Source organism: Lactuca virosa, chromosome 7 (assembly GCF_052849685.1).
Source record: "Lactuca virosa cultivar CGN04683 chromosome 7, Lactuca_virosa_CGN04683_v6, whole genome shotgun sequence".
NCBI classification, from domain to species: Eukaryota; Viridiplantae; Streptophyta; class Magnoliopsida; order Asterales; family Asteraceae; genus Lactuca; species Lactuca virosa.
The window spans coordinates 277,290,954-277,363,042 of NC_136432.1; the positions used below are offsets into that span (position 1 = coordinate 277,290,954).

Below are 72,089 nucleotides of genomic sequence, written 5' to 3' on the forward strand. Positions count from 1 at the left end.
TGTGCTACTATCAATTCAAGTACATACCAATTATAGTTATGGGCTTAAACACCTAATCTAACAGGATCCAGGGCTTAACTAATATAACATTGTAGGAAGACAAAGCATTAATAACACAAGAGCGTTGCATAAAATTTACCCCTTTGATGTAGATGGGTAGCTTGATCTCTCCAATAGTATGTTTCGTTTCACCGTTGAATCCTATTAGTATTAAAGATCTCTTAATTATCTCGGATTCTGGAATGTTCATCCTGGTCAGAGCATCTAAGAGTATGATGTTCACCGAGGATCCCCTGTCCACAAGAACCCTTCTAACAAAGCGATGTAGAGAGATATCACCAATCCATCATGATGAGGATCCTGGATATTTTCTCTATCTTGTTCATCGAAGGTGATTTATTTCTCTCCTATTATTAATGTGTTCTTCCGGGGTCATTCTTTTTTCTCTGCCTTGGACATCTTAGCGTGTGTTTTTGCTACAGAGTTAGATGTTCCAAAAATGTCAAAACCCGCAGAAATAATGTTAATTACCTTGGCATATGAAGGAAGGGATCCTGGTTTTTCAAGGATCTTCTCATGATCTGGCTCCTCTTCTTTGGATCTTTCTTTTCGTCTTCCTAGGATCTCTTTAAGATGTTTTTTGCTTAGGATATAACTAATCTCATTTTGAGGGCTATACAATCCTCAGTGATGTGGCCAAATCATAGTGGTATGCACACCATTTAGACTTGTATTTCAAGCCACTTGATTTGTCTCGTTTCCTTGGCTACCTTGCCTTTTCGCCAAGATCCCGCGTGGAAAAGATTAATCCATAAACATCCATAGAAAAACAATAGTCAGTGATCCTGGGGAATCCATCTTCTTCTCCTTCATCGTCAAGGACATTAACCATATAATGACCAAGTTTGGAACATGGTTTCGATTGATAGGATCTTAAACGCCTCCACGACAGTGGCCATGTCGATATTAGGAATGTTAAGTGTTTCCTTGCCAAACCGGATTACGAAATCTCTAAGGGATTCCTTAGGATTCTGGACTACTCGATAAAGATCACTAGTGATCATTTCGAATGTCCTGCTACAAGAAAAATGGTTATTAAAAGATTAAATAAATAAGAAAAATAAGTAATGGAATAAGGAGGAACATTGTGGAGCCATATTAAGGCTAATATTGTGAGAGTCGATCCAAAGCCTTTGCATAAACACGATTCTTTTAAGTGTGGTGGAATGTGAATGATCTCCACTCTCTCTTTATATTATGCGATATGTTATTCAGGATCCATGGTTTCATCGTATGGCTTCATGGGGGGATATTCCTGGTACACTCTAGATCATCTGTCTTAGTTGTTGAAGTTCCCTAGCCATGATAGGAGTTATACTTGCATCAAGATCCTCAGATTTAGTATTAAATGCATTATTAATTAGTGAGTTACCGGTGTCTTGGTTTTTAAGGGCAGTGAAGGTTTCGTCAGGATCCTGCATCACATGGGTTTGATTATTTGCGATTGCTCCCCAAGTTGAAGCAACAACAAGTGACGAGGTTGTAGTATCTCGACGATTCCCTAGGGATCCTACGCTTTTGAAATCGAGGATCCTAGGTTGCAAAATCGAAGGTGTTGTTTCATGCAGTTTGGGGATTTCCTATCTTATTCTTTCCATATCCTTGAGTATTGTCTTATTTTCATCCCGTTGTTAGTTTAGTTGTTTCTTTACCATCTTCACCATGGAGAAGAGTTCACTGTTAAAGATCATAACAGGAGGATCCTGAAATCTCATGGATCCCAAATTCACATGGTTGATGATCGAAGATGTGTTCTTTTTAGAGGTATTTGAAGTTTTCCTGTGACCGGGAGGTCCTTTTGGAGGTGGTGGAAGATTTTTTTGATGAAATGGGAGGAATGAAGTGAAAGGTCTAGTATGCTCAAGAGTCATATTAAAGTGATATTGCTAATTAACATATGATACTAATGGGTCACACTAACAACTTGATATAACTGATTATTTATTAGAAATTGATTTTAATAAATATTCAATAAAACTCTTATAATTAAATTGGAAATTATTTATTTCATGGAAATAATAATTTTCATTAGCAAGTAATATTACATAATTCATATAATATGAATTAATAAGTCATGCACAGCCTTTTGGACTAGTTGAGTCTTTTTGTCTTTTACCTAAAGAAAAAGTTTATATTTTATAAACTTTGTTTTTATAAAATTCAGACTTATTACTTCCTTTTTTAATCAATTTTCAGAAATTGATGGAAAGAAGAAAGGTATGGTCTTTTTATTTATTTAATGTAAAGAAATAAGTATGACATGCATGCATGGGGAACAAGATGGTCTAGTGTCATAAGTGCTTAATGGGATAAGGACTCTTCGACACTAATTCTACTTTAAGACCACCTTTAGAGGCTTTCATTTGGTGTTCCTTTTGTGAAGCCAAGACCGTAAGCTCCTTACAGGAGGTCTCTCTCTCTCTCTCTCTTGTTCGTCTTTTCTTGAAGTTACTTGCATCTTCATGCCATATTTAAGTTCATATTGGTTATGAACTTAAAGCTTAAGGGGTTAAGAGTTTATGGACTAGCATCTACATCAAGTTGAGTCATTGTTGGTGTCTCAAAGGTTCCATATTTTTCATCAACTTCCAAGCCTCCCAAGAGGATCCCAAGAACAACAAAGGTTGTTATTTCTTCATCCTTTCTATGGTTGGTGTTTAATCTTTCTATAACTTGCAAGATGATCCTTGGTGGGTATGAATTGTTTATGTTATGTTCTAAAATAAAGTCTTCTGTTTGCCAATCTTTGTAGTTTTTTGAAACTATTTTGAACTAAAACCCAACATAAAGGAAGAAGATAAAGTTGGTTGTGTAGACATAATTTTTGAGAACTAAGAACACCACGACCCCACGGTGGGCGCCAAATTGTTTTGGTAAAAAAATGATCAAATGGATATCAACCAAATTGCATGAGAGGCTGTGGTGTTGTAGTTGAAGCGATTAACGAAATTAGAACACAATTGAACAAGTAACTTACAAGGAAATCCCTTGATCCTTGCTAGGATCTCCGATATAAAACACTGGGAGGTGATAACGATCACCCGCCTTGTATGATCTTATTGATTTGAATGTAAATTACAAAGATAATGATATAAATATGATTACAAGTGTTTTCCTAGCTCTAGGTCTGTAAGGTGTCAAAAGATTGTGCCAGTTGTGTGTGTTTTACAGGTGTATATATAGTCTAGGTTATGTAACTAAAAGTCTGATATTTCTGAGATCCAGCTGAGCAGGTATTTGCATGTGCTTTGACATGTCATTTTTGGGTCTTAAGCCTGATTGGAACGTTTTTTCATTGAGAATGAGTCTTATGTTGACCATTTATGCAAATGTGAGAAATAAACAATAAATATAGCCGTTAAACTTGTTATGAAATAATAATGGCGATGATGTATGTTCGAGATCTTGAGACTCCTTTAAGATTCGGGATCCTGGATAGGTTTAAGGATCCTTATATATCTTTGAGATCCGGGATCCTTGATAGGATTGATGATCTTGGCCCTAACACCAAAATTGCCATATGAATCAAACTGTTAGTGGGGGGGGGGGGGTATGGGATGTGAGAAATGAATCTTCAATTTTTTGTTTTTCCGCTTGGTTGTTATGTTGTCGATTTATGGTGAAGCACGGGACAGGAGAATGAAGAACATATTTTTTCCCTTTGCTCAATACACTCTATGATAATAATGTTGTAATCATGTGCATTTTCTATCGTCCTCTTCACAAATCCCAATTGGCTATTAGTTGCACAAATGGGCTATTAATTAGACTTTTTAATTACTGTGCTAATTAATTGTATTAGTTGCACCATTTCTCTTAGGAGGTGCACAATATATAAAAGAAAAAAAATCATATTATATTAACACTTATGGGAAGAATATAATGGAGAAGGGAGTCCTTCCTCCCAACCCACTAAACCCACTGTCAAATTAGGTCCAAATCAGATTTTCTCTCTCCCATCTTTTCTATCTTTCCCAAACCATAACACATGGAAACCATATGGTAACGACCCAAATTTCCAAATAAATTTATCATTTTTAAATATTCAAAACATTCCCATAAAATATGAAATCTTAGTGACAATTGTTTTCAAAATTCATGACATCAACATTTTATTTCAAATATCAGAGTGTCCCCATATAAAATGCCGGAGAGTGCACGCCGCGCCATCAAACCTTGCCTTCGCCCTTAGGCTCAGAAGTACCTTAAACAATCAACAAATTGTAAGCTAATGCTTAGTGAGTTCCCTAGAGCATACTCCACATAATGCACATAATCACATAATCCATATTAGCTTTATAATCTACATAAACCACATAATCCATGCATACAACATACATGGATGCCCTGGAAACCCTCCAGGGTCTTACTCCGAGTGCCTCGGGAACCCCCTGAGGTCTTAGCCCAAGGATGCATTGGAAACCCTCCAGGGTCTTACTCCAGGTGCTTCAGGAACCCCCCAAGGTCTTAGCCCAAGGATGCCCTGGAAACCCTCAAAGTGCCTCGGGAACCCCCCGAGGTATTTACTAAGGATGCCTTGGAAACCCTCCAAGGTCTTACACCTAAGTGCCTCGGGAACCCCCGAGGTCTTTCATGCAAGTATCATAATAACTAGCATACCACATATCACATTGTTGGGTTTTGAGCATTCTAACACTCCTATGGTGTACATGCAACCCTATAAACCTTGGATCTATGTTTTCTCTATTATACATGCAAATATTAACTATTCCAAGGTTTCATCCTAACTAGCATATTATGAAGCACCTATACTACAAAGTTCTAGTTAGATGACATACCTTTTGATGTAGCTTGATGTCTTCAAGCTTTAAGAGCTTAGCCCCAATAGTGTGGAATCCTCAAATGGAATCACAAATCACCAAAACACCTTGGAAGAACTTGAGAGAATATGTATGCACACTAAAATCGGCCCACTCTTATTTTCACACACTTGTTCCATTTTGTGAGCCAAGGACCCCTTTATATATTATGGAGGATTAGGGTTACATCCATGTAAACCCTAATACCCATGACCTTTCATTTACATAGGATCCATGGGTTAAAAGCTCCATGGACCATCCATGAAAGCTTAGCCCAACCTAAATGAACTTGGCCCATTCCATATATATAAGAGTCCATATTTAATTAGTTCATTTTGATCACTTAATTAATTCTAAATTAATTCTTGATCAATACTAATTAAATAATATGATTCCATATTAATATATTAGAACTTATAATATATTAATATAAATCATAAATATACTATTCTCAAAAGACTATCCATATAAATTGTGCCGGTGAAGTGCAACCCAAATGGACCATGCCGGGTCGGGTCAAGTACATACCAAATATAGTTATGGACTTAGACATTAATCCAACAGTCTCCCACTTGGATAAGTCTAAAACTATTATTGAGTATGACTTCAAAACCTAACTGGCAATTGTAGCTCTTAAAGCCGCTGTCGAACTCTGACCTTGTCAATGACTTGTCCATTAGATAAGGGATCATATATTCCTCCATTCTAGATATCATATGGACTGAGACATGGATTATAATCATTCTCTCTGTCCATTTGTTGTTTCCCGATTTTCGATTTATGATGACTGACTGATTGAACAAATCAAATCAGTCCTGGCTTGGCCAAGCACTCACATGTGTCATCGCTAAATCATCGAGGGGCCCACAGATATCGCTTTTATCCCGAAGGTAAAAGGAATGGATAAACTTCGACTCATATGGCTTGTTCTACTACTTGTTGAATCATACACAAAGGCATGTTTTATAACATCGAGTTACCAAATGCGTTTTCGTGCAATCAATGTATAACCAACTCATAGTAACAACTCATATCTCTAGGTTTGAAGAGTATAAGATATTATCGTCTCATGATCACTCGTGATAAAATCCATGAAGCGGTTCAAATGAGCGCGGGTTGAATCCAATACTCAGAACTTATGAGCACTCATGAGTGTTGTAGCACCACTTTGTCCACCAACTTGGACCTCTACAAACCAACCCATGACAGTCTTGATTCATATCTACTTACAACATATGACCGACTGTGGATGGTTTGAATAACTTAATCATCCAGGAAGAGCGACTTAGTTATTATGGAAGTCAAAACATGCAAAGTGAAACACAAGAATAAATGAATCAAATATGGTATCAAACGCTATGAATATAAATAAACACTTTTATTTATCACCATACTTATTACTCATTATTCATTGTTTCGGTTTTATCAACTTTATACTTGAATTAAAAACACTAGTTGTCCCATGCTCCAAGCATGTACACTATGTTTTTCTTCAACAATAGCTTTGCCATACACCAAGTATGCACTCTATGTTTGTCTATGATCCTTACTTTGTGAAATAAACCAATTGAACATAATTTCAATGATTCTAATTTCACACTCCCAAATCCTTATCGAAAAATGTGAGAATTTCAAATTCCTATCATTTATCGAAATCTGTTTAGATTTTAAACTTATATGCACTGACCCTCCTGTAATGAATATGTACAAAGTCACAAAGACTTGTCAACAGTCATTATAAGGTATTCCAATGGAGATCAACTCCATGGAAACTAAGTCTCATATTCAAAGTACATTGCTTTGGACATGCTTCTTGCATTAAGTTTTCTAATCTTACACATATAACTTCCACCTATGGAGACAACTCCATATTCTCATTTTGACTATCACTTCTGAATAAGAGATGCCTCTTTTCAGAATATGTCAATATGGTCCTTCCAAAATTAGCACTATACTTCCAACTGTCCCTGAGCAACCAATTTTTTGTAAACCTCAGATTGTCCTCGACAATTGCTTAATCATTTTAGTCATATCCAATTCTAGACCTTTTCCCTTCTTAATGCCTCTGGGCATTTGGAAAAATTTAGAAATGACAAATATTATAGCACATGCAATCGATCCTGTACCCAAAGCAAATGGTACATGATTCATGATGTCTCACATAAAGACATGATTCTAGACCAGTCTTTTGCTACAATATTTTTATTTGCCATGTTTTCAAAATTTGACTATGAAGAGGGATGTCGTAATCATAATCCAATTTTGAGAACGCAATATATAGAATTTCCTTAAGTTGAACCAATCCAACATGAAATTCATATATATATTCTTGACTAAAGATGATTAAGGTCTCAATCTAAGCCTTTAGAACTGAAATGAAGTATATCCTCTCCCTTAATTATAGCAAAACAATTTTTTCAATCCCTGCAGCCTCACGAATTGAAACTTTTGTTTTCTATAATTAACATTGCTAACTTGCAACACTAACAATAATTATCATGCTCCCACTAACATGATGATTATTAGCATAACACTTATGCTCCCACTAGCTTTGACATGTACTCAGAAATCAGCTGGACTTCTAGAAATCAATACTTTATTGACTTTCTTACCAAAGTTCATATTTCTGATACGAGATGCTTTGATAAAACTTTATGAAAATCATACACCTTTCCTTAGATAGCATGCATGTGTGTCTAAACAATTTCAGAACTATGAAAAGGGATGCCGTAATCATAGTCTCAATTGTTTAGACCTTTTGCCATCTGCTTCAAATCTACTTGGTGGAAGTGTTTCCTCACCATCATTTTCATGAATCGGAGAGAAACCTTATGACCCTTAGATTTTATGGTGTATGTGTTCTTATCCATGTGAATCGTCAAAACCATAGTCACAAGACAAGGATAATGACAAATCCAAACTCATATGGACTGAACTTATGCAATCTTAACTTCTTGCCACCTGGCAGTACAGGGCCTGCCATTGGTTCCAAGTTGTTATTTAACCAATTGAGAACTTTCAGAATTCCTATGCAAAGCCAAATTTAACTGGAATGGGCACAGAATATGTCAACACGATAGGTTATAAACCTCAAGTCGTGTGCTAGTGAAGAACCTCAGGTTTTATTCTTGATTAGTTCTTGAAATTCTTTTTAGGATCTTTAAGACTCCCACTATCCTCTTGACCAATAAGACTTTCTTGCCAAATATTCAAGAAGTAGTGTGGATTCTTAATCAAGACAAACACTTCACACAATTGGCCTTAGTTGGTCTTTGTTTTATCCAAAACATCACAACTTACCAATTTCAAATGTACAAGAGTAGAAAACTTTTACTCTTACATTTGACAAGTGTTATAAACCTTCTTTAAGATGTGTCACTCAAATTACAATCTTGGAGTATGTCTCTAAGATTTGTTTTGGAACGAAGTATGACTCATCTTCTTGATCTGACCACTTCAACAATTCATGACTTTTCTTCTTAGCTATCAGAATGCACTTAGAGGATGAATTGTGATATGGTCTCATAATCTTTAAGATGACCATTAAACGTGATACTAAAGTACTCTCCCATCTTTTCAGATTTGAGAAACTTTTATCTTTCCGCCTAATTTGATTCTTCCCATTCGTTCTGCCATATATTGAGACTTTTCCAATGTTTCAGAATTATACTTAAACTTGTAAGTATAACCATATTTACTAAACTTTAGTAAATCAAATAGTCTTAACGAGCTTTGTGGTGGACATGACCAGTGCACAAGAATGTGTACTCGATCCCTTTAGTCCTTCACTTGACTCACACATCCATGTGAACAAGTAATTAGTCTTTATTTTCCAATGCTTGAAAGTTCTCATTCATCATCCTATTCAACTTGCATGATTCCAAGTTTCGGTCCAATTGAAACTTGGGTGATGAGGAACTTTCCTGATTTGGTAAATTTAGACACTACCACAAATGAAAGAATCAAATCCATTTTCCAATATTGCTGTCAGTGGAATCATATAAGCAACAATTTTCCACAAATGCCATTGTAAGGATACTTCAAATAAATAAAATTAAACAATTTTCTTTTATTTTAAAACTTTGCGGAAAAACTTATCCTTACAATCCACATGGAAAATTGTTGTTATCTATTCCTTAGCAATATATCATAACTTCTTAAGCAACTGCTCAAAATTCTGATGCGATCGAAATCCACCTTCGCGATCAGAATCAACATATACTTCCTTTAAGATTTATCTCTATTCTTTGATTCTTAAAACATCAACATGTGACCCAGTCACATCATGTAATGAGGATCTCAGAATAGAACTTAACAGAGTTAGATAATGGGCTCTACCTGATGTAGAGTCAAACTTATTGACTTTAACATCCTTAGGTAAATTTGGCAGCTTTGCAATCAACGCCCCTTCCTTTGGCAAAATAAACATATGGACCCTTTGGTAATGGGACTATCTCAGACTTAGCCTTTCTCTTTACCATTTGGTCAACCGAGTTGACTATGGCCAATCCCTTTCCATTGGGAAGAGAATGCTTTTTCTGGATTTCCAGTGTCACCATTGTTACTGTCCATAAAGTTTTTGGGAAGTTGATCTTCTAATCAAATTTGCTTTACTATCGTTCCAAATCATTGCTGATTCAGCAGCACCAAGCAAATAGATATAATCATTAAGGTTCATGTCATAGTCTGTTTCATAGTAGTCCCAAAGGAACTCACCATGTGACTTAGAAAGTGATTGAACATCCAACTTTCTCAAGACTTTGACACCCAACTCTCCCGGCTTGTCAATATGTGACTTCATCTCTAAGATGTGATCACACATAGACCTTGCTTGCCATTAGGGCTTGAGTGACCTTGAACTTGTGGGTTAGGGAGAATAATTGGAGGAGGTGGAGGAAGAGAAGTATGACTTCCATGAGCCAAACTCGGGAAGTCATATTCATTAGGAAAGCTTGGTTTGGGAAGATCATTGTTGTCTAAACCAGACATCAACAATGGGAGAAATTCACGTAAAGTTGATTTAAGTCCTTAATATAACACCCAATATGATATATTAAGGCTAGGACCCAACAAACTATTTTATAACTTGGAAGAGGGATGTCGTAGTCCAAGCTATAAAATATTTGAAGGTAGGTGAATGACGATTCACCAATTTCCACCAAGATAAACGAAATGTATTATTAGGTTTTAATTGGTTTTGAAACTCCTAGATTCTTTTGAGATTCATTGAACTTTTCAATGGCATGTTTCAATCTCGAGTGTGCCCTTCAGGTTTTGTGACTGGGATGCCGAGGATCACAAAACAAGGTGTGAAGTAACCATGCAAATATACTTGGTACCCTTAATATTTACCCCTCAATCGATGTGCCGGTTAACCACACACGCTCCAACGATACTATGATAAACATTAAGTTACCCTTTGCCTACCTTGTTAAGTCCAGGTTAGTGTGCCGGTTAACCACACACGCTCCAGTAACAGCTTAAACAAAGTGCAAAGTGTAATTTCATGGATTAGCACCTTATTCACATTTTCCTAAGTAACTAAGGTTGGGAATTTATAAGTGTTTAGTTACTTAGTATTTATCATTATACTTATAATGAAAGGATAATTATAGTCCTTGTCCTACCTGTTCGGCTAACGACCCTCCACCGGTCAAGGAAGCGGTGAGTGAGAGTGGACACCCATTAAACTGCCATTTTATAGGCAGTAACCTTATACCTCCCTTATAGACCGGCTTCGTGAATGAGGCCTACTAATGGTAAGACGACTTGCTCTTATACATATAATATATTAAACTTTTAATATTATAATAGTATAAGGGTGTATTTTAGACATTTAAAATACTTGGTGGTTTAATCTATTAATTAAACTAGACTTTTAATTTAATTAAACTCAAACCATATATTTATGGATTAATAATACTCTTTTAATTAAACGCTTTAATTAACTATTAATAAAGTCCGTAAGAGTTAATTGAATTATTCAATAAAAACATCATAATTCCAATTATTAAATTCAAAATTAAAACCATTTAATTAATTGTTTAAGTTATGAACCCAAGAGTTTTAGAATTCAATTCTTTTTTTTATCATAAAAAAACTTTTTCCAAATTCCAAAACTTGAGGGCAAGTTTTGTAACTCTTGAAAACTTTTGGATTCCATAACTTATGGAGTTAAATACTTGTTTTATGATGAAACTTTTCATGTTCCATAACTTAAGAACAAGTTATGGAATTCTTTAAAACATTAAGACCAAGTTTTGTAACTCCATAAAAAACTTTGAATCAATTTTTTTAAAAACCTTTTCATATCCATAACTTATGGAGGTTTCAAAAAACTCTTTAGATCAAACTTTTAAAACTAATAAAATAATCATATCATTTTATCTTTTACTAAATTTGACCTAATTCAACTTATATAGCAAATGATTCAAATTTTACAAATAATTAGTTTTTCACAAAAACAAGTAATTATCTTAAAATTTGACAAACGTCATGTTTGTTTTCCTTTTTTTTCCAACTTTGAAAATAAAACATTTGCATCAATATAACAGAAAACAACCTGGCTCTGATACCACTGTTGGGTTTTGAGCATTCTAACACTCCTATGGTGTACATGCAACCCTATAAACCTTGGATCTATGTTTTCTCTATTATACATGCAAATATTAACTATTCCAAGGTTTCATCCTAACTAGCATATTATGAAGCACCTATACTACAAAGTTCTAGTTAGATGACATACCTTTTGATGTAGCTTGATGTCTTCAAGCTTTAAGAGCTTAGCCCCAATAGTGTGGAATCCTCAAATGGAATCACAAATCACCAAAACACCTTGGAAGAACTTGAGAGAATATGTATGCACACTAAAATCGGCCCACTCTTATTTTCACACACTTGTTCCAATTTTGTGAGCCAAGGACCCCTTTATATATTATGGAGGATTAGGGTTACATCCATGTAAACCCTAATACCCATGACCTTTCATTTACATAGGATCCATGGGTTAAAAGCTTCATGGACCATCCATGAAAGCTTAGCCCAACCTAAATGAACTTGGCCCATTCCATATATATAAGAGTCCATATTTAATTAGTTCATTTTGATCACTTAATTAATTCTAAATTAATTCTTGATCAATACTAATTAAATAATATGATTCCATATTAATATATTAGAACTTATAATATATTAATATAAATCATAAATATACTATTCTCAAAAGACTATCCGTATAAATTGTGCCGGTGAAGTGCAACCCAAATGGACCATGCCGGGTCGGGTCAAGTACATACCAAATATAGTTATGGACTTAGACATTAATCCAACACACATAACCAACTAGCATATCACATAACAAATAATGGGCCGGCCTTGGTGCCTTCGACCAATTGGTATGGTGAGGAGACTTACCTCTCAAGAAATGTTGAACTGATAAGATAAGTCCCAACGCGCAACTCCAACTCAACTGCGTACAATCATCAGGTGACTGACTTTTTCAAAATCCCGAAATTCCAAAAATACCCTCAAAGTCAAACTTGGTCAACCATGGTCAAAGTCAAGGTCAACAGTCCATGTTGACCCAACTCGTCGAGTGCATCTAGCAACTCGTCAAGTTCCTTCAGTGTTCAGAAAACCGGGGGAAAAACCCTACTCGACTCGCCGAGTTATCTTATCAACTCGCCGAGTTCACTGTGCATACCGAAAATGGGAAAACCCGATCCAACTCGTCGAGTTTTCCCCTATCTTAACATATTCAGTCCTTCCAGTCGAATCTATGGCTCCAAACTACAGATCCAGTCCCTTAGGACTGAAATATCACGTAAAGTTGCTAACTTTACGTGCATGCAAGGCCTCAAGAGGCTAAAACACTAAAACTAAGTTTCATACAAGGTTTAGGGCATGGAGGAGGGCCAAGACTAGATAAAGTGGGCAACTTTATGTCCATGGAGGCCTAGAGGTGTCCAAATCTGAAACCATATCCTCATGACAAGTTCATATTCGAGAATGACACCATTATGCACCAAAAGTGACCATATACTTTCATAAGAGGAGATCTAAGCAAATAAAGGTGAAGGTAGCAACTTTATACCTCAAGATGGTTGCCAAAATAGAGTAGATGTCGGATCTACTGCTTCTCCCTTTACTACAACCTCTTCAAGCTCCAAGTTCCTTCACAACCACACCAAAATCAATCTCCAAAGCTCTCTCTCACACACAAGAAGGTATAAGGCTCGAGTTAGGGTTTCTCTGGGCTGTAAGGACGATGAGGGAGGCTACAAGTGAGCCATAAGTTCTTTATATAGGGTACAAAACCCATAAAATTAGGGTTTTCTTTCCAGCGTCTACTCGTCGAGTTGGGGCCTTCCAACTCGTCGAGTAGACCCTAAGTCCCGCATCCAAAAAGATCTCTACTCAACGAGTTGGAGCTCCCCAACTCGTCGAGTCCCAGTGCAAAACCCTAAAATCTTGAGAAATAAATGATACATGAACAAGCATTACACATATATTTCCCAACACACCCAACCCAATAAATAAAAATAAAAATACAAAACAACTAAAGTACAAGTTTTAAAGCATATGATACAAGAGAAAAAAAGATAGAAAGAGTAGAGAGAGAAGGAGGAAACGGGTTAAGTGAAACCACAAAAACAACACAACATTCACAACCCTCCCAAGAAGGAGTGGTGTCGTGGAGGTACTCGGGGTACATCCCTCTCTTTTTGCCATGACTTCGTCGCCCCTAGCACACATGCTACCCCTATCAACTAGATGTGTGTCGCCCTATTGGAAATAATTGATGATATTCGAATAAATCATCATGTTTGAATTTGAAAAATGAACAAATATATAATAATAATGATAAATATATTAAACAAACATTATATATAACTATAAATCCCCCCCCCCCCTGCTTCGTAGGGAAAAAATCAGTAATTTCTAATTGCCTTTGCCAAATTGATAAGTTCCAATGTCCGCTTTGCGATGGAAGTAATCTATAAATTTTTTATTAGGCATAGACCTTTTTCTATTTTTTAAATTAAGCGATAGTTTTGCAATTTTTTTTATACAAAGGGGTCAGACCTGCCGACATACGAAAGATTTAAACACATGGACCATTTCTGTAAAAAAACTGCACACGAACATTTTCTGTAAATTACATGGACAACTTTTGTAATTTTTTTCTATAAAGGCACCAAACACGACCATTTCTCTAAAAAACTGCACAAAGACAATGTTTGAAATATATTTATACACAGGGACCGAACCTGCCAACATATAAAAGATTTAAATATATGGACCATTTCTATAAAAAAAATTGTACAATAACTTTTATTCTGTAAATTATAGAGATAACTTTTGTAATTTATTCTATACGGAGAACAAACATGTCGATTCGAAAGCATTGTAGGCATAATCTAAAACCCAAAATTATTATGGCCAAAGTCTAAAATTCAAAAATTGACTATTTATAACAACTTGATTTTTATTATATATAATAGTTTATTCATGTACAATGTACAAACAAATATAATTAATATTATATAGTTATATAGTTTGAGATAAATATTTATTTATTTCGTTAAAATAATTATAATTTAATTTTATTGATAATGATAATATTCATCCATATTTTTAATATAATATTTTTTATTTAATAATTTAATGGTGATTTTAGTTTATCATATGCTAAATTATTTTTGATATGATTGATTCATAAAACTATTGTTAAAATTTAATTTTTTGGTCCTTGAATAATTGAAAATAAAATGGAGTTCTCCTTGTCTACTTCTTTTAGGTCTTTCTTTCCCTCCAAGCCAACAAGGAACCCTTCTTCCCCTTCATAATCTTCATCGGTCCAAAAATCGTCACTCAAGATCACCCCATCGAAAATTCTTAGGCGTATTTTTCACATCCCGAATCCTAATTTGCTCCACAGGTACGTAATGTTTATATGCCCATTCATTGATTCATGTACAAGCACGATCAAGCATCTTTCATGAATTTCAGATCCAAAGTTTTCTGTTACACTTGCTAGCCATCATCTTCCTTTTGAATGCAGTATACCCTAACATTTCGTGTAAATGATCACTGTTGTCTGTGAATTTATCGTTAACCTTTACCCTTTACGAGAGACATGATTTTGAATTTAGGGTTTATCATCGGTCAGAGAGTTTTTGATCGATAGTCATTTACGCTTTGCACTATGCAGGGTCCTTCACTGATATTCTATACGACATGGGTGACAGTCAGTACTCGTTCTCTCTTACTACTTTCAGGTATAATCGAGTTTCTTCTCTAGTTCACTAATCTCAGATATGCACTAACCTCGGATTTGTATATGCTTAAAAATTGAAATGACGTTTCTTATATTCCAATTTAAAACCATGAAATCTGAGTTTCCAAACCTGTATTTTTATACATTAGATGGCATGTATGGACACATATGTATCTAGGAAAATTTATCTGGTTTTATCTGTTATTGCAGCCCTTCTGGAAAGCTTGTTCAGATTGAACATGCCCTCACAGCTGTTGGCTCTGGGCAAACTTCATTGGGGATAAAAGGTAACTCCAGTTCCATGATTATCTTTCTGGTCCTTATTAGTTTTAATAGCTATTAACAACTTGTAGAACATCATAGTTACTGCTGTCACAGTTATTATTGTTGCATCTTTTGATTTATTTTATCAAATCTTACCTGTTCAAATGTTTATTGCAGCTTCAAATGGAGTTGTAATTGCAACTGAAAAGAAGCTCCCATCAATCTTGGTCGATGAGACATCGGTAATTACAAATTATACAAATTATAAATCCAAAGCATTAGTTGTTAAACTTTAGCATTCTAATACAAAGCAAAATATCAAATCCACTTCAATTTTCACATTTACTTCTGAAGTATTTGTACAGTATCTGATATATTGTTTTGTTGATTTCAGGTGCAAAAGATTCAGATTTTGACTCCTAACATTGGAGTTGTATATAGGTAAGGTTTCAAAAATTCAAACCAAACATTTTTATGCAGAATAGCAGCTATGATTATTATACATGTTTTAAAGTGCATTTTATTTTCATTTCCAGTGGCATGGGGCCCGATTCTAGAGTTCTAGTCAGGAAGAGCAGGAAGCAAGCAGAACAATACCATCGACTATACAAAGTACACTTATTTTCCCATTCACACATTTAGGGCTGTTTCTTTTTTACTTAATGGGCTTAATGAGTTAAGCACTTAATTTGGACAACTATACATGGTTGTTTCTTTTTGACTTAATCTGGATAGAATGACTATTTGGCCTTTTTATCTTTCCCTCCAAACTCCCCTCACTTTATCTAGACATACATTACTACCCATTAAGTCACTTTACACATACTGGACTTAATGGGTAAAAAAAGGAACAGCTCCTTAGTTTTATTTTTTTAGATAATCTTCAGCAATTTCTAAGCCTTTTAATTTAAATTATTGTTTGATATGATATTTGCAGGAGCCAATCCCCGTTACACAACTTGTAAGGGAAACTGCTGCTGTTATGCAAGAGTTTACTCAATCGGGGTAAGTTTGTTTTTCTTACCCTTTTTGATGGTGAAAACTAAGATTTTTTTTTTTTTTTTTAATTTTTTATAATAATTACTTACTAAATATTCCATATTTTAAGTGGAACTCTTACATACAGCTTTTAACATATGTTTCTTTGTGTAGTGGTGTAAGGCCTTTTGGTGTTTCACTCCTTGTTGCTGGTTATGATGACAAAGGTCCCCAACTATATCAGGTATATAAATTGGTTACATTATTCTTTTATATATTAACATTTTCTAAATGGTGTATTTTGTGTGGAAATGTATTTGATGCAGGTGGACCCCTCAGGTTCATATTTCTCATGGAAAGCTTCTGCCATGGGAAAGAATGTGTCCAATGCAAAAACATTTCTTGAAAAGAGGTGTGTTATTATGATTGTGTGAATCCTTAATTTTTTGTAGACATTTGGAAATGTGAAGAAAATATGAAGTAACAAAATTGTTATTATTAATAACTGTAAATATTTTTGAACTTGTAGGTACACTGATGATATGGAGCTTGAGGATGCCATACACACAGCTATTTTGACATTGAAGGAGGGGTAAGCATCTTGAATTTTAAATAATCATTAAAAAACATTTGAGAAAATAATATAGAAAGTTGAAGGTTAAAATAACCAGGGGGAATTCGTAAAAATATAGGAGTTTAAAGCGTTTTTTTTTTTTTTTTTGATACATTATTTTATAAGTTGTTCATTCTGTATTAAGTTAAAAACTGTATATACAAAATCTGTTTTTTTTTGTCTGAATTGGAGTAAATGACTATTTTACCCTTTTGTGAGCTTGCATTGAAAAAAAAGTACGCCAATCTTGTAATAGGGAGGGTCTTAATACATAAAGTGGCCAAATCTTTCATTTAATCCATTAAGTTATTCTTTTTGTATTATGTAAAAAAAACAACCTTATATATCTGTATGCATTAAGCTCTGTATCCCTTAAGTAAAAAAACAAACAACACCTAAGTTTTGTCCTTAAATATGTATTTCAGATTTGAAGGACAAATTTCGGGAAAAAATATTGAGATTGGTGTGATTGAGGCAGACAAAACATTCAGGTAATTTTATAATTTACATTATAATGAATCTGACTATTAACATCTTGTTAAGTTAGCTTGTAATAATTTTGTATTTTTATTTTTTGTAGAGTTTTAACTGCAGCTCAAATTGAAGACTATCTTCAAGAGGTGGAATAGTTATTTGTATTTGTATTGGGATTTTAAATTTTCTTCAAGTTAAAAGATTTCCAGGTGTCAGAAATCTAATGTATTAAGTTGTGTTTGACTTTGACTAGAACCGATATGTACTTGTTGACTATCTTGAAGAACTTATGTGTTGGTGAAAGGATCTATTTGGTTTTGCATCACTAAACTCAAAACAAAAGCCATGTCTTACATTATTAACATATAAATTTAGTTTAGCAAATAGTTACTTATAACTTCTTTCGATTTTTATATGGTTAAACCGACTAAAAGGTCCTTGAAATTTTTTGCATATCTACAAAATCGACATTAAGGGTGTGCTCCACATGAACCTTTTGTGACGTTTTACTTTTTAGCTTTTATAAAAAGCTCAAAAAAAACAAAAAAAAAAATTTGTTCGGTGGCATGTGGGGTTTAACAAAAAACCTCATTATTATCACAAAATTACTAAGAAAAATACACTTGTATTTTACTATATTTTATAAAATGTCTTTTTATATAATTTTATATGTTTAAAAGATTATAGTTACTTTTGTACACAAATAAAAGCTAAACTTTGAGCTAATAGCTGCTAATTTTAATGAACCCACCTTAAACATTGTTTATCCTTTTATTTTGGAATGGTCAGTATCGATAGTAATCAAATGTTGGGTTGGTTTTACAACTTAAGTTTTTTTTGGAATCAAGTTCTCCATTTACAAGTTTTTACGATGAATCTTTATTTAGTTTATTTTTAATTAAATGGAAATCTCACTTGATCCAAAACATAACCCACTTAAGAATTCCATTTTACATAAATATTCGAACTTTTAATGGGTGCAATTTGACAAGTTCGAAAGATAAGGGGCCATAGTCGGCAATATCACAGTAATGTTTAGATGTATATGAACAATGAACGCTTTAAAAATGTTCGATTTTGGACGACGAGTCCAACATGGGTACCGATCGGAAATTGAAAAAGAAGAGGTCTCCGGCTGAGTTCTCGTCGGAAGGTTCTTGTTCATTATCTTCGTTATCATATTTCTGTGTTTATACAGTTTTCAATACGAATTGATGCGGATACTCGTGTTTTGTAGATGAAGGGAAGAACAAAAGGCGTAGAAGTTCAGAAACAAAGAGTGATAAGAAAGAGAGAGACTCCCATAGGAAGCACAAATCGCATAAATCTTCAAGTACTAAAGGTACGCTTCGCTACATCATGAGCTTACATCCCATTTTAGTTCAATTGTTGATTTGTTTCTGTAATGGAGGAAAGCTAGGGTTTAATTTGTTATCAAGTATCGTCTTAGTATAAACACTCTCGATGCGATTAGTTACAGAATCAAGCTACTTAGTGCGATTAGGGGTTTTCGTCTGTCTGTCTGCGCATTCTGTTTTCCATTCACAAAGATACGATACCCAATTTTTAGCTTTTCTAATGAATCTGATACCTTTGTTCTTGTGCAATTGGTATTTGGAACTAAGAATCCAGTTGTAAGGACTTGTATCCTGCCAATAATCCCTTTGATTTGAACAACAAGCTGATTACTGTTTCTCAATTGTTCTAACTTTTATTCAGAAGGGAAGCACAAACACAAAAGTAAACACCACAAGCATGAACGTCGTGTGGTGAGTCCTGTTCAATTGTCTTAATTCAAAAGTTTTTAGCAGCAAGTTATTGAACTTCAAGTATATGAAGAAGCTTTTGACTGAATGTTTTCAGATATCAAATTTCAAGGAGCTTTCAGACGCTGATTACTTCTCCAAGAACAATGAATTTGCCACATGGCTCAAAGATGAGAAAGACATGTTCTTCTCAGATCTTTCTTCAGAATCTGCACGTAAACTATTTGCAGAATTCATCAAAGATTGGAACAAACAAAAGCTTGATTCCAAATATTATGATGGCATTGTGACAGGGCCACGAACATCTCATAATTGGAAAATCAAAGTGGATACAAAAGGGTAAGTTGATAATATTTTTAGCATCAGAACATGCATATTTTGGCTATCTTTTACTTTGTAGAATTGTAACACTGAGTTTCAGTAAAGCTAATTTTAAATCCGTGATTCTTTCGTTGATCAAACTCTCAAATACATTTATGAAATGATTGGGGAACAAGCTTTAGGGTTGAAGACTTCATAAGTTTCCTCAATGTTCATACTTAGTCCCTTAACTTAGGGTTTGTTCTGAACTCACCCAAGTTGAAAATATTTTCACATTTAGCCTCCTTAAGAAAAATATTTAATGACAATTCTAATCCAATGATCAATATATATGATACTAAGGTCTTATAATTAAGGCTCAAAGCCTCTTAGATTTTCCCAATATTGAAATAAGCCCAATACTTTATATAGGCCCAACACCTTAATATGCCCAGATGAGCCTAGACCATTAGATATCACATGCCCAAAATACATTGTTATTTTTGGTTTAGATTATGCTTTAGTTAATCATTTCCAAGTAAGTATTAAACTTAAAATATTTAATTCAGATTTTAAATAATCTGAATATTTCAAAACTATAAAATTAGTAATCAACATGTGTCTAAAAACGGACTATTCAAAATTTTGATTGGACTTATTCATATATTTAAATACTCTCACACATAAATTAATAGGTTTTTATGCCTGTTGGCTCTATTTGGCAAAAATAAATTAGTTTATTAGAATTTATTGTTTGGTAAAATCATAAAAAAGTAATTTATTTTAGCTTACCAACTAGCATATAAGCTGCTGTTGATAGACTATTTTCAGATAATTTATGGAGTTTTTTCAAAAATGTTCTAAATGTCTTTAATTATATCTATGTTTTAGTTATATATATAAATGTCCATTTATTTAGTTTTACGTTGCAATCTAAATATATAAGGTATTTTTAGTTTTTACAAACCATATTAGTTAATAAACTACCAATTAGCTTTCCAGCTATAAATGGTATTAGTCCTCGTTTAATCCTATTATTACGTCTTCGAATATTTAGTCTGTATATTGTATAACCAAACTACTCCGCTAAAGCAAAATTTGTAATTTTAGTTTTTGTTTTCTATTTTCTTTTGCTTAAAGGAAGGGTTTATTTGTCATTCTAAAAGTCAAAGTTTGACCATAAAATTCTAAAATAATATAGATATGGATATTAGGCATGACGTGTGCGGATCATCATGCTTAAGAAGGAAGGAAGTTAACATCATTAAATGTTAGCATTAAAGTTGTTGCAGACAAAATTTTCATTTATGAGCGAAATTAAGTACAAGGTTTTTAATTTGTACATCGTGTATAAAGAGTTGTACATCTAATAAAATAATACTTTTGATTTACCTCTGCAGGCTAAAATACAAAAAATAATGATATATTCATAATTTAAATTTATTAAATGTACTTTCACAAAAACTTGATCACTACGAGTAATTAAAATAACATTTCATTAAAATAAACACAATTAGTCCAAGTAAGCTCATATAATGAAGTTGTGTTACATGAAACATGATTCTAACCTATTTATTAAAACTAATAACTTAATGAGATAAAAAGGTAACCTGTTTGTTAGATAGTTATGTGAAGAGTTTTATTTATGTTTGTTCATTGTAAAATATCAAGGTGTATTTTTTTTTGTTAAATAAAAAAATTAAGACAATTAATCCATCTAAGACCATATAATAAACCAATATTTAGAAGCCCAAAACATTAAAAAGGAAAGAATAAATTAACCCTAAAATCTAAATGCTCATAAGTAACACATAGAGGGAGAGAGGGAGAAGAAGTAGAAGGGTCAATGGGTCCTTCTGTCCTTCAACATGCCAAGGCTCCATATTTTTTGGTATTGGTCATGGTGGTAAATCGAAGGTTAGTCGAAGGCAAATCGCCTCCATTTCATCCATCCCGAGGAACATTATTGTTTCAGACACAAAATAGAAAGCAACGTTCTTAAGAGTATATGGGTTGTTACATTTGTAAAAGTGTTCCAAATTAACAAAATATTAATACATAATCATCTATCCGAAATCTAGATAAATCCACAAAAATTATGAAGTTTTGCACTTAAAATTTCTTGTCAAAGCTTCCCATTCAAATAGCTTGCTCCAAGCAGTCAAGACAATGTAGGCTGTTAGACGATTTGAGTTGTTCTCAAACATACCCAAACTTGTGTATTTTTTCAACTTTGCTCTTTTTTTACGAGCTTGTTTTCCACTGCCAAAAGCTATGTCTCTTGACCCTCTTGACCTTGACATTTCGTCTTGTCTGAGTTCAAAGTATTAGATCATATAAGTCCTCATTTAATACCTGTTCTACCACAATAAAGTACCAATAACACTTAATTCACCATAACACACATTTTAAATTATTTTTATTTTATAATTTCATTATTTTCATATAAAATAAAAGTCACGTTAAATAATAGCTAAACATATTTTTGAGTAATTTTTTTGGAGCTAATATATTTATTTAAATTAGATCACAAGATTCTTCTAAAATATAACTATTTTGACTTTTTTTTTTTTTTGCAAGTTTCATCAATTTTTACTTGTCTTTTTATAAGTTCCATCGATTTTTTTACTTGTATATTTCTAAGGGTTATTGTCACTGTAACACAACAAACTTTAGTATATTGGTTTAAATAGTCCATTGTGATTTTTTTTTTGCCTTTTAGGGGTACGTAATTGTGTTTTACCGTTTTAAAATGTCATTATAAAAAATATGAAGAGGTCACCCGGTGAACCCCTTCCTAATCATCAGTTTTGATATGCCATGTGACATTTGGTCAACTGAAATGGTCCACGTGGCACCCATATGTCATCCACGTGGATTTTTCCTGTTAAAACTATGTCGGTGGTGAAAACCTTTGTTCTCTCTCGTTGCTTCCTTGATAACATCTTCCTACTATCCTCGTTCTTCCCTAAATTCAACAAACCGAACACCAAATTCGCCTGAAACAAAACCAGATTTGCAACCCTGGCTCTCGATAGGCCTGTGATTCTAATTGAGATGGAGGTTGAGTCACCAATAACCGCCGACACAACAACAACGACAACCATCACTAGTCGGTATGTCCGGAAGTCAAGGGAGGAAGCGGCCGCAATCAGGATTCAAACCGCCTACATCGCTGCCTAAAAAAAATACCGGTGTCGCCCTTAGTGATTACATCCTAGAGGAGCTCCAATTTCCCGATCATCTCCACATGACGCCGCCATATCCCCGTTATGGTTCCCGTCGTCCTCCACCACAACCTGATGGTGGTAGCAGATTTCGTAAATCAAAACGGGAGAAGAGAGACGAAAATGTACCTCTTCCGCGAGGAAACAATGGAATCGTGCCATGAGATTTCTTTTTTTACGTCAATTGAGGGTGTCATTAGGTCTGAATTGGCCGAAGTTGATGGCAAGGGTAGCAGAATCGGGAAACCTGAGATTCAAGGGAGGACGATGGCAGATGATAAGAGTGGAGATGGCGGTGGTGGTAGCTGCCGTCATCGGGCAGTAGTGGAGAGTGAGAAAGAACCACCACTATCATCCATGAAAGAAGATGTGCAAAGTATGAACTTGTTGCTGGCTCATGAGGTTTCAAAGATTCTTGAGGCCAATATGTTGCAATACTACACTAATTCTACAGATAACCCTCATATGTATCCGAGTCATATGGTTCCCTAAACACTTTATCTTTCTTACATTTCACATCATCTTTCAATTGAATCTTTGAAATGCTTGGTTTTAGGCCATATCCATCATTTTACAAGAGTCACTACATGGAAACATCTGTTTAAAGGTATACGATGAAGTCAAGGTACATGCTGATGGGTTTTGGGAAAACAAATAAACTAGAAAACAATTCCTAAGTTCACATTCAACCTACTTTGGATCTATGTTTTAACTATTGAACTTATAACTTTGAATTGCAAAACAAGAACCCTAAGGGAGGAGGCTATTTTCGAAATTAATCAATTAGGGTTTAGAGTTACATACCTTTCAATTGTTATAGCAAACAATTGGTAATCCTTTTGATATTGATCTTCTTGGAAGCTTAGCACCACAAATGCAATGCCTCTAATGGAGTCACACCCAAGAACTAGCAAGAAGGAAACTTATTAGGAGAGATGTTAGGGTATGCAATTTCGGCCCTAGGGTTTCTTCAAGAGAATGAGTGCCAATTTTGGGAGCTAGGAGGCTCTTTATATAGCTGATGGATCTAAGGTTTAGGGAAAACCCTAATGTTCCTTTGCTTGGGGCCTAAGCTTATCCAAAGGCCTTATCCAAGCCCCTTGGACGAAATCATTAGGGTTTCTCCTATAGATTTCGTCCACCCCCTTCCAAGGAGGTTCTGGAACCTTCCACTCAACTATTTGATAATTGCAAACTAGTCCCTGCACTTTATAATTAATACAATTAATCCCAAAATCAATTCTAATTAATTTCTGGCTAACTATTAATTAAACATTATGATTTCTAATTAATATATTAACCTTTTAACATATTAATAAATCATTTATATTAATTTATTAATCTTGTAATAAATCAATATCTTTCCTTTCATAATTTCCTTGTCCAGTTGCTAGGTTTGAGGGCAACCCAAAATGACTGTGATGCTATCAATTCAAGTACATACCAATTATAGTTATGGGCTTAGACACCTAATCCAACAGTCTTCCACTCGGATAACTCTGTAACTATAACTGCTAGTATGACTTCTAAATTTGACCAACAAATTGTAGCTTCCAAAAGCTGCTGTTGAACTCTGACCCAGTCAGTTACGTGTCCTAAGATAAGTGATCATATAATCTTTCGTTCTGCAAGATATCCCTAGACATAAGACATGGAATGTAATCAATCTCTTTGTCCAGAATCTATGTTTTCCGATTTCTGATTTGTGATGATGTAGGACTTCTAATTGAAAACATCAATTTAGTCCTGGCTGGGCCCAACACATAAGTCAACACCAAATCATCGAGGGCCCCACAGATATCGCTTTTCCCGTTAGGGCAAACGGAACGAATAAACGTTGACTCATATGCTTGTATCTTTTACTCATCAAATTATACATGACAATACGTTTTATAACACCAAGTTACTGATGCGTTTTCGTATCACCAATGTATAACCGACTTGCAAATTACAACTCATATATCTCCGTTTCAAGATTATAAGATATTATCGTCTCAATATTACTCGTGATGAATTCCATGAAGTAATACTCTGAGCGAGGGTTTATCCAATACTCAAATCTCAATTTCTGAGCACTCATGAATCATTGCAGCAATTCTATTGCTATGTCTATCCTTAGACAATCTGCAATCCAATTCATGACAGTCTTAATTCGCTACTTAATTCCAAAAGTACGAGCGACTGTGGAGTTTGAATAATCATATTATTCGGGAAGTAAAACATGCAAAATATGAAACACAATAATAAACAATTGACAAAAGGCAGTAAACAAACTCATAAATAATACTTTATTATTTAATCACCAAAAGTCAATTACATTTACTTTGTTACAAGTTTCAGAAAACTAATCTAACTACAAAAACTAATATCATATCTCAGTCCAATGCTCTGAGCATGCTGAATATGCTTAACCCTACTCAGACCCTTTGTGAGGGGGTCTGCTAGGTTGTCCTCAGATGATACCCTCTTTACAACAAGATGGCCTTCTTCCACTCTATGTCTTATGAAATGGTACTTTCTGTCGATATGTCTGGTTTTACCATGATTTCTGGGTTCCTTTGTTAAGGCAACCGCTCCTTCATTATCGCAGAACAGTTCCATAGGCTCCTGGATGGTTGGAACAACTCTGAGATCTCCGATGAAGTTCCTCAACCAAGCTGCTTCTTTCGACTCTTCACTTGCTGCTATATACTTGATTCACAAGTAGAATCAGCCACCGTATATTGCTTGGAACTTTTCCAAGTAACTGCTCCTCCATTCAGTAGAAATACCCAGCCTGATTGAGAACGAAAGTTATCTCTATCCGTTTGAAAGCTGGAATCACTGTAACCATCTACTCTCAAAGTATCATTGCCACCAAGCACAAGGACCTAGTCCTTTGTCCTTCGCAAATACTTGAGTATATTCTTAACCGCTATCCAATGAGCTCTAACCTGGTTTCCCTGATAGCGACTGACCATGCTCAAAGCAAAGGCCACATCAGGGCGAGTACATGTCATAGCGTACATGATCGATCCAACAACGGAAGCATAAGGTACACGACTCATGTCAGCTATTTCCTCATCTGTACTCGGGCATTGAGTCTTTTACTCAATTTGGTATTGCTTTGGATAGGTAGCTCTCCCTTCTTGGAATTTTCCATACTAAACCTCTTTAGTACCTTGTCCAAGTATGTGCTCTGACTAAGTCCAATTAGTCTCTTCTTTCTATCTCTCAATATTCTAATCCCAAGAATATAGGCAGCTTCTCCAAGGTCTTTCATGGCAAAACACTTTCCAAGCCAAGATTTAACATCTTTCAAGGTTGGAACGTCGTTACCGATGAGTAATATGTCATCGACATATAACACCAGGAAAGTCACTATACTCCCACTAGCCTTGATATATACACAGAACTCATCTTCACTCCTAGAGAAACCAAACTCTTTGACTTTCTCATGGAAGCAAAGAAACCATAAATGGATTTCTCAAGCTTGCACACTCTATTGGGAAACTTTGCATCAACAAAACCCTCTGGATGATTTATGTAAACATCCTCAGCCAACTTCCCGTTAAGGAAAGCAGTCTTGACATCCATCTGCCAGATTTCATAGTCATGAAAGGCAGCTATGGCGAGCAATATCCTAATAGATTTAATCTTAGCTACTGGCGAGAAGGTCTCATCATAGCAACCCCTGGGGTTTGAGTGAAACCTTTTGCAATCAGTCGAGCCTTGAATGTGTGCACATTTCCATCCATGTCCGTCTTCTTCTTGAAGATCCATTTGCACCCAACTGTCTTACGACCTGGTGCACTATCAACCAATTTCCAAACTTGGTTGTCATACATGGACTTAATCTCTCTGTCCATTGCCTCTTTCCACTTGGAAGACTCAGGGCCCGCCATTGCTTCCTTGTAAGTAACTGGTTCATCTAAATTTACCAGTGTCCTATCAATGATGAATGTGTCACCATCTGAAGTAATATGAAAACCATACAACTCAAGTGGCACACTCACCCTAGTGGATCTTCGAAGAGGTAATGAGTTATCAACCGATTCAAAAGGAACTGTTTCCTCAGGTTGAGTGCTAGTGTCATCTAAGGTTCCTTCATTGGCTAACTCTTGAATTTCTTCAAGGTCAATGGTGCTCCCACTGTCCTCTTTGAATATGAGCTCTCTTTCTAGAAAGACTCCTCTTCGTGCCACAAAGACCACGTTTTCACTAGGTCTGTAGAACAAATATCCAAAAGACTGTTTTGGGTAACCAATGAAAACACATTTCTCACTTCTAGCTGCTAGCTTGTCGTGAGTCTCTCGTCTTATGAAAGCTTCACAACCCCAGACTTTAATATGTGCTAACGAGGGAACTTTCCCTGTCCACATTTCGTGAGGTGTTTTGACAACCTTCTTTGTAGGGACAAGATTGAGGATGTGGGCGACTGTCTCTAAGGCATACCCCCAGAAGTGAATAGGAAGGGAAGCACGACTCATCATAGAACGAACCATGTCTAACAAGGTCCGATTACGCCTCTCAGCCACACCATTTAACTGTGGTGTCCTAGGAGGAGTTAATTGTGAAACTATTCCACATTCCTTCAGATAGTCGTTGAACTCGATACTAAGATACTCTCCACCTCTATCGGATCTAAGTACCTTTATCTTCCTGCCCAATTGATTCTCGACTTCATTTTTAAACTCTTTGAACTTTTCAAAGGTTTCTGACTTATGTTTGATCAAGTAGATATAGCCATAACTGCTATAATCATCAGTGAAAGTCACATAGAATCGATTAGCATCCCTTGTGGTTGATCTGAAGGGTCCACACACGTCAGTATGTATGAGGTCCAACAAACCTTCACCTCTTTCACAAGATCCTGTGAAAGGTGATTTTGTCATCTTTCCCAAAAGACAAGATTCACACATATCATCTGATTTTAGGTCAAATGATTCCAACACTCCATCCTTTTGGAGTTGGGCTATGCGTTTCTTGTTAATGTGTCCAAGACGACAATGCCACAAGCATGCATTGTCTACACTATTAGACAAGTCAATATCAAACACACTATTACCTAAGCTATCAACACAAGTCACTGTTTCATACACACCATCACAAAGTAAAGCTTCAAACACAAAAACACCATTCTTATAAACAGAAATTGAACCATTCAAATCATTAAAAGAATACTTAAAACCTTGTCTGAACAATGCATGAAATGAAATAATGTTTCTCTTCATCTCAGACGAATAGAAACAATTCAATAAATCTAATCTAACATCATTATTAAGCAAAAATTGATAAACTCCGATCTTGGTCACTGGTGAAGACTTTCTGTTCCCCATGATCAAGTTTATCCTCCCTCGCTCCACCTCCTTACTTTCTTTTAGCCCCTGAAAATCAGAACAGATGTGAAAACCACATCCTGTATCAAGGACCCATGAACGAGAAGATAATGAGTTATTAGAAGAAATAGTGTAAATACCTGCTGAAGATGGCTTCACTTTGCCCTCTTTGATATCCTGCAAATATTTTCGGCATCTTCTCTTCCAGTACCCTTTGTCATTGCAATAAAAGCAATCAGCATCCTTTGGATCAGAAACATGGGGAATGGTAGCATTGGGCTTAGCCTTTGGGCCACTACTAGATGACCCAGCTTGAACCTTGCCCTTCCAATTTTGCTTAGGAGGACCTTTCCTCTTTTTCCCCTTTCCCTGTCCAATAGTCAAGATAGGGGTACTTGCAGGAGTGGAGGCTATACTTTTACCCTTCATCCCTGCTTCAGCTGTCTGCAACAAGTTGTGCAATTGGGCCAGTGTCTGCTCAGTGTTGTTCAAATGGTAAGTTAGGATGAACTGACCATAACAATCGGGTAATGAGTTCAAGACCATGTCAATGGCCAATTCCTCATCAAAATGAATGTTGAGCTTGACCAAACGCTCTATGTAGCGTTGCATTCTTTGCACATGACTAACAACCGACTCCCCATCCTTCATCTTGCAAGCCATGAGTGATTTGACTACCTCGAACTTTTCTTGACGAGCTCGCTTATGGTACTTTTCCATAAGGTCCTTGTTCATATCAAAAGGCCAGTAGTTCTCATAGTACCTCTGCAGTTCTGGGGACATGGTTGTGACCATGATGCATGCCACTTTGGTGGCATCGTCATAGTGCTTCTTGTAGGCAACATATTCTTCTGGAGTGGCAAAGAGAAGTGTTTCCAGGAGTAGACATCTGAAAAGAAAGATAGTTTTAGTTAGATTTCAAGATACCTCAATATAATAACCCAAAGATACAATATTAAGGTTAGGATCCAACTATGATGATTCACAACTTAGAAATGGGATGCCGAGATCCAAGTGTAAATTTCGTAAAGGTAGGCGAATGACGATTCACCAATTCCACCATAGGACGAAACAAACGAAGTGAAATTTCTAATTCCTTTTGAGATACATTGAAACTATTCAATGTCATGTTTTAATCTCAGATTATACTCTTCTATTTGTGACTGGGATACCGATGATCACAAACAAGATGTGAATAACTATGCAAATGTGCTTGGTAACCTCATTGTCTTTATCATTATCTATTATTGATGTGCTGGTAAACCACACACGCTCAATCAAAATGATAATTATGAGATACCCTTTACTGCTCTTTATTAGTGCCTATTAGTGTGCTGGTTAACCACACACGCTCCGCTAACGACCAATAAAGCATAATGTGCAATTTCATGGGTTATCATACTTTTCACATTTTTCCTAAAGTAACTAGAGTTGGGATTTTGTAAAATAATGTTCTAGTACTTTCTTAATAACATTATACTTTTAATGAGATTTAGTTGTCCTATCAAATCCGTTCTGCTAACGACCCTCCACTAATCAAGGAAGCGGTGGGTGAGAGTGGACACCCATTCAACTACCATTTTATAGGCAGTTTTTTTATACCCCCTTATATACTAGCTTCGTGAATGAGGCATACTAGCGATTTGACTGACAAATTCTTATACATATATAATATTTAACTTTTAATTATAATATATATATATATATATATATATATATATATATATATATAAGGCGTGTTTTAAACTTTTTAAAACTTTAGGGTTTATGTAAAATTTTCGAAAATTAAATCATTAATTTTAAATTTTAAAATAAACCAAAATTAAGATTTAATAATTATCTATTAATTAACTTTTAATTAATTTATTAAATCTTGTGAGGATTTTCTAATCAAATTAAACAATTAATTTAATCCTAATCCTTATCCCTCTAAATTTCGAAAATTAGGGTAAAAGATAATTATCCAATTAATCCAATCAAGTAACAATTATCCAAAACAAGAAACCCTAAAAATACTAAGCATATTTCGAAATTCAAGGGAGGAGGCTAGGGTTTTCAAAACCCTAACCCTAGTTTCGATTAGGGTTCATGGAGGCTAGGGTTTTTTCGAAAAACCCCTTGAACTAAAAACCCTAAAACTGAAAACATGGCCTTTTAGGGTTTAATAGCTATAAACCCTAATTTGCAATTCAACTATTATAGCAATTCAATTTAAAACAAAAACAACAACGGCTCTGATACCACTGATGAGTTTTGGGAAAACAAATAAACTAGAAAACAATTCCTAAGTTCACATTCAACCTACTTTGGATCTATGTTTTAACTATTGAACATATAACTTTGAATTGCAAAACAAGAACCCTAAGGGAGGAGGCTATTTTCGAAATTAACCAATTAGAGTTTAGAGTTACATACCTTTCAATTGTTATAGCAAACAATTGGTAATCCTTTTGATCTTGATCTTCTTGGAAGCTTAGCACCATAAATGCAATGCCTCTAATGGAGGCACACCGAAGAACTAGGAAGAAGGAAACTTATTAGGAGAGATGTTAGGGTATGTAATTTCGGCCCTAGGGTTTCTTCAAGAGAAGGAGTGCCAATTTTGGGAGCCAGGAGGCTCTTTATATAGCTGAGGGATCTAAGGTTTAGGGAAAACCCTAATGTTCCTTTGCTTGGGGCCTAAGCTTATCCAAAGGCCTTATCCAAGCCCCTTGGACGAAATCATTAGGGTTTCCCCTACAGATTTCGTCCACCCCCTTCCAAGGAGGTTCCGGAACCTTCCACTCAACTATTTGATAATTGCAAACTAGTCCCTGCATTTTATAATTAATACAATTAACCCCAAAATCAATTCTAATTAATTTTTGGCTAACTATTAATTAAACATTATGATTTCTAATTAATATAGTAACCTTTTAACATATTAATAAATCATTTATATTAATTTATTAATCTTATAATAAATCAATATCTCTCCTTTCATAATTTTCTTGTCCAGTTGCTAGGTTTGAGGGCAACCCAAAAAGACTGTGCTGCTATCAATTCAAGTACATACCAATTATAGTTATGGGCTTAGACACCTAATCCAACAATTTTGAGGTTCAACACATCTGTTTAGGAGTCGTTGAATTGGCTATAGCCACATTAGATGGACCTTTACCCACAACCACATTAGATGGACCTATAACTCCCGTCGAAGCTCTGAGCAACACTTTAGCTAAACTCCAAGCAAGTCCCAAATTCCGTAAGCTTCGTGAAGCTACAAAGGTTATTGGTTGACTGATTGATTAAATTTCGCCATTAATCGATCGATTGATTTTGCAATTTAGTAAGAATACTCGAATATAAAATTCTTAATATGTTAACAGAGTATCACGAAGCACATCGGGCCTCAAGCCCATGAAGTCAAGTCAATGCCTGCACTTAATTCTTATAACTTGTGAAAAAAGTCACGTCATCAAGAATACCGGTAATAACAAGTCTTGGGCCTTTTTTAGTAGGTAAAAATAGACTTTATGCCCCTAAACAACCAAAAAAAGTCACGAGGGACCATTTAAACCAATATACTAAAGCTTGTTGGGCTACATTGACACTAACCTATTTCTAAGCTCCATGGAATCTAACCATAAATGATTGTTGTGGAGTTTGATGAGGATTTGAGGTTTTGGAAGCTCCATCCATGGTGGAATCATGCGTGACTTAGTTTGATTTATTTTTATGACTAAATTGTAACATCTCAAAAATCACAACAAATTTAAACTTTTCTAAATAACCCATTTACTAAAAAGAAGTGTTTACAAAACCATTGTTTCTAAAACATTATTTAAAATCAGAGTCTCCCAAGATCAACAACATAAAATCAAGGATGTGTACGGTCACGACTTCGCCTTGCCACGGTCCACCGAAGTACCTAAAACAAAACTAAAACTGTAAGCCAACGCTTAGTGAGTTCCTCCAAAGTACCACCACATAAACATAACAAACAATAACATGTATACAAAGCCTTCAACATGACTGGACCGCCTCACTAGGCCTTCAGCCTATCTGGACCGCTCTCCGGGCCTTCGGCCTGACTGGTCCGCCTCGCACGCCTTCAGTCTATCTGGACCGCCCTAGGTATCTTGGCCTTCAACACAAAGCAGGACCGCCTCAACCCAATATATCATCACATATGAACATAAAAACATATACGATAACAATCAATAGCTAGCATATACAAGTAGTCATACAGATCTAACAGATCGCTACAACATAGCAACATTCTATATACCAGGATACAAATCTAACAGATCGCTACAACATAGAGACATCCTATATACCAGGATACAAATCTAACATACCACTACATCATAGCAACATATGTAAACCATGATACCAATTCAATGGGCCGACATTGGTGCCTTCGACCCGTAAGTACAGTGAGGAAAGACTCACCTCACAGTCTGTATGCTGTCTAAATAACTCACAGCTCCGACAACCGGCTCAACCCAAATCCTAAATGTCAAAACATTTCCCATTCCAAGTTAATAACATTTCCTCAAAATATACTTGCTCAAAACTAGTCAAAATCAATAAGTCAACTGAGTCAACCCAGCTGAGACAACTCAGGGCTCGTACACGGGGCGTACTCCGGAGGCACGCGGGGCGTACTCAAGCTTTGACCGCAGTCGGGTGATTGACCACGTACATGCTACGCACTCCAGATTACGCAGGGCGTACACTCAGACTTCCTATTTTCTCAACAAGAGCTTAATACATTAAGCTTTCACGTCCAACTTTTAGATCCAAGGCCAAAATACCACTAAGAGTCATAAAGTTTCCAACTTTATGACTTTGCATGTCCATTAAGTGCTTAATACACAAAATCACATCTTCTTAATGCCTTAAGACCTTCTAGAGCATGCATGGAGGAAAACTAAGCACCAAGACCACGTTTTTATGACTTAAGACCCCTCATAAGGTCTGAAAGGATGACTTATTTGGGTAAGAGCATGCCATGCTCAAGAATCACCATATTTTGGACCAAAAGTGCCATAAATGAAGAAATGGTTAGATCTACAAGGTAGGGTGATCAAGCAAGGAGCTTTTTACCTTTTGGAGGTAGCTAACAAGTGAAGAATCCCGTATCCAAGCTTCTCCTAAGCTCCAAGGTCCTTGCACCAACTTCTTCTTCTTCAAGAACAACACCAAAGCACACAAATGAGCTCAAAATGCACTCTTCTCACTTGGGGTTCACTAGAGGGGCGTTTTCTCAGATGAGGGCTAATGAGGGAGTGATAAATGAGGCTATAATGATGCTTATATATGGACCAAACCCTAAAAATTAGGGTTTGGAGTTTCTCCACGTATGCCCTGCGTACGCGGTGTACGCCCAACGTACTAGGGTCCGCCCTAGTATGATCAGCGTACACAACGTACGCCCATCATACTACCCCATTGTCCAAAATCACCAAAATGCCACTATGGGCCATTTTGCACTCTTTCTTATACTCAAGGACTAAAATGCAATATTTACTCATACAAATGGTTACAATTGAAAATACCTTAACACCGGGATGTTACGTAAATTAACTTTGTTTAAATTATTTAAAAACAATTCTTAAGTCGGATAATCATCAATCACCATGAGTTTCACCATTTGGGTTCATTATTGGGTATAAAGTTGATTTAGGATTCCATGGTAAACTATGAGATTTTGAAGATATGATCAATGTGTTTGAATCATGTAATGATGGAAATTACTAGGAATAGAAGCACTAGATCATGTGGAAATTGGATTAATGATGATTGGTTTGGTTGGAAATGGATTTGAAAATTAAAATAACGTTGAGTTGTAACAACTATGGAATTATAAATTTTAACCCATGAATCCATTAGGAATCGAGCATTCCATGGTTTAATAAGATGTTTATAAGCTTATCAAAATGCTTATAAGTTCATTAAGTTGTTGTAATAATGATTGATGAGGTTGGAATTCGTTAAGAGCTTATGGACCATTATTGATGTCGTGATGTCTACATGAGCTTCCTTTTAAATCTTATAAAGTCTAAATGTCTTAAAAATTAAGTCATGCCTAAGATAGTACTTAAACAAGATTAAATAATGATATCAAGACTTATTAAATTCATTAGACTCATTGGTGAAGTTTAGGAGCAATGGGAGGTTGTCATGTGTAAATTTACATAGATGTGTAAATGTCAAGGAATAAGTTACATGACCATGTAACCTTTTATAATGTTCAAAAATGATTTTTAAAGCGTGATCCCCAAGCACTTGACCTCCAATTGTTTCCAAAACTTCCATATATGGTTATAACAAGCAAAATGAGACTAAGAAAATGAGGTACCCTCTCAAGGGTATTTTGATCATTTTAGTAACATCTTAAATATATCATTAGGAAGTGATAAAGAGATCATTTTAGCATTAAAGTTAGTGAATTAACATCACAATTTGTTGATGTGATTTTACGGGGAGTACATGTCCTTATATAGTTTGTTGTTTTAATTGATTTGATTTATATAATTTTCCTTAGGTGTTAAATGCCTATTATATGTATTGTTTGTACATTGCATGAAAGTTATTTTTGGAAATATGTTTTGATTATTTGAAAAGATTATGATTTTGAAAAATGTTTTGGCATTCTTATATGCATTCATTTAGGTTGGGAATTTGTAGGTGTCACTTATGATATCCATATAGGACTTGATAATTACATTGAGTATTAGTATATTTCTAGATAATCCTCATTATTCACAAGTGAAGTTATCTACTCTCTAGGTTGTGCTTGTGTGATGGTTTATAAGTCACCTTGTTTTAAAGTTGAGTAGGTTTGGGGTATGTATGTTTGGAATACGGTTATTCATACACGAGTCCTAAATAACCATCAAAGATGAGATTGGACTATTGGGGTTAACATTGGATTGGGGTAGATTTTTAATATTTCACTATTGAAACAATTTGTTGTTTGATTTTCCTATTTGATTATGTTGAAGGTTTAAAGCTTATTGATCTTGTTAGCTAACCATTATTAGCTGATATTGGCTTTGTTGGCTTATTTGAGTATGTTGAAGTTTTGAATTTGGGTTATGGGTAATTAGCCATTAACTATGGATTTTGGGTTAGTAAACCCTTTGACTTGGTATTATGGGCTATTATACCCTTTTAACTTCAGATTTAGGACAATTGCACCCTTGATTTGATAATGTTTATATGTTGTAACTTTGAATATTTTTTTAATTGATTTGGGGGGTTAGACTTGAGTATTATTATTGTCATTATCGTTACTCTAATGAGTCAATCCAATGCATTCTCAAGAGGAATTTCATTCCCTAATTTATTTTGACATATACTCAGATTAAATATTAGAGTTGGAATAGAGATTATGGACGATATTTTGAAGGCCACAGATTCTGTGTTAATTTGGGATTGTTATGATGTTATATTGATATAACTTCTCTATTTTGAAAACCTAAACTTATTTTGAACTATGATCCCATGTGTTTTTTTGAAAATGAAACTCTGATATTCTTTTATAAAAAAATCAAATTATTTTTAAAGGTATTTTAAATCCACCTAATGAGGAGTGCTTCATAAACCATAATTATGCCATGTTTTCTTTAATAACCATTATAATATATGAGAAGTATAATCACTTGTGTTTCCTAATTGGTTAAACCTTCAAGCCAAACCTCTCTCCTAATCGACTAAATTGCATAAACGACCCTCTTATTTATCTTTATGTTTGAGTTTTTCATGGACCTGTTTATGGTGTCAAACATATAATATACTTTGGATCTGGTTTGAGAACAAGTTACTTTATAATTGGTCAATCATGCATTTCATATGTTATATGAGTTTCTACCGATCTCCTTTCCAATCATATATTTTTTCTTTCATGACCATCATTTACTATGCTCTTAATTATTTGTGTTGTGAATGACAATCATCTTCATATTCTTGTTCCTATTCCACATTCCTTTGTTGTAGATTTCATAATCAAATTCTCTCAAGGAACAACATTTAGAAAAAAAATCCTTACATTTTCAGTTACCTTTCATATTAACCCACATATCCAATTTTTTTAGAATATACCGATTGTTTTGTGACATGACATTTATCTTTTTTGTTTTTTGGTTAACATGGAAACAAAAATAATTGACGTTACCTCTTTTCTAAGGTAAAACCTAAGAAATATATCATTTACTTAAGGATCATTTTCTCAAGCAAAAATAAGTGATATCGTTTATTCTTTCCACGTCAACCTAAAAACGAATAAGATAAATTCCATGTCACAAAAAAACCGATAACTTCTTTTAAAAAATGAATATTTGGGTAAATCTAAAAGGTAACTGAAAATATAATGGTTTTTCTGCATATAAACAAAATATAAGGGTTTTTCTAAATGCTAGTAGATAAATGGTTGTGCTTCTTTGCATTTTTCCCTTCTATCAATATATATCCATTCAACTTAACATCTTAAGAAGCTAAGAATTTTGAGATATTAATTATATATTTTTTGATGTTAAATATGAAATGTTTTAAGACCATGGTTCCAGTAGGATAAAAGATTTGTTTGCTCCTAATTGAAATATGATAATAGAATATCATTTATATAGAAAAAAATCATTCATTTCAGTGTTACATAGAGCATTGACATTGTGAATAAATAACGAAAGAATTTTTCAAAGTAATTTCAAAGTTGTATTGCGAATGTTTCTGTAGACAAGGTGGGTTCTTCTCTGATAATCCTGAAAAATATTAATAGCAACGGGTAAGCGAGAACGCTTAGTGAGCATACACAACACCCATCCATTATATTAATCATATACCTCCAAATACGACATAGGTTCACAGAACATATGAATCCTAGTATATGATGGGCACACTAAGGATGATTGTGATGGGTTTTGAGCATCATTTGATCAAACATAGGACAACGAAAACAATAAACAAATCCGATCTAACACACAAAACTAATGGATCTAAACTCAACTAATCTATGCAACTTATTTAGATCTCAATAGGACAAAAAATATACCTTTGAGTTCATTGTAGAATCCTTCTTATGACGAGCCAGTTGATTGGACTAGAGAACACAAAGTAGAGTTCCTCTCTTATAATCGCACCCAAGACACAAAACTCCAACCGATCTGAAAGCCCCACCATGAAGCAACACAATGCAAGCTGAAAACGATGATACTGTTCATCGTCGCGACGTAACAGAAGAGGTGTCACGTCGTAACATCGAGCCTTCGGGTTTTATAGGGTTATCTTAAGGATTACAACTTTTGGAGTAAGAAGGCTAAGTTTTTATCCATCCAAAACCGGGATTTGACCCCTTTATTTATAGGGTTATGGTTTGAAACCCTAAAGATAATTACCAAATCTATTAGTAATTATCTAGGCTTTTAGTAATTATCCAAGAATCAAACCATTCTAGAATATTCCACATTCTCCATATTTTCTAATTAATAAATTAATCTATTAATCAATTTACAAAACAAGTCCCTAAAATAAATAACTTTTCAGTTCTACTTTATTTTGTTTTTGCGTGTAACCCAAAAGGACACTGCTATTTATAGTAATATTATCGGGCTTGTTATGGCTATGTGCACTATTTCCCATCAGTTCCACTTGCACTTAGGCATTAACAATCGACTGGTGCAATACTTACTAGGAACAACAGTGAGTGGCAGTCCAATGCAACTACTGTACTTGTAGCGACTTTGCTATGAACAACCCTAAGACTAGTTACTTCAAATTCCTTTGATCTTCATGATATCTGTATGAATTTGAGACATGGATAATAGTCAATCTCATAGTTCAAGATTATTTTTCACGACACTGATTTGTGACGAATGCTCCTAACTACTAAATTGAACACATCAATTTCAGTCAAGACTCGACCGAGTACTTTAGATGTCAACACTAAATCATCGAGGGGTCCAGAGATATCAAATTCTCCATTTCTGGAAGAAGGATCAAATAAACTTTGACTATATAGGTATGTTCTATTCCTCATGCAATATATAGTTAAACCCTGTATAGTTGCTAGTTACGGATAATGTTGGGGAAAAACCAAGATATAACAGATTGTAGGTCAAAACCTCATGCATCTCCATTTGAAAAATAAAAATATAGCCGTCTTAATTTACTCATGACATGATCCATGAAGTAATCTTTAAGCGTGGTTACTCCAATACTTAAAATCTCCATTTTCAAGTACTCATCAGTATTGGTCGCAAGACTTAGCTATGTTCATCTATATGAACTGTCTACCAATACTATGACAATCTTACTTCACTACTATCTCCTAAGAGTAGGATTGATTGTGGAAGTTAGAATAATATATTATTATGGAAGTGATTCTAAACATGCAAAAGTGGAACATAGTAATATCCTAAATGAAATGACCGGTCTCCATCAAATATTAAGTTCTCCACTTAATAATCGTCAAATCAAATAGAGACCAATACTGCATCAGTTCCTAAATTAAAACAAGCTAAAACTAAAATGCTCAAGTAGACCTTGGTGCCGTAGACCTGTTCCTACTGAAGGAATCTCACCTCGCAAAGCTGACTGCTGAAATCTCGAGTGAGGAATCTCTGACGTCTGCTCCAACGACTCCCCAACTATTATTATCACAATAACAATTAGTCAAAACCTAATAATCCTCCTTAGGGTAAAATGACCATTTTACCCCTGGCCAAAGTCAACGTTTTGGTCAAAGTCAAAGTCAACCATCCGAGTTGACTCAAATCGTCGAGTCACCCCCTCACACAATGCTCTAGGGTTTCATGGATTAAGGTTTGGGACTTGGAGGCTGGAAATGATGCCAAAAGGTGGGGATTAAGATGCTTAAATAGGGTGCAAAACCCAGAAATTAGGGTTTCACTCTGGCAGACCTACTCGCCGAGTCGAGGGCTCTCGACTCGTTGAGTAGATAACTTAAAACCCGTGTCCAAAACTCGTTTCTACTTGACGAGTCTGGGGCTCCCAACTCGTCGAGTAGCTCTATTAAAATGAATAAATTATAAATAAATGCGTACCAGAAACCAGGCATTACAATTCTCCCTACTTGACTTAGACTTCGTCCTCGAAGTCTGCTGCGTTTGGAAACAACTCCGGGTAGTGCTCCCTCATCTCCTCCTCGGGCTCCCAAGTCCACTAAGAACCCTTGCGGCGCTGCCACTGCACCTTCACTAGTTGAACAACCTTGTTCCTCAAGGTTTTCGTCTTGCGATCCAGAATCGCCACCGGCCTCTCAATGTAGTTCAGGCTTTCGTCAACCTGAATATCCTCTAAGGGCACAATCGCTGAATCATCCACTAAGCAATTCCGCAACTGGGAAACATGAAATTTTTTGTAGATATGGTTGAGCTCTGCTGGAAGATCCAATCGATACACCACCTTGCCCACCCGAGCTATAACCCTGAAAGGGACGATATACCTGGGGCCCAGCTTGCCCCGCTTCTGGAACCGGATGACACCTTTCGAAGGTGACACCTTCTGAAGGACCATGTCGCCCACCTGAAACTCCAAGTCTGAATGCCGTTTGTCGGCGTAGCTCTTCTGCCAACTTTGAGCAGTCTGGAGCCTGCTCCGGACCTGCTGTATCCGCTCTATAGTCATGACTACTACCTTAGTACTCCCCATGACTCTCTGACCGACCTCGCCTCAACAGATTGGGGTCCTACACTTCCTCCCGTAGAGCATCTCGAAGGGAGGTTGGTCTATGCTAGCGTGGTAACTGTTGTTATACGAAAATTCCGCTAACGAAAGATACGTATCCCAACTGCCACCGAAATCCAAAACACATGCGCGTAGCATGTCCTCGAGACTCTGTATCGTTCTCTCGCTCTGTCCATCCGTCTGAGGGTGGAAAGCGGTGCTGAAGTGGAGACGAGTACCCATCTCGTCGTGAAACCGCTTCCAAAATCTAGAAGTGAAGCGAACATCTCGGTCCGACACCACCGAGACAGGCACTCCATGTCGTGCCACTATCTCGCGCACGTAAATCTCGGCCAGCTTCTCGGCCTACATGCCCTCCGGGATCGGGATAAAATGAGCACTCTTGGTCAACGGATCCACGATGACCCATATCGAATCCACTCCACGTGCGGTCATGGGAAGCTTCATGATAAAATCCATGGTGTTATCTTCCCATTTCCACACGGGAATGTCCAACGGCTGCATCTTGCCATGGGGGCGCTGGTGTTCGGCCTTAACCTTCCTGCAGGTCAAGTACCGCTCCACGTACCATGCTACGTCCCGCTTCATGCAGGCCACCATTAATTAGGGCGAAGATCCCTATACATCTTCGTTGCCCCAGGATGGATGGAGAACCTCGACTTATGGGCCTCATCCATCAGGACCTGTCGTACTCCACCCCAGTACGGAACCCAGACCCTCCCATGCATGGTCATCAACCCACGACTGTCATAACAAATGAAGCCACCTGACCTATGATCTGCTCGCACTTCCGACGCTCCTCCTTCAGGCCCTCTACGTGCGCCTCTCTGATATGCTCCAGCAATGGAGTAATCACTGTCATCCTCAGACAGATGTCTCGAATCGTGGCCGCTACCGCCTTGCGGCTCAGGGAATCGGCCACCACATTGGCCTTGCCCGGGTGGTAAAGGATCTCATAGTCGTAGTCCTTCACCACACCTAACGACCGACACTGCCTCATGTTTAGATTCAGCTGATCCATGAGGTACCTCAAACTCTTGTGGTCCGTGTAAATGGTACAACGGACCCCATAGAGGTAATGTCGCCAAATCTTGAGGGAGAACACCACAACTCCCATCTCCAAATCATGCGTCAGATAGTTAGCCTTGTGAGGCTTCAACTGCCTCGAGGCGTAAGCTATCACGTGACCCCGTTACATCAATACCGCACCCATGCCCGTAATCGAAGCGTCACAGTACACCACGAAGTCATCGACGCCCTCCGAAAAAGTCAGGATCGGTGCCTCGCACAACCGCTGTATGAGAGTCTCGAAAGCTGCTTGCTGCTCAGGCCCCCAGCGGAAGGTCACCGACTTCTTGGTCAGTCGGGTCAAAGGAACAACGATCTTGGGAAGTCCTGAATAAATCTCCGGTAATAACCCGCTAGACCAAGGACACTCCGAATCTCAGTTGGAGACCTCAGAATATCCCATTGCATCACAGACTCTATCTTGGCCGGATCGACCAGAATACCCTTCTAGTTGACAAGGTGCCCAAGAAACTGCACCTCGCGCAACCAGAACTCACACTTGGAGAACTTTGCAAAAAGTCTCTCCCTTCTCAGTGTCTCCAACACCTCCCTCAGGTGCTCCTCATGCTGCTCCTGAGTCTTGGAATAGACCAAGATATTATCAATGAAGACTATCACAGACCGATCCAACATCGGTCTGCACACACGGTTCATGAAGTCCATGAACACGGCTGGAGCAATGGTGAGCCCAAACGGCATCGCCACAAACTCATAGTGACCATAGAGAGTCCCAAAAGCCGTCTTCTGCACATCCTCGTCCCTGACTCACATCTGGTGATAACCCAATCGCAGATCAATCTTGGAGAACCAAGATGCACCCTCTAGCTGGTCAAGCAAATCATCAATCCTCGAGAGGGGATATCGGTTCTTCACCGTTACCTTATTCAGCTCCCGGTAGTCTATGCACATCCGATGTGACCCGTCCTTCTTCACAAACAGGATCGGGGCTCCCCATGGCGAACTTCTCGGCCTCATAAATCCCTTGTCTAGCAGCTCTTGCAGCTACGTAGACAACTCCTGCATCTCGGGAGGAGCCAACCGTTATGGTGCCTTGGTTATCGGAGCTGCACCAGGGACTAGGTCAATCCTAAACTCAACCTGTCTCTCCGGAGGTATCCCAGGTAAATCCTCCGGGAATACGTCCGAGTACTCTCGCACAACCGGTACATCATCGACTGTCGCCTTACCCTTATCCCGGGTATCCATAACATAGGCGACATAACCCGTGCAACCATGCTGATGGTAGCGCCTCGTTCTTGCTGCTGAGCATAGATTCAGTCCACACTGCGGCCTCTCGCCCTGAATCACTAACCCTCCCCCACTAGGAGTCCGAACCCTCACTAGCTGCTGCTCTCAGTCGATCACTGCCCCATTGGGGTTCAACCAATCCATACCAACTATAACCTTATTCCCTCGCAGGGGAATAGGGACTAGATCCACAGAAAACTGCTCATCAAATAACTGTAGTGTACATCCTCGGTGAACTCTCGCAACCCTGACGATCCTGTCGTCTGCTATCTCCGCATCAAGCGGGATATCTAGCTCTCCAGGAGCCCCTATGAATCGCTTGCTGAGCGTGAGCGAAACAAAAGATCGGGTGGCACCCAAATCAAACAGTACCAAGGCTAATATACCGTTCACTAAGAACGATCCTATAACAAACACATAAACATAAGCAATAATCAATAAAAATAAAGTGATAAGGAGAAGGTACATACCCGTAACGACCTCAGGAGCTGCACGTGCCTCCTATGCTGTCAACTGGAAGGCTCTGCTCTTCGCCAATGGTGCCTTTCTCTGACCCTGACGGCCGTCTGTAATCCTCAATGTAGCAGGGGCGGGTGCCGCCACCTTCCCCGCTGCTGCTAAACTCGGACACTGGGACCTCCTGTGACCCCTTTGATTGCACTGAAAGCAAATCAGATCAGATGATGTGGTGGTGGTGGTAGCTGTACAATGCCTGCTAACATGTCCAATTCGACCGCACTTGAAGCAGCCCCAAATACCCGCCCTACACGTCCCCTCGTGCCCCCTGCCACACTTGCCGCAGCGGCCTCGGCCCTGCTGGCCCTTCCCCCGGGAATATACCTTGGGCTTTTTGTCCGAGCCCTACACACCATACACCATCTCTGGCTTCCTCTTCCTCTCCATCTCTCAATCAATCTCTCTCTCACGAGCCCTAGCAATCATATCCTCCAGCGTCTTGCAGCTGGAGCGGCTCACAAACTGGCGGATATCACTCCGCAACATCTCATGATATCAGGCCTTCTTCATTTCCTCGTCGGCCACGTACTACGGAACGAGAAGGGCCCTCTCCCTAAACTTGGTGGTGATTTCTGCCACTGTCTCATTCGTCTGCTCGAGATACTGGAACTCCCTAGCTAGCTGTTGCACCTCAATCACAGGTGCAAACTCGGACCTGAACCTGGCTGAAAAATCACTCCAGGTCATCGCATATAAAACCGCATCATCCCCAATGGCTCGTCCGACCTCCTCCCACCAATCACGTGCCCTGTCCTTCAGAAGACAGGATGCAAGTCGAACCTTGTCCCCCTCGGGACATCTGCTGGTGCGGATTGCGTTGGTGACATCCGCCAACCATCTGGTACTCGCAATGGGGTCCTGAGCCCCATGGTAATTGGGAGCTCCACAAGCCCTGAACTCCCTGAATGTTAGTGTGCGCGCCCCTAGAGTGGCCGCCATCTCGGTGCAGAATGCACCCAACCTCTCATCAATTATCTCCAAGATGCCCTCCTTGACCGAACCAAAGATCACAGGAGTCTGGTCTAGAATGCTGCGTGTGATCTAAGACGAGATAAACTCTCTCGTCTGCTCATCCAGCTGCCTAGCTTCAGAGCCCGAGCCTGATCCCTCACCAGTGCCTGAAGTGCCGACTGGCCTAGTGCGTAGCGTCACCATACTGAAATACACCATAACAAAACATCAGTATACTCATCATATCTCGAGGGATCTCACACACTAAAAATTTCCTGGATTCATCTCAACCTTCGTTGATTCGATTACGGATCCTCTGCTTTCAGTAGTATACTACGTTCCACATCTATCCGTACTTTCCTCAAGAACTGCATTGACTCCACCAAGTCCCTTCTACTACTACTGCCAATCTCATGCTAATCTCATCCTAGGCTTGACCTAGGGTAATCACCAACCCACTCTCCGCTATCAGCTGTTGTAACATCCATAAAAATCACACCAAATTTAAACTTTTAAAACATTTCCAAAACCAATTGATTATTACAAAACTTGTTTTCAAAATATACAGTGTCAGAGTATCCCAAAACCAATCATAAAAATCATAGGAGGTCTACGATCACGTCTTCGCTTTCCCGCGATCGTCAGAAGTACCTGAAACAAAATCAACAACTGTAAGCCTGAAGCTTAGCGAGTTCCCCTAAAATACCAACGCCATACATATATAACCATATCATATAACAAAACACAACATGCATAATGAGCCATCAGTCTGACTGGACCGCCTCGCAGGCCATCAGTCTATCTGGACCGCTCTCCGAGCCATCGACATGTCTGGACCGCCTCTCAGGGCCTTCAGCCTATCCGGACCGCTCGCCGGGCTTTCGGCCTGACTAGTCTGCCCTAACCAGGTCTGCATTCTATCCGGTCCGCCCTGGGTGTCTTGGCCTACAACACAAAGCAGGACCTGCCTCAACCCAATCCCAAACCCAACAAACATGTGCACATAAATATCATACGCTAGCATGCAATAACATATAGTCATACAGATCTAACAGATCACTAACATGGCAACCATCCTATAACCTGGATACCGATCTAACCGATCAATAACATAGCAACCATCCTATAACCAGGATACCGATCTAATCGATCTATAACATAGCAACCATCCTAAAACCGGGATATCAATCTAACAAATTACTAGCATAGCAACCATCCTAAACCCAGGATGCAATCTAACAAATTACTAACATAGCAACCATCCTAAAACCAGGATGCAAATCATAAAGGGCCGGCCTTGGTGCCGTAGACCCTGTTGATATAGTGAGGAAAACTCACCTCACAAGTAGCCCGAATCGATAAAGTCGACTCCACAAAATGCAGCTGCAAATCCAACACCTACATCCACCGATGACTCACTTCCATAAATTCCCAAATTACCAAAATACCCCAGAGGTCAAACTGGTCAACCCTTGGTCCAAGTCAAAGTCAACGGTCAAAGTCAACAGTCCATGTTGACCGAAATCGTCAAGTGCAACTAGCAACTCGTCGAGTTCCTTAAGAACTCAGAAAGTCATAAAACCCTCACTGACTCGCCGAGTTTCCGACCAACTCGTCGAGTCCATGTGTGATCAGAAGTCGGGAAAAACCCTAACTGACTTGTCGAGTCCTCTACTGACTCGCCGAGTCCATGCAGAAACCAACAACGGGGAAACCCTTCCCAACTCGTCGAGTCGGCTTATCCGACTCGTCGAGTTCATACAGTCCATTTCTTGTCCAATTGATTTTGAGCCACTCTAAGGCTCCAATTGGTAGATCTAACCTCATAGGGCCTAGTTATCACGTAAAGTTGCAAACTTTACGTGCATGCAAGGTCTTAAGAGTCAAAACTAGGCTAAGGAAGAAGCTTAAGGCAAAGAGAAGGCCATAGCTTGACAAAGGCTGAGACTTTATGACAATAAGGGGCTAAAGGAGTCCATATCTAAAGTTTCAACCTCATATCTTGCCCCAAACCCGAAAATACCACCACAATACACTAAAAAGGTCTCTAAACCCATGAATGGAGAGATCTAGCTAAGGGAGAGCCAAGGTAACGACTTGTTACCTTCATTGTGATGCTAAGATGGAGTAGAGTTCAGATCTACAACTTCTCCTTGTTCCAAACTTCTTGAACTTCAAGCTCTTCTCACCAAGATCCACCTTTCAAGCTTGAAAACACACAAATATAGAAAGTAAACACGATTTAGGGTTTTTGAGCTCAAGGGGGGGGGGGGGTGTAAGGGAGGCTAATGACCCTTTAAATAGGGTGCAAAACCTGGAAATTAGGGTTTCATCCTCCAGCTCCAACTCGTCGAGTTGGTCACTTAAAACACGCGGCCAAGTTCATCCCTACTCGGTGAGTAAGGACATCTAACTCGTCGAGTAGAACTTTCACAATGGAAATGAAGCTGTAAAGTTTATACCTGAGAGTCGGGGTGTTACAGCTGCATAAGAAGTCCCTGCTATCTTCCCCTAACTAGCTCGCGAATAACATTACATATCACTAAGACCAGATAAGTCTTCAAATGAGAGATCCTACCCTACAACGGTTGGACTCAAACAAGAGCTGCAAAATAGAGCTAGACCTAACCTTCTGAAATTATTTAGTCCTTGCAATATATAGCTTAACATATTCGTTTACTAGATAGTAAAAGATAACTAAGACACCTAAAAGCACAAAGCAAGCAACATTCGAGCATCGAGTAAACATAACCAAGCATATCCTAATCAGGCCAACATATCACTGACTAATCTGTACTAGCATGCAGTTCATAAAGCTGATACACATTAACACATTCTAATCTAGCATGCAGTTCTCATAAACATATCATAACATAAACTTGTATGGGTAATTTGGGGGTACTTACTTGAGCTCGGCTGATTGCATGCACCACACCCTTTTCTCTTTTCAAAGCTCTTTTTTATAAAAAATGATTTTCTTTAGAAAATTTTCATACCAATTCCTTAGTTTGAGTTCAGACACACCCGAGAGCGTGTTCGAATCCCTCAAACCAAGCTATGATACCAACTTGAAACATCCCAAAAATACGGTCCAAAAATTTCTTTTTAAATCATTTAAGAAAAACCATAATTCATTAACATCATAATAAAAATCACAAGTCATGTATCCCCAAAACATCATATCAAAATACTGTATCAAAATCACATGTCAAAACATCAGAGTCTAAACATCCCAGGCTAAAAACTGTGGTGTGTGTCATGCAGTCATCCCGAGCTCTTCCCCTTGCTAGTGGAAGTACCTGAAACCAAAACTGAAAAGTGTAAGCACGAAGCTTAGTGAGTCTCCCCAAACTACCACATACCAGACACATAACATGCAACTAGGAGATACGGGCCCCACCCACTCTCATGGAGATCGGGCCCCACCCACACTCTGCTGTCTATGAGATTCGGTCCCCGCCCACACTACGCTGTCTAGGAGATTCGGGCCCCACCCATACTCCACTGTCTAGGAGATTCGGGACCCGCCCACACTCCGCTGTGTAGGAGATTCGGACCCCGCCCACACTCCGCTGTGTAACATGCATACAAGTATCACACAGACAACAAGTATATCTATTTCTATCAAGCAGTCACATATCTATACTCATGTAGTACTCCGAGATTCGGGCCCCTCCCACACTCGGCTACTATGAGATTCGTGCCCCGCCCATACTCGGCTAGTAACATATCACATATACGGGCCAACCTTGGTGCCGTAGACCCGTTCCTACTGAAGGAAACTCACCTCGCAAAGCTGACTGCTGAAATCTCGAGTGAGGAATCTCTGACGGCTCCTCCAACGACTCCCCAACTATTATTATCACAATAACACTTAGTCAAAACCTAATAATCCTCCTTAGGGTAAAATGACCATTTTTCCCCTGGCCAAAGTCAACGTTTTGGTCCAAGTCAAAGTGAACCATCCAAGCTCAACTCGTCGAGTCATCCCCCTGACTCGCTGAGTCCTATAAATCCAGAAATCCAGAAATCGTGATCCAACTCGTCGAGTCCCTTAGCAGACTCGCCGAGTTCTACCTTGTACAAAATCGGGATAGAATGTCATCAACTCGTCGAGTCCCTCTCTAGACTCGCCGAGTTCCTTAGTCTGTTTGGGTCAAATTAAAGGATTAAGTCCCTACTCTTTAGATCCAAACTCCATACTCTACCTACATACTGGAAATACCTTTTTAAAGGTAAAGTTTCCGACTTTACCCGTTATTAATCCTTTTAAATGGGTTGAGCTAAAAACCCTAGTTCTTTAGGACATAGATCTTTATCCAAAAGCCTTATCACTCCAAACCAAAGCATGAAAACCCAGATCTAGGTTCTAGATACTAAAAGAACACGTAAAGCCTCAGACTTCCCTTCCATGCATGGCCTTTTGGGGCTTAAAAGGCCATAACAAGACTTTAGAGCTTGCATGGGGGCTTCAACGGCATAAATTTTGCACCTTTATGCCTTAACAACTCTTAATGATCCCAGATCTGAAAGGATCCGTGCTTGGGACGTCCAAATCCCAAGGGTCAAGCTTCTTGAACCAAAACCCTCAAAAAGTGGAAATAAGGAGATCTAATGAGCAAATGATCAAGTTAGAGATTTTATTACCAGAAAGTGAAGGGGATGAGATGTTGCTTCTGGATCTACAGTCTTATCTTGAAGTCCTCAAGCTTCTTCTTCTTCTACACGCTTCAAATCACACAAGAACACTAAAGAATGGCTCACACACTCATACAATGCTCTAGGGTTTCGTGGATTAGGGTTTGGGACATGGATGCTGGAAATGAGGCCAAAAGGTGGGGATTAAGATGCTTAAATAGGGTGCAAAACCCCGAAATTAGGGTTTCACTCTGGCAGATCTACTTGCCGAGTCGAGGGCTCTCGACTCTTCGAGTAGATAGCTTAAAAACCGCGTCTAAAAATCGTTTCTACTTGATGAGTCTGGGGCTCCCAACTTGTCGAGTAGCTCTATTTAAATGAATAAATTATGAATAAATGCATACCAGAAACCAAGCGTTACATTTACCACGTGATCTTATGTGACTTGGGATCCAAACACGAGGTAAAGCCACCTTATAGTCACAAGAAACTTCAAGAGAACCATCAATGATTGAATACAACACTGGGGTCACTATTGAACTTCTTTTAGTCACATAGTTTGTCTTTGTAATATAACTTATTACAATATACTCTAAGCTTATTATCAAATCCACTTAGGTGTAATACTTAGTACTCTTCCAACCTAATACTTTAGTAATTAAGAGCATGAACTCCGACTGCTAATCGGAAACCTCTCTATTAGTAAGGAACTGACCATCAATGTAACTATTTCATTGATTTCTTCCATACTAGAAATATTATCTCTTTTGTCCTTTTAGGACTATAAATAATATTCTTGATCCGTTTATTATACCCAAAAAGATCTTATATGACTTATCATGCACAAGGAATATGAGTCATTACTTTTGCTAGCACGAACTCTTTAAGAATTCTGCATCTCGAGATTTCTCAAGATTCCAAGTACTTTGGCTTAATTCAATAAATAACTTTGATCTATCTCCATAAACCCTAAGTATGCTTTCTTGTTCATCCCATTTGTTTCATAGCGAGACAATTCCTAAGTTATGTAAATCTTTTACACTTAGCAGAGTTAAGACATCGTTTTCTATTTTAATACAAGGGATAACATTGCTCCCACTAACTCTGACATCTATATGGACTATCTTTTGTTTCTCGTAATTCAACCTTTAAATTTATCATTGAAGTAACTTATCCAAACATAAGATGCTTGTTATAGTCCATCAATGGACTTCTCAAGCCTACATATCTATCACAACCCATCTTGCTTTGAGTATATGTGTGTTCCTATCCATGCTTGTCATCTTTTGAAGATCCACTAACACCAAGTGTTGGAACAATTCAAATTTTAAACATAGATGAACTGAATCTCATTCCCATATCTTCCTCCAATTTGTGGCTTATTGGGCATTCCATAGCTTCCGATAATTGATAGAATCTGATCGCAATCTATCAGTGACTCATTTCCCACGCGACATGAAGTCAACGAGGTTAATGATGTTTCTTATTGGATCTATGTGGCAAACATAGAGAGATGTCACTTTCCTTAATAGGTTTTAACCTCTAGTTAAGTGTTAATGTTTTTCTTTGGGCTCTTCGTTAATTGATTCTTGAGTCTTACCAAGATTAATGTGGCTCCCACTAGTTCTTTTGGATATCAACTCTCTCTTTCGAAAGACTGTCCTTCGAGCAACAACTACTTTGTCCTCATAGGGTTTCCAAAAACATAGTTGGAGCGTCCGGCGGAATAGCCCATCTTATAAAGTATAAAACTTTCTTATTTTGTTCAAGACCAAGGACTCTTGTAACACTTATTCGTGGTACAATCCATGAACTGTTTGTAAGCACCATACGACTCATCAATTACAACTCAAACAATGATTTTGTTTCTCTATCCAACTATATTGCTTATGACAATACTTTGGTTTGAGATGAGTTGTGAAACTACTTTACAATTCCATTAGATGATCGTCAACCTTTTGATCGATTCTCATTATCCTATTAGATCTAAGTTTGTTATCCTTTTACCTAATTGACTATGAACTTCGTTTCATGATCAATCTAAACGGAGAATTAGCGTGAACTAATTACAACAAATGATAGCATTACGAAGTGATTTGTTTTTTATTTATCTTAATATTATGAGATATGTATTAGTCAAAAGATTTTTGGTCTAATGAATTCCAAAATTCTATCCAACTGAATATTTGGTGACACACTTCTCATTCACATATTCAAAGATGATGATCTAAACCCTTTGGATATATTTAGATCAACATGCATCGGTTAATCTGAATGACCAATTAGTGTAAACTAATTCCAATGGATACTTTGCCATTTTATGGTGTCGTTGTCATCATTTTTGACAAATAATATTTGCATCTATCATAAAACTTAGGGTCAAATAAATTCCAAAATCTAATCCAACTGGATATTTGGTGATGAAACTCTTATTCAAGAAGATGATTCCATAATTGCATTTAATCCAACCAATGAATCTCCATTGAACTATTGTTACTACCATAGTTTCAAAGATTTCATGACTTACTTTTAAATAGAAAACATATGAAACATTCTTTATTTAAATAAGCTAGAACTATCTTACGAAAAATTGTATAAACAATTTCAATAATAAGACCGTTGCAACACCCGAAATCTTGAGGAGCAATTGTTGGAAATAAATCCCCTTTTGAGGATTGGAAACGACGTGTTGGAGGAACCAACATGGCGTGTCCAGATAAGAAGAAGCGCGACTTTCATTAAGGTCAACACGACGTGTTGACGGCTGGAATGAAAACCCTAATCTTCCGGGTTTTTCTCCCTATTTAAAGGAATAAGGATGTCAGGGTTTGTCCATCCCCAGCCCCCTCAAGCCCTGTAATAAACCCTAATCATCTTCCTCCATTTTTAGAGCTAGTTTGGTGCTTTTTGAAGCTAAGAAGGAGGAAGGAGGAGGAAGGAAGCAAAGATCAAGAAAGCAAATCCCATTCTCCACCTTGGCACTCTTCTGAACCTTTGTAAGTGTCCAAGACTCGATTTTTATCATTCCAAGTTGTTAGATCTTGAGTTTTGTTCCTTTATCTTCTTGTTCTTGAATGATGGAATGGTTAGAACTCATAAAGTTTGCAACTTTATGAATCTCCAGGTCAAGAGGAGTTAGTAGTGTTTTAGATCTGGATTATAATCAAGTTTTGATGTCATGCATAGAGATTTGGTCATAAATCCCCATTTTGACCTAATATGGGTTCAATACATGCATTGGACATGTATATCTATAAAGCACCAACCTTTGGGATGGTTTTGGTGTTTGAATCACTTCTAGAAAGGATGAACTTCGAACTTTATGGATTAAGTGCTTGTTGGTTAAGCTCTTGCATTATTAAGCTTTATGGATTGAGTTTTGAACCTCCTTGGGTAGTCCCAATGGATAAAGTTGGAAACTTTATCATTCTGGACCACATTATGGACTAGATCTGAGCTTCAGAGCTCATGGAATCAAAGAAAACAACTTAATGTATTAAGCTGTTAAAACTCGGGCAAACACGACGTGGTGGCAAGCCAACACGGCGTGTGGCCGGGATTTTTCCCGACTAGTTAGATGCTGGCGGAACACGGCGTGGCCAAGGGGCAACACAATGTGTTTGGTGAACATGGACTGTTGACTTTGACTTTGACCAGAAGTTTGACCAGGGTTGACCATGGGATATTTTGGGCTTTTGGATTGTTGAATTGGGCCTTGGCTTTGGGCCAAGTTATGAAGAGGGTAAAAAGGTCTTTTACGCTAGTTTGAACACTTAGTATGGGTCGGATCCGATTATTGATGGGTGATTAACTTATGATTGATAGTGCAGGGATTCTTGTGGGCCAGCAACCAAAGATTCTTTCTGTGAGATTTGGCAGTGCGAGGTGAGTTGCTTACTATGTTTAGTGGGTCGAAGGCACCAATTCAGGCCCATGGTTTGCTATGTAGGGTGCTAGATATCTGCGTGACTCTTACATATGTACGTGCTTGTATGCTTACTTGGCGGAGCCCGATTATTATTCTGTATGCTAGTATCTAGTTATTATTGTACGATTTGTATGTGGACGGGGCCCAATGATTGTACATTATGCTATTATCTTTATGATTTTCACATAGTTTTGAATGTTTATATGATTATATGGTTAGATGTTTAGTTGGCGGGGTCTGTTGTATGAGTTTGGGCGGGGCCCGTTATATTCAGTGGGCGGGCCCGTTATACTCAGTGGGCGGGGCCCATTATATGAGTTTGGGCGGGGCCCGTTATACGGATGATATGGATGGTATGTGATATTTTGGGGAAGTCACTAAGCTTTGTGCTTACAGTTTTCAGTTTATGTTTCAGGTACTTCAATTTTCAAATGGAAGAGCTCGGGAAGATTATAGAGCACACACCACATGTTTCCGCATTTTTTGATTTACTCTGATAACGATGATGTATTAATAAAGCTTTGATTACCTTGGTTTATGAAATTGAGATGATGTACTATTTTAGTAATTTAAAAATGAAAAGTCTTTTTTTTGGGTCTTATTTTTTAGGATGTTACAAGTTGGTATCAGAGCCTTGGTTTGAGGGATTCAGACATACTCTCAGGTATGTCTGAACTCAAACTGAGGATTTGTTAACTTTTTCAAAAATGAAAGAAAAAAATGATTTAAAAAGGAAAAACAAGTTTTATAAGACAAGAAAGGGTATGATGCATGCAATCAGTTGAGCTCAAGTAAGTTTCTCCTAAAATATCTATACATGTTATCTGATATGGTTTGATCTGTGAATCTGTGAATCGCATGCTAGTTAGGGTTAAGGATCTGATCAGTTTTTGCATGATAGAATGCTAGGAGAGATGCCTTGTATGCCTATTGTATGAGCTTGTAGACCTGCGTGCTAGTTCTGATTAGTTAGTGATAGATTGGCCTGATATGTGATGCTTTGTAGTTTAGGAAGCATGGGATGCTAGTTTGGGTATAAATTGTATGCGCAAGGCAGTCGGCAACGAGAGTGAAGGTTCCTAGCATGAGTTGTGGTGCGTGAGTTTGAATGTTCCTTGGTATTTATTTAACTTAGAGTGCTATTGCACGAATGTTTCTTGCTTTGTGCTTTATGGAACCCTTAGATGATGGGAGTTAGCTACTAAGTGAATAAGTTAACTCATATATGACAAAGGTTGAATAATCTCAGAGTGATGGATTTGAACCTATTGCGGAGCTCTTATTTGAGTCCAACCGTTGTAGGGATGAGTCTGTTACTCGAAGGATTATCTAAGCTCTGTTGCATGTGATTGTATTCATGAGATGGGTAACTGGCATTATGGGGAGTTCTTCAGCAGCTGATGGCAGGGTGAGGTTGGGAACCTAGGGAAAGCCTAGGAGGTGCTTCGGTAGGTTTAGTTGTGCTGTTTAGCGATCTTGTGGTGTATCAGTTTGAGAAGGTGACCTATAGGATTTGGGACGATTCTTGAGGAAAGTATGGATAGGTGTGGAAGGTAGTATTAGGCCCGTACTACTAAAAGCACATGATCCATACTCGAATCGGGGAGAGTCTTGGAGAATCTAAGAAGCCTGTGAGATGAGGATCCTTGGGTATGTTCTGATCTTTTGCATGATTCGGTTTGGTGTTGAGCACTCGGGAAGGAGGTTTGGATTCGGATTCATGCTCAGGCTCAGGTACTGAGCCGGTTGATGAGCACACGCGGGAGCTCATCTCGTCGGAGATTGCTCGTGGTATTTTGGAGCAAACTCCTGTGATCTTTGGCTCAGTGAAGGAAGGGATTTTGGAGCTCTTGGATGGTCATCTCGGGGTCTTTCGGGCCGAGATTGTAGCAGGGCAAGTCCGTTATGTTTTTGCTGAAATCAAGTGGGCCACTAGAAGGCCGACTGTCAAATGTTGAGGGGTAGAGCAGTGAGTGCATCTGCTCCGGTTTCTTTGAGGATCTATGATGGTCGTGAGGATGGGGAAAGAGCCCCAGTTGGGAGGAGCCGAGGATCGTAGTGTTAGTCGGAGGAGGTCAGGACCACTTTAGGTGCTATTGCGGGTATGTTATCTTCTGTGTTCTTTTGGGTTATTATCGGAAATATGTATTGCTTTGGAATTTTGTTGGGTTTGGGCAAGCCATATCTCGGGTTGGTTCTTTGCTATTGTCTGGGTTATATTATCAAGGATTTTTATATGTCATTCTGCATGCCGAGAGTCCTCAATGAATCATTAGTGGGTTGTATCTTGCTGAGCAGGTTTCAGTGTGCTCGGTCGCAGTTTTGGTTCTTAATGGGATTAATCAAGGGGAATTGTTTGGAGGATTTATGGTCAGGGTTAGTGGGTTAGTTCTCCACTAAAGTCAAGGTTCAGTTGTTTTATCTTTTGATCTGGTGAGATCGACAGTCGTTTATGGAAGGACTTTTGGGTTCAAACACTACCGTTTCTAGGGGAGGAGCGGTAGTAAGAAGATGGTGGTGACAGTGGCATGAGTTGTTTGGTCATTGGAAGTGCCAGGGGGAAATTTTATTTTTCGCATGGGTTGTAGATGGTTAGGATTCAATAATTCTTTGTGGATGGTGAATTAGGGTGAAAATTCCCCAGTTTCGAGCAAGAAGTATGGTCTGTAGTCGCCGGTTAAAGGACTTTAGGGTTTGGCGTTGTATCATGGGAGGTGATTGGAGCTATCGGACTTGCTAACATTTCAGGGAATATTCTTCTGGATTTCAGGACTTGGGCGATCATTAAGATTGGCTAGTAATGGAACGCTAGTATTGGTAAGCGCAGGTCATAGGTGGTTCATGCTATATGAGGTTGGATGGGTTGGGAATCCATCAGATTTATGGGGTGAGAAAGCTTCGTTGAATCCAAGTGGGGGAGAATTGATCATAATTCCAGGAGTTGGATCGGGTGTGGAACTAGGGCAAGTTTCACATCCTGATCAGGAGGAGAGACGTCCCAAGTGGCCGTTTGGATTGAGGTTGTGTGAGTGGGAGTGCAGGAAACTTCCAACAGTTGGTCGGCGTCTTCTTTTTAGTAGGCTTGTGGATGAATCCAGGTTGAGGGTTGTGTTAGAGTTTCGCTGCCTGTTCTTGTTTGATGATGGCTTTGAGGTTCGAAGCATGACTCGAACACCTGATTGGAGTACAGTCGGTTGCGGATTCGATTTCAGGATAATTGGGGTTGTGATGGTTTGGGTGTGGTAAGACCATGGATGATAACCATGGTTGGTTAGAAGTGTTGTAAGACTGCGATTAGATCGTAGCATTCACCAATTGAGGTAGACGATCGTCTGAGGTAGTCATGAGTGTAAAGAGGGGAGCAGTTCGTGCTTTGGGGTACGACGGGCAAGATTGTTGAATAGCATGTCTCTGTTTTAGGTTGAGGACCGTTGGGGTCCGGGACGGATTCGGGCCTGTGTAACTCTAGTTGGGTGGGACCCGTGGGCGAGGCCCTTGTGTATATGGCAATGTGTGTGGGACATGGTAGATATCGTTGGGTCAAGGTTTTGGATCTTGGATTACAGGATTGAATGTATGGGAAGTGTGTGACGCAGAGGGGTATATAGGCTAGATAACCTTGTTATTTGGGCTCTTGGGAACCTGGTGGCAGGACCAGGTGCGAGACTGGTAGTCTCTGCGATGGTTTGGGAATATCTGTACCCCGAATTAGTGAGGGGTTGCTGTGAATCAGAAAGTTTTAGGTGAAATGAAAATGTAAATCCTTGGATCTCGGGTTATAAGTTGGGTACCGAGATGGTTCTTGGTGGGAAATCACGTTGAGAATCGCGGGTGTTTTTGTGCAAGGCCTTCTCTTCAGTAGGATATGAATTAAGGAATATGATTACCAAGGGTATCATTTAAAGGGTTCAGGGTTAATGGATGGTTTCAGTTTTGATGATAGATCAGGTTCTTATGATTGTGTTTTGGATTGGTTCTAGCTATGTGGGGGTCAGGCAAGAATGGGTTTCGAAATTTCAGCAGTGGTATGTTGGTTCGGCAGTTAAAGGAAGTAGTGTCTTGTTCAACACTAGAAGGTGTATCTCCCAGTTGTCTTGCGTTGCTCTTTATATTCATGGAATCGTTATCATCGGGATGAGCCTTCTCTCGAAGGAATATATCTCCCTTTGGTCAAGTGAAAGGTTGCTGGCAGCAGCGTATGGTCTGTGATTCTGTTTTCTAGTGGGTACCTTAGGTTATCAAAAGTTGAGTAGTCAGCTTGGGGGATAAGTGGAATGGAATTAGCAATGGTTCAGTATGGGCAGTCTGTCAGGGAGTTAGACCAATTTGAGACTTCATATTTTAGGTTTCGAGCAAGGTAGAAGTGGTTTTTTGCAAGGGATTAAGAATTCGTTCATCATCGGGTGTGGAGAGTTCTGCTAAGGTTGGGTTCGGTAGCCTTGGGAGGGTCGTTGTATGCTCGGGGTTGTGGTTGAGTTCTTCAGGCTATCTGGCATGCCTGGGATGGTAAGGAATGATTTCGAGGACAAAATATGATTTAAGTGGGGGAGAGTTGTAACGCCCGAAATCTTGAGGAGAAATTGTTGGGAATAAATCCCATTTTGAGGATTGGACATGGCGTGTTGGAGGAACCAACATGGTCTGTCCAGATAAGAAGAAGCGTGACTTTCATTAAGGTCAACATGGCATGTTGCCTCTTGGAACACGACGTGTTGATGACTGGAATGAAAACCCTAATATTTTGGGTTTTGCTCCCTATTTAAAGGTTTAAGGAGGCTAAGGTTTGTCCAACCTCATCCCCCTCAAGCCCTGAAAGAAACCCTAATCATCTTCCTCCATTTTTTGAGCTAGTTTGGTGCTTTTTGAAGTTAAGAAGGAAGAAGGAGGAGAAAGGAAGAAAAGATCAAGCAAGAAAGTCCCCATTATCCACCTTGGCACTCTTCTAGACCTTTGTAAGTGTCCAAGACTCGATTTTTCTCATTCCATGTTGTTAGATCTTGAGTTTTGTTCCTTTAGCTTCTTGTTCTTGAATGATGGAATGGTTAGACCTCATTGGAGCTTTCAACACTGCTATCAGCTTCCTAAAGGACTATATCGCTGAATACTGTAGATCCGATGTGGAATTTGCTCACCTGTTTGGAACTGAGAATCTACTAGCAAAAATTAGCATTGAGCTTCCAGAAGCACAAATATTAGTCTAAGCCCCCATTGAAGAACCTGAACTCGGATTTGTTTATCTGAAGAAAAAGACAAATCAAAAAAAAAAAATTCAAGTTCTTGACAAACATCTTGTCCCAACCAAGATTCTACAAAAAATTATCACTAATTCTGCCAAGAGTGAATCTACGAAACACATCAAAAATAAATTCATTGAGCATCTCCAATGGTACATTGAGGCCTGAAGTTGGCTCTAGGGTGCTTATCTGTTTTTCTTCGATGAAGGCAAGTAAAGAGATTGCTAAGGGGAGACTGTTGGAACATGAAAAAGTGATCCTTATGCAATCCGAGATACAACCTTCTGTTAGAGAAAGAATGTGACCGAAGTGAAGACTTAGTCCGAGACTAATCATTGTTAGAAAGTGTTTTTAGTCTGTAATGCATTAAATGTAGCAGGTACTATTTCGTATTGTTCTTAATGTCTTTTAGTATAGTATATGAGACAAGATCAACAACAACGGATGTGTCAGATTGTTGATCTTCAGTCGTCTCTCAGTCCATGCGCACTTTCTATGAATTTGTCTTTTAGTAACTCCTTGTCTACTTAAGGAGTTTTCAACCTTTGTATCAATTAGATGTAACGCACCTTTTTCATCCTGATCAAATCAAAAATGTAACACCGAAATTTTCAAACCCAAATTTTCATTTTGAACATAAAAATCACATATCATATTTCCCGGAAATCTCAAGTAACAACATTAGTACAATTTATTTATTAAAAGTTGTTTATCACATAAACCAGGATCCTCCAAAATATATCCCCAAAGCGAGTGTGTGTACAATCAAGCCGGGGCCTTCCCGCGATCATCGGAAGTACCTGAAACACATAACACATAACACGGTAAGCATAAACCTTAGTGAGTTCCCCAAAATACCACACACACATATAATTAGCCACTCGAGGCTATAACTCTGTAAGACCCTCCGGTCAATGTGTCCCAACTCGGTAAACTCATAACAACAATAAACAACTTAAATCATCAAGACATAATGCATATTATTACAATACGAAAATAGCACATAAACAACTCAATCACAACAAGATACCACTCATGGTAAGTATAGTGAGAAGACTCACCTCGTAGTCAGCAAGTAATAAACACGTACTCGTAAATCCCGAACCAGCCTCCGCCTAACAGATTTTATAAACATCTCTAATAAGAACCTCATTCTTACATCACAAGTCTCTCTAACTCTTTTCCAACTCTTGAAATGGGTAAAAGTCCATTTTACCCCTCCACAATTTCTATTACTAGTGTTGGTAAAGCTCTCAAGTCAACAGTGGTCAATTCAGGTCAACAGTCCCAAATTGACATGACTTGCCGAGTGCACTCGAGTGACTCGCCGAGTCCAGTCGATTATCCTCGTTCTTTGAAGTGATTTAGTTCGCTGAGTTAACCCTAACTCACCGAGTAACAACATCGACAGTTAAATCGGAAAACCCTAACTGACTCGTCGAGTCCATTCAGACTCTCACCTTAATCAGACGATTCCAAGGCAGGGAACCTACCCAAACTCTAGATCTATACTCCTAAGGCTCATCTATCATGTAAAGTCATAGGCTTTACGTCCATGCACGACATTAAGAGCTTGAAATGCCAAATCTCAACTCATCAAGGGTCTTCACTCAATATCACTTAACATGGTTGAATAAAGGAGAGAGATCTGGGTTCTAGGGACCTTACATGACCCAGATCTGAAGTCCATATCTCTCAATGAGCATGAATCACTCAAGGTCCTCATATTTGGGGAGAAGAAACCCTAGATTTCCACAAACAAAAGATCTACATGAAGAAATGAGAATGGTGAAGCTTAATACCTCCTTTAGACGTTCTGGAGTGAAACCACCTCTGATCTAAAAACACCTTCTTGTTCCTTGGCTTGAAATCCTTCCTTTCTCTTCACAAAGAGCATTAAAAGCTCACAATTTGCTAAGCACTCTCTCTCACAGCTCAAGGGTCGTTTAGGGTTTGCTCTCAGTGAAGGATAGACGCAAATGAGGCTATAAGTGCCTTTAAATAGGCCACATGCCCAAGAATTTAGGGTTTCCATCAACAGCGCTGACTCGGCGAGTCGACTCACAGACTCGTCGAGTCCGTTCATTAATCCTCATCGTCAGTCGCGACTCTACTCGACAAGTTGAGGCACCAACTCGTCGAATTACTCAACAAATCCCGAGTTAAATAAATAAAATAGTATACCTAGGAATCCGGATGTTACAATTCTCCCCCACTAGAATCAGACTTCGCCCTTGAAGTCATGCTCCACGAATAGCTGACGATGCTGCTCTCGCATTTCTGACTCCGGCTCCCAAGTCAACTCGGACCCTCTCTGATGTTGCCACTGGACCTGAACCAGGGGTACCTCCTTGTTCCTCAGAACCTTCACCTTTCGATCCATGATCACAATTGGTCTCTCAATGTAATTCAGGCTCGCATCCACCTGAATGTCTTCTAATGGTACTACCGCCGTCTCGTCGACTACACACTTCCTTAGCTGAGACACATGGAAGGTGTTATGAATCTGACTCAACTCCGCAGGTAGCTCCAAACGGTACGCTACCCTACCCACTCTGGCGGTCACCCTGAAAGGACCGATGTATCGGGGCCCAAGCTTGCACCGTTTCCTGAATCGGATCACCCCTTTCCAAGGGGATACCTTCTAGAGGACAAAGTCTCTAACCTCAAACTCAAGCTCGGATCGTCACCTGTCTGCGTAACTCTTCTGGCGACTCTGGGTCGTCAGTAACCTCTGCCTGACATGCTGAATCTGCTCAGTCGTCTTGAGCACTATCTCAGTGCTACCCATCACTCGTTGACCCACCTCTCCCCAGCAGATAGGAGTCCGAAACCTTCTCCTATAAAGGAGCTCGAAAGGAGGCATGTCGATACTGGAATGGTGGCTTTTGTTGTAAGAAAACTCAGCCAAGGGAAGATATGTGTCCCAACTTCCATCGAAGTCCATAACACATGCTCGAAGCATGTCCTTGAGCGTCTGAATCGTCCGCTCACTCTGCCCGTCCGTCTGTGGGTGGTAGGCTGTACTGAAGTGCAATCTCGTACCCAACTCCTCGTGAAACTTCTTCCAGAACCTGGAAGTAAAGCGCACATCCCCATCTGACACTATCGACATCGGCACTCCATGCCGAGCTACCACCTCTCTTACATATACCTCGGCTAGTTTCTCTGCAGAAGAACTCTCACTAATAGCAAGGAAGTGAGCGCTATTCGTCAACCGGTCCACAATCACCCAAATTGCATCGACACCTCGCGCGGTCCTCGGCAATTTGGTGATAAAATCCATGGAAATCTGTTCCCACTTCCACCGGGGAACCTCTAATGGCTGCAGCTTGCCATGAGGACGCTGGTGCTCGGCCTTAACCCGTCGACATGTCAAGCACCTCTCGACTACCCAAGCTACGTCCCTCTTCATACAGGGCCACCAATAGTCCCTCTTCAGGTCCAAGTACATCTTAGTGGCTCCTGGATGGATCGAGAATCTCGATCTATGTGCCTCCTCCATCAGAACACGGGGAGCTCCGCCAGTATAGGGCACCCAAATCCGCCCTCGGAAAGTCATAAGCCCACGATTTTCGTTCACAAACTCAGACACCTGCCCAGTCACCCGCTCCCTCTTGCGGTTCTCCGGTCTCACGGCCTCCACCTGGGCCCTCGAATGGTATCTAAAACTGGAGTCATCACCGTCATCCTCATACACACATCTCGGATCGGAGCTCTCTCGACTCTACGACTCAGGGCGTCGGCTACCACATTAGCTTTGCCCGGATGATACAGGATCTCACAGTCATAGTCTTTCACCACATCCACCCACCTCCTCTGTTTCATATTCAAGTTGGGCTGATCCATGAGATACTTCAGGCTTTTGTGGTCCGTGTATATAGTACACCGCACGCCATAAAGATAGTGGCGCCAAATCTTGAGGGCGAACACCACCGCCCCTAACTCCAAATCATGGGTGGGATACCTCGTATCATGAGGCTTCAGTTGCCTCGACGCATATGCTATCACGTGACCCCTCTGCATTAACACTACACCCATCCCTGAGATAGACGCATCGCAATAAACCACAAAGTCCTCCACTCCCTCCGGAAGGGCTAACACTGGAGCTTCGCACAATCTCTAGCAATGGGTCTCAAATGATGCCTGCTGCTCAGGCCCCCAAACAAAAGTTACACCCTTCCGGGTCAATTTGGTGAGAGGAACTGCAATCTTGGAGAAATCCCTGATAAATCTCTGATAGTAACTTGCCAATCCCAGAAAACTCCTGATCTCGGATGGGGATCTCGGCACCTCCCATCCATGACTGCCTCAATCTTGGCTGGGTCGACCAATATCCCATTTTGATTAACGAGATGCCCTAGGAACTGGACCTCTCGTAACCAAAAATCACACCTGGAGAATTTGGCATATAGCCACTCCGATCTTAAAACTCCCAAAACCTCTCTAAGGTGCTCCTCGTGCTGTTATCTGGATCTCGAGTACACAAGAATATCGTCGATGAACACGATCACCGATCGATCCAACATGGGCCTACACACCCGGTTCATGAGTTCCATGAACGCCGCCGGTGCGTTGGTGAGCCCAAAGGGCATCAGCACAAGCTCATAGTGCCCATAATGAGTCCAAAAGGCCGTCTTCAGAATATCCTCCTCGCAAACTCTTATATGATGATATCCGGACCTCAGATCAATCTTGGAGAACCAAGATGACCCCTGCAACTGATCGAACAAATCGTCGATCCTCGGAAGTGGATAACGGTTTTTGACCGTCAACTTGTTCAACTCCCGGTAATCAATGCACATCCGGTGCGAACCATCCTTTTTCTTGACAAAAAGGATCGGAGCTCCCCACGGTGAGCTACTCGGTCTAATGAACCCTTTCCCCAGCAGCTCCTAGAGCTGAGAGGATTAGTCTTGCATCTCTGGTGGCGCAAGGCAATAGGGTGCCTTGGCAATAGGTGCCGCACCCGTAATCAAATCAATCCGGAACTCCACCTGCCTCTCGGGAGGCACACCCGGTAACTCCTCGGGGAACGCATTAGGGAACTCGCATACTATCAGAACCTCGGATACAGAACTCGGCCTCTCTGACACGGTCCGCGAATCCATCACATACGCCAGGAATCCCATACAACCTTGCTGTAAACTCTGCCTTGCCCTGGAGGCAGAGGAGAAAGCTGACCCAGATCTGGTACTCTCGCCATACACTGTAAGCACTCCCCCACTAGGGTCTCGTATAGTCACCAACTGACGCTCGCAGTCGATCACTGCTCCAAAACGGCTCAACCAATCCATGCCCACGATGACACATACATCTCCCATCGCGATCGGTACCAGGTCGATCGGAAATTTGACGCCAAAAAATCTCCAGCACGCATCCTCGGAACACCTCGGTAGCAAAAACCGCATGCTCATCAGCTATAGAAAACCTCAGAGGTCGACTCAACGCCTCACGCTGGTTGCCAATGTGATGACTAAAGGCTATGGATACGAAGGATCGACTCGCACCCGAATCAAATAACACTAAAACAGGTACAAAACTCACAAGAAATGTACCTAAATATAGCACAGGATAAACATAAAAGAAGCGCAAAGCAAATAAATGGATAAATAGGGGAATACATACCAGCCACAACATTCGGTGCTGCGCGGACCTCCTCCGCTGTCAGTTGGAAAGCTCTCCCATGAGCCTTCGGAACCTTGTCCTTCACCGGCCTAACATCAGTAACACGCAATGCAGCAGGAGTGGAACCCTGGGATGATCCTTGAACAAGCTGAGGACACTCGGCCTTCTGATGGCCGGTCTGATTGAAGTGGAAACAGACTGGAAAACCCTTGGGGCAATCCTTCGCCATATGCCCCTCCTTACTACATTTGTAGCAAATCCCTTCCCGGCAAGATCCCTCGTGACTCTTGCCGCACTTGCCACAAGTGCGGCCCTTCTGGCCTCCTGGTCTCGGATCAGCGGGTTTAGCCGGCTTGGCTGCCAGCTGCGATTGCGCTAGTCGCCGGTCTCTCCCCTGAGACTCCGCGTCCTCCCTCGCCTGAGTCTCCAGCTCGATCTCTCTCCTCCTGGCATTCGCCTGTAGCTCAGCGAATGTACGGTAAGACGAGTTCACCACGAACTCCCGAATATCCCTCCTCAGTATGCTCAAGTACCGACTCATGCGAGCCTGCTCAGTCGCTACATGCTCAGGGCAAAATAACGCCCTCTCGTGAAACATCTGCGTAATCACAGTCACCGACTCTGTCTTCTGTTGAAGAGACAGAAACTCTTGGGCCAACCGTTCCCTTTCCACTGGGGGGACATACTCATCTCGGAACATCCCAACAAATCTCTCCCAAGTCACCGCAACATGCTCTGCAAGGGTGAAACTAGCTGTCACAAACTTCCACCAGTCCTTCGCTCCCAATCGAAGCTGGTTCAGCACGAACCGTACCCTCAAATGCTCTGGGCATGAACAAGTGTAGAAACAACCCTCGATATCAGAGATCCATCTCATCGCAACAATCGGATCATGAGCCCCATCAAACTCCGGTGGCTTCGTGTTGCTGATTTCCCGATACAGCAACGATTCACCTCCCTGCGGTCTGGCAGCAGCGAGAGCTGCAGTGGCTGCAGCAACAGCGGCCTCAGTAACAGCGGCATACCGCTCATCAAAAGTCTCAATCAAAGTGGTCTTAATAGACCCAAACATCTCAGGAATCTCCGCTCGAATAGCTGCGGCCACCTCCTTGTGAATAATCTTGCGAATCTCATCATCACTAGTCCTACTGCTCCCGGGGTTGTGGCGTGTACCTACCATGATGTCTCTGAAACACAACACAAAATCATCAGAGACTCGCTCGAGCATAATCACACACGACTACTCATCCTTACTTGCTCTCCAGCATTTTAAGGATTCTTACTTGGATTGCACACAGACCGGGTGCCTTCAGTAGTACGGGCCAAATACTACCTTCCACACCCCACCTGTGGTCACCCCAAGTCCTCCTCCTAGGATTCTAATTCACAACATTATATACTTCACGATTCACAGACTACTCTCTCAGAAGACTCCTCCCAAGCTCATATAGGTACCTCCTCCTAGATTATTTCTCGACTCAAAACTCAGTACATACTCAGAGCAATTAGCAGGTAATACTGATCAAGAACACCTCCTAGGCTAAAGCATCACAAATCAGGCAACCCTAGCCCTAGGATATGAAATACCTAGCCTAATTTTTCTATCATGCAACCCTAACAGAACATTTCATAAATATCTCATAACACAAAGTAAGGGTATCTTGGGAAATCACCGTTCGGGATCTGGCTGATTGTACACACCGCTCTAACTCGTTTTCTCTTAAAACTCTTTCTCGTTTTTTGAAAAATCATTTATTTTGAAATTTTTTCTCAAATCCTCAGTTTGAGTCCAAACACACCCGGAGGTGCATACGAATCTCTCAAACCAAGGCTCTGATACCAACTTGTAACACCGAAATTTTCAAACCAAAATTTTCATTTTGAACATAAAAATCACATATCATATTTCCCGAAAATATCAAGTAACAACATTAGTACAATTTATTTATTAAAAGTTGTTTATCACATAAACCAGGATCCTCGAAAATATATCCCCAAAGTGAGTGTGTGTACAATCAAGTCGGGGCCTTCCCGCGATCATCGGAAGTACCTGAAACACTTAACACATAACACGGTAAGCATAAAGCTTAGTTGGTTCCCCAAAATACCACACACACATATAATTAGCCACTTGAGGCTATAACTTTGTAAGACCCTCCGGTCAATGTGTCTCAGTGGGACCCTCCGGTCCCAACTCGGTAAACTCATAGCAACAATAAACAACTTAAATCATCAAGACATAATGCATATTATTACAATACGCAGGTAGCACATAAACAGCTCAATCACTACAAGATAACACTCATGGTAAGTATAGTAAGAAGACTCACCTCGTAGTCAGCAAGTAATAAACACGTACTCGTAAATCTCGAACTAGCCTCCGCCTAACACATTTTATAAACGTCTCTAATCAGAACCTCATTCTTACATCACAAGTCTCTCTAACTCTTTTCCAACTCTTGAAATGGGTAAAAGTCCATTTTACCCCTCCATAATTTCTATTACTAGTGTTGGTCAAGCTCTCAAGTCAACAGTGGTCAATTCAGGTCAACAGCCCCAAATTGACATGACTCGCCGAGTGCACTCGAGTGATTCGCCGAGTCCAGTCGATTCTCCTCGTTCTTTGAAGTGATTCAGTTTGCTGAGTTAACCCTAACTCACCGAGTAACATCATCGACAGTTAAATCGGAAAACCCTAACTGACTCGTCGAGTCAGCCCCTTGACTCGGCGGGTCCATTCAGACTCTCACCTTAATCAGACGATTCCAAGGCAGGGAACCTACCCAAACTCTAGATCTATACTCCTAAGGCTCATCTATCACGTTAAGTCATAGGCTTTACATCCATGCACGACATTAAGAGCTTGAAATGCCAAATCTCAACTCATCAAGGGTCTTCACTCAATATCACTTAACATGGTTGAATAAAGCAGAGAGATCTGGGTTCTAGGGACCTTACATGACCCAGATCTGAAGTCCGTCTCTCTCAATGAGCATGAATCACTCAAGGTCCTCATATTTAGGGAGAAGAAACCCTAGATTCCCACAGACAAAAGATCTACATGAAGAAATGAGAATGGTGAAGCTTAATACCTCCTTTAGACGTTCTGGAGTGAAATCACATCGGATCTAACAACACCTTCTTGTTCCTTGGCTTGAAATCCTTCCTTTCTCTTCACAAAGAGCACCAAAAGCTCACAATTTGCTAAGCACTCTCTCTCACAGCTCAAGGGTCGTTTAGGGTTTGCTCTCAGGGAAGGATAGCCGCAAATGAGGCTATAAGTGCCTTTAAATAGGCAACATGCCCAAGAATTTAGGGTTTCCATCAACAGCGCTGACTCGGCGAGTCGACTCACAGACTCGTCGAGTCCGTTCATTAATCCTCATCATCAGTCGCGACTCTACTCGATGGGTTGAGGCACCAACTCGTCGAGTCACTCAACAAATCCCGAGTTAAATGAATAAAATAGTATACCTGAGAATCCGGATGTTACAAAAAAGTATCATTCAGTCAATCATTATCTCTTACATTCTTCTTGTTCTTATTTTCTTTACTTTATTCATACTTAATAGTATTCTACACTGAGTAGTTTGTTGAGTTAATTATTTTCGAGAAAAAGACTGGTTTACCAGCCTTGGCTGGAACTATATTACATGCAATCATTGATATTAAGTTAATTCAAGGTTTGATTTTTCAAACCGTGTGCACGTAAATCCTCGTATTCACAGAGAAATCTATTTATGGATTGAAACAAGAGTCTTGCAGCAGGAATCTTTGCTTCCATGAGAAATTCAAAGAGTTTGGATTCTCTAGGAGTGAGGATAAGTCATGTGTGTATGTCAAAGCTAGTGGGAGTATAGTAACTTTCCTAGTCTTGTATATTGATGACATACTCCTTATAGGAAATGACATTCCAACCTTGCAAAAAGTGAAATCTTGGCTTAGGAAGTGTTTTGCTATGAAGGATCTAGGGGAAGCAGTCTATATTCTTGGGATAAGAATTTTTAGGGATAGAAAGAAATGTATTATTGGTCTTATCCAGAGTACATACTTTGATAAAATACTGAGGTGTTTCAATATGGAAAATCCAAGGAAGGGGATTTTCCCATTCACTGTACTCTCAAATTAAGTAAGACTCAATGTCCCGGTACTGAGAAAGAAATAGATGACATGAGTCGAGTCCCATATGCTTCGGCTATATGATCGATCATGTATGCTATGACATGTACTCTCCCTGATGTAGCTTATGCTTTGAGCATGGTTAGTCGATTTCAGGGAAATCCATGTAGAGCCCATTGGCCAACAGTCAAAAAATATCCTCAAGTATTTGTGAAGAACAAAAGACATTTTTCTAGTTCTTGGCGACAATGATACGTTGAGGGTGAGTGGTTACAGTGACCCAAGTTTTCAAATAGACCGAGACAATTTTTTTTCTCAATCTGGATAGGTGTTCTTGTTAAATGGTTGAGTGTTGACTTGGAAGAGGTCAAAGCAGTCAACAGTGGTTGATTCTACATGTGAGGTAGACTACATATCAATGAGTGAGGCATCGAAGGAAGCAGCTTGGTTGAATAATTTCATAAGAGATCTCAGATTAGTCCTGATCATTCCAGAGCCAATGAAACTTTTCTGTGATAATGAAGGCGTGGTTTCTTTGACTAAAGAACTAAAGGATCTTGGGAGATCTAAGAATATCGACAGAAAGTACCACTACATTAGACATAGGGTTGAAAAAGGGTATCTCTTCGTGAAACGAGTATCATCAGAAGATAGTCCTATAGATCCTTTAACGAAGGCTTTGAGCTAGGTCAACCACAACCAGCATGCTAGGAGCATTGGCTTAAGAGGGGATATTAGTTTTAGTAGTTAGTTGATATTTTGAAATTTTGTAACAAAATAAATGTAATCGATTTTACTGAATGAATGATAGAGAGTTATTTATGAGTATCGATACCGCTTTCTTCAATTATTTACTCTTGTGTTACATTTTGCATGTTTTACTTCCTGAATAATTTGATTATTCGAATTCCACAGTCACTCATACTTTTGGAAGTAAGTAGTGAATTAAGACTGTCATGAATCGATTGCAAATTGTCCATAGAGATTCGACATAACATAGGATTGCTGCAATAAACATCGGTACTTAGAAAATAGAGATTTTGAGTATTGGATAAACCCACGCTTAGAGATTACTTCATGGATTCAATCATGAGTAATTCTAAGATGATAATATCTTCTATTCTTCAAACGGAGATACACAAGTTGTGATTTACAAGTCGGTTATGCATTGGTGTTGCGAAAACACATCAGTAACATGATCTTATAAAACGTAGTATCATGTATGATTTTGTAAGTAAAGGTTACAATTATGTAGTTAAATTTTATTCATTCCTTTTTCTCTAACCAAAAAAGCAATATCTTTGGACCTCTCGGTGATTTGTTGTTGACATTATAGTGTTGGGTCCAACCATGACTAAATTCATGTGTTCAATTTGTAGTCTAATGATGTCATCACAAATCGGGAATTGTTTTGGACAATGAGATTGATTAGATTCCATGTATCGTGTCCATCCAATATCTTGAAGAACGAAGGGATAGCTGATCACTTATCTTAGGGTCAATGTCTAATTTAAATCAGAGTTCAACACTTGCTTTGGACATCATATTTTGCTATTTGGTTCAAGGTTATATTTGCAATTGTAGTTATAGACTTATACAAGTGGGACACTATTAGATTAAGGTGTCTAAGCTCATAAATAAATTGGTATATACTTGTAACTAGAAGCAATGTCCTTTTTGGGTTGCCCTCATAGCTAATAACTGAATAATATGACATTTGGAGAGAGATGTTGATTTATTAGTTTATTATATGAGTAATAAACTAATTGTAAATTTAAATAATTGATTTGTTAATATATTATATGATTAATATATTAATTTGAAATAGTAATAAGTAATTAAAAATTAATCAGAATTAATTTAGATTTAATTCTGGGTTAATTAAAATTAATTAAAGGTACAAGGACTTGTTGAAACAATAAAAACTTAGATTGATAGATTCTATAAATGTTATGGACAAAATAACACAATCAATGAAGATCAAATAGTGCCGAATGCTTAGATTGAATAGCTTTACAAGAGTTCAAAGTGAAATTTTCTGTAAAAGCTAAGTAGGGCATATACAAACGATAACCCTAGAATGATACATGCATGCACATCAAATAGTCTAACCCTAGAAAACGATAAACCCAGATGGACAGGCCCAATCCGTTATATATAATACTATATACGTACAAAACATTTGACACACCACATTAAATAGCCCAACAATCTCCCCCTTTGTGTCAAATAAAGAAATGAGATTCTTCATTGTTGTACCTTCTAAACCATGAACAGCTTGGTCATCAAATTTAGAAGAGTGTTTCTGATCACAAGATACCACTTGATCATGTCATTGAAGCATTTCAGATCCGCATCATTGTTCGCTTTGCATGCAACAGTTAACCCCATGATGTTGTTCAGTGTAACAGTGGAGTACAAATGTTTATCTAATAAATAGAACAAACATTTCTGAACTTTTTCACCTTCTTTCCTTTGATACACCACACTCCAGTCTGCTTTCTTTATCTTACCCAACCTCCTCTTCTGAAAGTCTGTTGAATCTTCTTCAGGTCTCACAACTGGCTTTTTCTTCAACACTAAAGCAATTTCCACATCCAGTTTTGCGACTTCGTGAATGTAGCAAATCAACATTCTTTTTAAATGAGAAACGATCGGATCATACTTCACTTCATCCTTGGACCAAATCAGAAACAATGAAATCCAATCATTCGGATTCATACACGGAAGATCAGCAAGAGTGAAGTCTTCTTCAATACGACTTGCTCCTCAAAAACCCTTAAATTTGATATTTGTAAAATGTTCAGTTGGCACAAGAGCATAAACTTTCATAGCAACCATCTTCTTAACGCTCCATGTCTTGAACTAAGGCTGTCCATGCTTGAGATAAAAAGAGAAAAGCGTGTTGTTAACATCGTAGTCTAAAATTGGTGCTTTCTCAATATGCTCAAAACATCGGAATGGGAAGGCTTTTGGAGTGAGTGGGAAGTCGAGCTGAGCGTCAGTGGTATTGAATAGTTCAAATGATACCGAAGGCTCCAACCAATGAACACTCGGATCGTCAATGGATTCCTTTTGAATTATTTCTAAGGTCCAAGGAGGGAACAATGCCATCTGTGTTGCAAGAGTAACCTTTGCAACTCTCTCTTCTGCCTCCTTTGCTTCTAACTCTCTGCGAAGAAATAAGAAGTTGTCAAGTTCACAATCTCTTGTCTTCCTCACTAGTTTTCACCATTAGAAAGAAATTCATCATCATCATCATCATCATCAATCATCTTCTCTTTTCCTTTAGATACCGAAGCTTCATTAACCTTCAGATCTATTTTCGGTTTTTCTTCATGATGTTCTTTAGTGGGCTTCTTAACCTGGGGTTTAGGTTCTTCTTTTTCTTTAACTTTTTCTCCCATTGTTTTAGAAAAGCATCACCTTTCGAAACACCTTCAATGCGATTTAACATCGCACAGACCGGCTTGAGATTATCAAAAAGTGTTGGGTTTTGAGCACTATAATACTCCTATGGTGAACATGCAACCCTAAATGCTTTGGATCTATGTTTTCTCTATTATACATGGATAATTTCAATTTTTCCAAAGCATTGTCCTAACTAGCATATAATTGTCAAATGAATAATACATCTAGATAGATGACATACCTTTTAGCAGGACTAGTATTTCTTGACCTTTGAAAGCTTGAGCACCTCATGTGTGATGCCTCTAATGGTTCACAAACACCTATATGCAAAAGGATGACTTAAGAGAATAAGCTACTTATCTCAAAGAGAAGGTGCAACCGATTTTGGCTCATGGAGGGTTCTATTTATAGTGTTGCACATGCTAGGGTTACACTTTGTAAACCCTAATGCTCCATGAATTTCCACATTCTTATGCTCCATGGGTTTAACCTCCATGGACTATCCATGGATTAACTTATTGGTTTAGCCCATAATCATGGATCATTAGCCCACACTGCAAGAATTATTGATTTACATAATCAATCCCCATATATTTAATTAGTCTCTTTTGACCACAAAATTAATTCCAAATTAATTCTTGATCAATACTAATTAAATAATATCGTATTAATATATTATACTTGTAATATATTAATAAACCATAAATAACCTTATTCTCAAAATCCATCCTATCAAATTGCACTGGTGAAGGCAACCCAAAATTACCATGCTACAATTGGGTCAAGTACATACCAGTTATAGTTATGGGCTTACACACCAAATCCAACAGTCTCCCACTTGGATAAGTCTAATAAATATTACTGCTAATGCACTTCAGGATCCGACTTAGCAATCATAAGCTTTCAAAAGCCGTTGTCGAACTCTGACCTAGTCAGTGACACATCATTCAGATAAGGGATCATATACTCTTCTGTTCTCAAGATATCTATGCGGACAAACACATGGAACATAGTCATACTTATTGTCCTGCAATTTGTTTCCTGATTTCCGATTCGTTTGACATAGAACATAACTGAACACATCAATTTAGTTCTGACCGGGCCCGCCACATAAGTCAAAACAGAATCATCGAGGGGCCCAAGATATCGCTTTTAATCCTCTTAGGATAAAAGGAACAGATAAACTTCGACATTATGTGCTTGTACTAACTACTCATCAAATCATGCACAACGACACGCTTTATAACATCAAGTTACTGATGCGTTTTCATGCCATCAATGCACAAGCAACATGTAGTCAACAACTCATATATCTTGGTTTGAAGATTATATGATATTATCGTCACACAATTACTCGTGACAATTTCCATGAAGTAATTCAGGTGAGCGCGGGTTGAATCCAATACTCAAATCTTATTTCAGGAGCACTCATGAATGGTGTAGCACACTTTTGCTATGTCTAACTCCTTAGACAATCTACAAGCCAACTCATGACAATCCTATTTCATACTTACTTCCAACGTATGATCGACTGTGGATAGTTTGAATAATAATAATA

The 72,089-nt window shown here is 38.8% G+C and overlaps 2 protein-coding genes across 5 annotated transcripts; both read left to right on the forward strand.

Annotated features, from left to right (window-relative positions):
• The first annotated feature begins 14,653 nt into the window (after positions 1-14,653).
• Positions 14,654-17,810, forward strand: LOC145125603 (proteasome subunit alpha type-2-A-like). Its single transcript, XM_079061039.1, has 12 exons — positions 14,654-14,820; positions 15,094-15,160; positions 15,370-15,446; positions 15,601-15,665; positions 15,818-15,864; positions 15,960-16,035; positions 16,361-16,428; positions 16,576-16,645; positions 16,728-16,813; positions 16,931-16,993; positions 17,440-17,505; positions 17,595-17,810. Exons 2-12 carry the CDS (start codon positions 15,120-15,122, stop codon positions 17,641-17,643), a joined length of 708 nt encoding a protein of 235 aa, XP_078917165.1. The 5' UTR covers positions 14,654-14,820; positions 15,094-15,119; the 3' UTR covers positions 17,644-17,810.
• Positions 17,811-18,534: 724 nt separating this feature from the next.
• On the forward strand, positions 18,535-52,740 carry SCI1 (splicing regulatory glutamine/lysine-rich-like protein). 4 transcript variants are annotated; one of them, XM_079058903.1, is made up of 5 exons: positions 18,535-18,641; positions 18,726-18,830; positions 19,208-19,257; positions 19,352-19,593; positions 52,555-52,740. In XM_079058903.1, exons 1-5 carry the CDS (start codon positions 18,584-18,586, stop codon positions 52,634-52,636), a joined length of 537 nt encoding a protein of 178 aa, XP_078915029.1. In that variant the 5' UTR covers positions 18,535-18,583; the 3' UTR covers positions 52,637-52,740. The 4 variants fall into 4 exon arrangements, with proteins under 4 accessions (XP_078915029.1, XP_078915031.1, XP_078915032.1 ...); XM_079058905.1 differs by lacking the exon at positions 52,555-52,740 and adding an exon at positions 37,994-38,071; XM_079058906.1 differs by lacking the exon at positions 52,555-52,740 and adding an exon at positions 20,756-20,945.
• Positions 52,741-72,089: the final 19,349 nt, after the last annotated feature.

What these genes read in the sequence shown, in the direction of transcription:
- LOC145125603 (XM_079061039.1), top strand. Translation starts at nt 15,120, where the DNA reads ATGGGTGACAGTCAGTACTCGTTCTCTCTTACTACTTTCAG. An exon ending in TCTTGGTCGATGAGACATCG is followed by an intron (nt 15,666 to 15,817) that starts GTAATTACAAAT and finishes TGTTGATTTCAG; the next exon opens with GTGCAAAAGATTCAGATTTT. An exon ending in AAGGTCCCCAACTATATCAG is followed by an intron (nt 16,646 to 16,727) that starts GTATATAAATTG and finishes TATTTGATGCAG; the next exon opens with GTGGACCCCTCAGGTTCATA.
- SCI1 (XM_079058903.1), top strand. Translation starts at nt 18,584, where the DNA reads ATGGGTACCGATCGGAAATTGAAAAAGAAGAGGTCTCCGGCTGAGTTC. An exon ending in TAAATCTTCAAGTACTAAAG is followed by an intron (nt 18,831 to 19,207) that starts GTACGCTTCGCT and finishes ACTTTTATTCAG; the next exon opens with AAGGGAAGCACAAACACAAA. An exon ending in ACAAGCATGAACGTCGTGTG is followed by an intron (nt 19,258 to 19,351) that starts GTGAGTCCTGTT and finishes GAATGTTTTCAG; the next exon opens with ATATCAAATTTCAAGGAGCT.